Source organism: Salarias fasciatus, chromosome 14 (assembly GCF_902148845.1).
Source record: "Salarias fasciatus chromosome 14, fSalaFa1.1, whole genome shotgun sequence".
Classification (NCBI taxonomy): Eukaryota; Metazoa; Chordata; class Actinopteri; order Blenniiformes; family Blenniidae; genus Salarias; species Salarias fasciatus.
In genome coordinates, this window is record NC_043758.1 from 28505751 (window position 1) to 28577839 (window position 72089).

The following is a 72089-nucleotide window of genomic DNA, read 5'->3' on the forward strand; positions in this document are numbered from 1 at the left end:
GTGGATGATTCTGGAACTCAGAGTACCCTGAGAAGAGCGCATGAATAGAGGTAATGAAAAGAAGCATGTCAAGTACCAGGAATTGGTAGACATGTGCAGAAGGCAAGGCTGCAAAGCCTGCTATGAATTTCTGAAGGCGGGATACTGATGATGTGCCGGGTGGTCACTCTGCAGCGCTCACATTGCTTGTCCTCACAATAGAGGCAAAGAGGGAGACCATTAGGTCTGAAATTGAAGCTGTAGACTAAGTCATAAGGTGGTCATAAATCAAGAGGGTAAATCAATGGACGAACGCTCCCAGACACAGGTTGGGTCTGATCAGCCCTGGCCAGACTGCCTTGGTAAGGGTGTCTGATGCTGAAAGACTTGAAACACCCAATGACCCCATGTTACATCAGCGATGATGTGTCCCAGCATATCCAAGATGTATTTCAAATTTATTAGTTTATAATAAATGTGAGGCTGTAATGATCTCACACAGGCAGGATAAAGTGCAAGTCAAGAAACATTACGGGAGCCTCAGGCCCCGTTCTCACCCTATATTAAAATACGTCATATGTAGTGGAGCCGGTGGTAAATTTCTTAGGTGGGATGCTTCATCCTTCTTCAATTTCAGCCAACATTCTGATTGTTACAGTGTGTTTGTAAACCAGACAGTGACACACGGTATAAACTTTGCCCCGACCAGCAGCCATTAAATGGTGCAGACAGGTTTGATTTCATACCATTCATTGATATTGTTAATGACAGATTGGTTGGATTGTTCCCACAACCCGCCTCCTCAGAGCGAGCTGTCCTTTGCTCCAAGCTGTTTATCTGCTCTTTCATTATAATTTATTTCTAGAAAATGAAGCACGTATTGTTAGTTTAATATCATTTTTCTGTTTGAGTCACGGAGGGGGTGCCAAACGTCATTTTGCCCACCGCTCCACTGTACACCGGTTCATTATAACCTTTACTTTGAAAGTCTTTACCTGAAAATCTTCAACAAATCTCCACTGCCTGTGGAACAGCAATGTATAAAAATTGAAGAGAAATTGGCTACATGGTGTGACTGTGAGCTTGAAGTAGTCTTTTGAGTTGGGCTCTAACAGCTCTGCTTTATTTAAGTCTTGAACATCTTCAACAATACACATCTCAGTAAAATCACATTCTGTGTGTGCATACATGTGTTTTTGAGCTGCAGAGAAACAAAGCAATTTCCTGTAAATGCTCAATAAAAGTTTGTTTATATTCTTAAAGGGATTCTTCAGCCAGAGAGACTCTCCAAACCAAATTTAAAATGGAAGACACAAATTCTTAAGAAAAGAAAGTTGACTTTCTTTGACAAAAGAACAAAAACACAATAGCATAGAGTTACTATTAGAAACATAATCAAATTTCTTTATTATGAACATTACTCAAATGCGTTATTAAAAATGAACATTTGTCTTTATTTTGAAGAAAAAAATATACATTTATCTGAAAGATCCGTACTTATTTGCAGCTCCAGTTGGAAGAGCGAAAACTGGTCTTTATTTGTGAAATCTCGGATTGTTGAATGCACTTGTTTCTTCAAGCTGTAAACAAAGAAAAACAGAAAAAGAACATTTTTAGTTGAAAAGTTTAAAAAAAACCGTGACCATATGTGGTGTGGAATGTTAAAGCAAACATTATTTTGTGGGTTTTCAGTTTTTTGTTGAAGGTCAGGTTGTGCTGATGTCTGGTCTGAATTCCTCTAAGCTAATGTTTAGTTGTTGGTGCATGCTGAGACAGATCACTACCTGCAGTGCAAAAGTAGTTGTACTTCTCCTTGGCCTGGTCACCTGTGAGAGAAAAAAACCTGCATGAGTCAAAGAGACACAATAACTGATAGACACTCATTCACAAACTTTTTATTCCCTCTTTTTTTACAAGTCCACAGTAAATGCAAAGATGGCAGCAGAAGGAGAACACAACAGTTGCATTAATGAAATGTGTCCATCACAAAATGCTTCAAGAATCTTTTTTTAATGCCATCTTATGAGACATACATTTCTGAACTAAATTTTCTGACATGCTTTGTCCCAGAGTCTTGTTCAGAAAAGCATTCACACTTTTTTTAATGCGTTAACTTGCAGCACTTTAATATGGACCTGATGGTTTATTTTATTTTAACTGTCTAATTATGAACAGTCGTTGACTATAAAGGTTGCTGGGACATTCAAGTCTGTTAAAAACAATGCATGACTTTACAAAGACACTTCTTTGTGTTATTTATCAATATTTGAAACCAAGATAATAATATATTGAATTTACATGAAAATATCTGAAGTTCAAGGCTTTTCTTAGCAATTTTTAGATGAGATTAAAAAATAGATTCATTACATTAATTTCAGACAATAATTATTAATCTTTCAGTTTTTTTAATCTCTTGACATCAGTACTTTATGTGAAAGATTGATTTCTTGGGTAGCTGTGGATTTGTTGGGAAAGTCTTTCAAATGGAAGATTGCAGGATTTATTTCCCATCTCTCCTTGAGATGGGGAAGAAACTGAACCCCATGCTGCTCCCAGTGGATGTCCTTGCAGGACAGCTGCCTCTGTGTGTGAATGGGTGACTGTGATGAACGATGTGAAGCCCCTTGGTGATCACTGAGGAGGTGGAATAGTGCTGTCAAAGTGAAATACATTTACCATCCATGATGTTTTCCCCCACTTTTTCAATGAGCTTTTCTTCCTGGTTTTACGCAGCAGTTTTTCCTGTGTATCTGTGTGTGGGAGAGTTTGTGTGTTTATGTCTGTGTGTGTGGGTGTGTATATTTGCATTTTGATTTACAGTTTACTGAAACCTGCTAAATAAATAAAACTCAATCGATTCATTTTCACATTTTCGGACTCTGATTAAACATTTCAAAAGTCCGAAAGTTTGTTTTCTTTTTTTTTTTTTCCATTTCATCCCATTTGGGGGACAATTACGTAAACTAGAAAAAACAGTTTTCAAACAAGTATAAATAAATTTAAACATATTATTTGATTCATCAGATTCGACTGACAAAGATAAATAAGAGAATTATTTTGTACATAACAACTTTATCAATAATTATAATCTTCCATATTTTGTAGAAAGACAGCTTGATGAAGATGATAGCTTAGCCTATCAAATCCCTGACCGACTACAAAAATAACAACATACTAGGGCTGTCAATTGATTAAAATATTTAATTGCGATTATTTGCATGATTGTCCATAGTTAACTCTCGATTAATCACAAATTGATCGCACGTTTGTTATCAACTCTAAATGTGGATTAAAGTGAAAATTTTAAAATTGTTAATACTCTCATCAACATGGGATTTCACAAACATTTACATAAATGCATGTTCATTGTTGTTGCCACAAACCAGAACAATATCAAATACTGTCCAGAATAATGTCCACATAACCTCAAATATTCTGCATGTTCAAAAAATAGGCTGAAAGGTTATTTTGAGCTGAATGGAACATCCTTTAGTAATAATCTGTCCATGTAGTGTCCAACCAACTACATTTTCAGTTTTTCGAACGTTTTCCAACACAGACTGATTGAGCTCACTGACTCCTGAACCAGCAGGTCCTTTTGGTCAGTAATAGAAGAGAAATACCTGGAGCCTTCATTAAAGAAAAGAATGGCACAGCTGACCAACTGGCCGAGGTGTTCACAGCGATTTTTAACTTCTCCTTACAGCAAGCTGCAGTCCCCACCTGCCTCAAGTCGACCACCATCGCCCCTGTGCTTCAAAACGTCTGCCATTACAACCCTCAATGGCCACCGCCTATTCACCCTCACCCCAGTGATTATGAAGTGCTTCAAGAGGATGGTGCTCGCACACATCAAAGGAAACATCCCTACAAATCGGGAAAGTCACAGGTTTGCGTAGCGGACAGACAAGCCCTACAGAGAACGCTGTCTTGGTTACACTTCATACAGCACCAACCCACCAGGAGCAGCAAAATACCCGTTGTGGATTGTAGCAGTGCCTCCAATACTGTTATCCCCCATGAACTTGTAGACAAATTCACTAACCTTGGCCTCTGTTCTCGTTATGAACTTTCTGACTAACAGACCTCAGAATATCAGGATGGGAAACCTGACATCCAGCACCGTGACCATGAACACTGGCACGCCGCAGTGGTGTGTGCTTAGTCTAGCACTCCTCACCCTATTCACCATGGACTGTGCCCCCACCCACTCCACCAAACACCCTGATAAAGCTTGCAGACGATACTACATTGGCGGGATTTATGAGGGCAACGACCTTGTCCTCAACCCCACACAAACAAAGGAGGTCATTATAGACTTCAGGAGGACCGGTAGAGTCATACAGTCCATATCAGTGGAGAAGAGGTAGAGAAGGTGGCATGCATATTACCAAGGGTCTGACACGGACACCATGCACCCAGGACACTATATAATTAAAAAAAAGATGATGAGTTTTTTTTTACTGGGCTGGTAGTAGTCGTAGATCTTGACCACAGCAGGCTTCAGGTTTTTCACTGGGACCTCCTGGATGAGCTCCAAAGTGTGTGACACGGCCATGTCCTTCTTTAACTGCGGAGACATTAAAAAATAAATAAATTTAAAAAAAAAAAAGAAATGCTAAGTCTATAAGGAACATTATGTAATATTTCCATGTCATGCGAATTCTGTCTCACCTCCCGTAAATACACCAGAATGTGATCATCCTTTTGGTCGACACGGTCCACCGTCCAATGATGTCTGAGCTGTGGGAGAAGATATTTTCGCTCATCTCTCCTCATAATGGCCATTGCAAAGCAATCAAGAAATAAAAACTATGTACTCAAGTAGCAAAATATTCACAGATTTAGCCATGGATCTATAGCTTTTTAATAACCCAATCTGGAAAAGAAAAAAGTTAATGTGAATGTGGCTATTCATTTTAAGCCCAAATGTGTGTCATTTGCTTCAAACAGTTTTACTTTTCAATTCGATAGGTCCATGAATTTACGGGTGATCGAGGTAACCCGGACCCGGTGGGTGTAAGCGTTTACTTAACCCCGGGCTCCTACCTTGTGGAACCGGATCCCAGCTCTGCTCCTTCTCTCGTTTCAATGTAATTTCATTGTACTACTGTATTTCCTTGTATTGCTACATGCCATTGATGATTGTTCCTCTTGTAACCTATGTACCCTGTGTTTATATATGAATTGTATGTAGATAGAAGAAACTGTGTGTCCTATCTCCTTCTCTTTCTGTTCCCTCACCCCAACCGGAATAGCAGAAAGCCGCCACCTCTGAGCCTGGTTCTGCAGGTTTCTTCCTGTTAAAAGGGAGTTTTTCCTTTCCACAGTCACTTATGCTTGCTCATGTGGATCTGTTGGGTTTTCTCTGTAAAAGTGTCTAGAAACACCATCTTGTAATGGGCACTTCATAAATAAAGCTGAATAGAATAGAACTGAATTGAATTAACTAAGAATCACTAACCTTCTTGACAGATTGTGTGTCTGGTACAAATCCAGAGAGTGCTTTGATGTCCAGGATCACCATGTTTGTAGCGTCCTCCTTCCCTCTATATCTGTTGGAGAATGCAGGAAATCAGCTGCAGTAGATCTGTGACAGGAAGCTAATTGCTGAGTACTTACAGAGACACTATCTCCAGGCTTAGACGGGGTGTCTCAGAATTGCTGCTACACTGAGGCGTTGCTTTGACCATCAGGACGAAAGCTGAAGTCTCAATGGGAGTCGGGATGTTGTAGTGAAGAGAAATCTGCCAGAATGAATAAATAACCGGTGACGACATGACAGACACCAAAACTGAACGACATCTGAGAGTTCAGCTGTGAATAACAGTATTATACTGGAAACTAGAATTTGGCAGTCAGAGAGCGCAGACCTCCGCCACAGCTCAAATCAGTCACCAACAACCATAAGAACACCATATATAATCACACAACATTGTGATCGGGGTGTGATCAGAGCAGAGCGCTGCAGCGTGCGGTGCCTCTCTCTGTCACCCTGTCGCCCTCTCTCCCTGTGTGTGTGTGTGTGTGTGTTTATCTGAAAAGGAAAACCGAAAAGCAACATAATTAATGTTAGTTTACTTCATTTTAATTTGAAAATTGACCGGATTCTCTCATATTTTCCGTTCCCGACTTCCTGTGAGGTGCGATCTGCTCTGTCCAGCTTTACAACTGGCGGTGCACGGCACGCACGGCTCGCGGAGAAAATATATGGGCGGCCGATATGATCAAAAATACAGCGTCAGAGATGGCGTTTAAAGCAGCGTAAATATGGGCAGACGCTGTTCGCCGAACGCCGTCACGTGACCAGGCAGCGTTCGCGGAACGCCGTCTGGTCAAACCAGACGCCTGCATTATAATTTTATTCTAATATTCTCCACCCCTGAAGTTTGGTCAGCCAGTAAAATTAATTTATTTTTACCCAATCAGTGGAAAACTGGGGAGACTGAATCAGCTGCAGGACGAGCTCGATCTCTGGCTTTGGCTCCAGGACAGGAAGGAATCTGGACTTCACAACCAGAACATAATACTTTTGTTGCATTATGCTTATGCTGCTTTGTTCATTTCTGATCAACAAATGTTTCGCGCAACAAATTGTGTGTTCGTTTATCATCATTATTTTTTAACAATCAATTTAATTTGCCGAAAAAACATGTATTTTTGTAAGATCAATTATGTAAGATCAATTTTGTAATCCAAACGATTACATTTTGTAAACTGTAATTTAAAAAAGTAATGGAAAATGTTTTTATTATAGTACCTAAAGAAGCACACATATGATAATTGCAAATCCAAAATGTAGTGAGATAAAAGACAAAATACATGTTTTTTCGAGTCCAGAGATCGAGCTCATCCTGCAGCTGATTCAGTCTCCCCAGGTTTCCACTGATTGGGTAAAAATAAATTAATTTTACTGGCTGACCAAACTTCAGGGGTGGAGAATATTAGAGTAAAATTATAATGCGATCGCGGAACGGCGTCTGATTTGACCAGGCGGCGGTCACGTGACGGCGTACGGCAAACGGCGTCTGCCCATATTTACGCCGCTTTAAACACCGTCTCTGATGCCGTATTTTTGATCATATCGGCCGCCCATAAAAATTGAGAGGAGCGGAGCGGCCGCGGTCCACGGCGCGAGCTGCTACGCACGCGGCGCTGTCCCGCACCTCTTGTATGAACCGTCAGATAGGTTAACAGGGGCGCCGATCTGACAGTCGGTGCGCGGCGCCTCTCACTTCCGCGTCGAAAGCAGCGCGTCTTGTGTGAACCAGGTGTTTGTCCCCCCCTGTCGGCGGGCCTGCCCAACCATGTGAAAGACTCCCTATCTCTCAATGATAAAGAATCCTTTAAAAAATTCCTGGATCCAGACAGTGATCCAGATCATCACCAAAATTTAATCAATTCTAAGTTAGCCCAAGACCCACCTTTCCACAAAGTTTCATTGCAATCCGTCAATTACTTTTTCCGGGATCTTGCTAACAAACCAACCAACCAACCAACAAACCAACAAACCGACATGATTACATTACCTCCTGGCGGAAGTAATAAACCGCATTTATACCAAAGTAATTGAAGTTCAGACCAAGACAACTTTCTATGATACACAGAGTAACTTAATCTAGACTATAATAAAGAGAGCAATCTGTAAGCATTGTAGATGAGTTAAATGACAACTGACCAGACCAGTCTTAAAGGAGCCTCTCCCGTCAGCGGGAGGCTCTGGAGGTCTCCAGCCCGTGCGCAGTGCGCCTCCGCTGGGCACCGGAGCTCCGCAGCCTCCCCGTGAGTCAGACGCCCGGGCGCCGTGACAGCGGAGGCCGACTCAAAGTGCCTTTCTGCTGGAGAGAGGAGCTCTGCAACGTTCCCATCTGAGCTAATTGTGGCTAAGTTAGCGAAAACTGTCAGCTGACCCACCTAAAGACGGTAGACGAGCTGACTTTATGATAACACTGGCGATGGATGAAAAAATATAGCCGAAATGAGCGATTCTGCAGAGATTATGTCCCGCGCTGAAGCTCCCTTGCCGTGGCCCCCGCTAAATCGGTTGGATCTAAATAACTTCTGAAGGACTCCGAGCTGCACCATGTTTGTCTGAGTGAGTATATGAGCATACACACACCTAGAAATAAGGTCCAGGTGTCAAAAAACCGGAGTTGCCCTTTAAGTTGATGTAAGAATTGTGGTTTTGGATTGTGGACCTCTGTGGCCTGAAGCTCAAGAGTTAAATACAATATCAGGCCAGTTACATTAGAACAGAAGCAACTGAGAAAGGAAGGGGCAATGAACAGACAGATCACAAGGATGAGGATGAGCAGTTCCTAAAAAAAATCGACAGTTGAAAGACTGGACATATTAGACAAATAATGTTGGAGAGTTTGCTGACAGACAGGAGGGGACCTTGAAAGAGTGAAGGGGCGCATGGAGAAAGTTGGTGTAACAGAAAAGAAAGTGAGAAAGAGCCGCTGAGGCCATGAGGCGTTCACTGACCTGTACTGCAGCACATGCAGAGCCCTTCGCCTCCAGGCTGAAATTCCCCGTCACGTCCTGCAGCGCCCTCTCCTGGTAGAGCAGCTTGTTGTCTGGATTCACCTCAAACAACAGAGCGCCGCTGGGAGCCTGAACCGTCACGGTGCTCGAACCCTCGAGGCTGTACACCACAGTGGCGTAAAGAGCCAGAGCCTGGAGAGCCACCACTGTGTCCTACAACACACAGTCATGAAATTGTTTACACACACAGCACCAAACACAATGATCTTTGGATAAATAGCTGCAACAACCATTTCCCTTAGGACATGTCTCCATCCATCACTCCAGCTCTGCAGGAAACAGGCTGCTCTTTTCTCTTGCAGGCCCCATTTATACAATGTTTCAAGTGGAAATGCAATGGTTTTATGTTTTTGCTTCAGAAGAGATATGTGATTAGAGAGCAACGAATTGAAAACGATGTCCATTTGCACAGACAGAGCAGCAACACTGAAAACGATGTACCTTTCATATAGGGCCACAAGAGGGCACTGTTGGTTGTTTTTGTAATTTTTTTAATACACTTTTTTCAGCTTGAAAATGTTCCATACACAAGGTGTACAATGTGGTCTTGTTAACAATAAAAGGTTTGCATAGAAAGATTGTTACTTAAGTGAGTTGTTTTATGTTAAGGTTAGGTGTTTGGCCACTTTTTGGTCTCAACCTGTCTCGTCACCGTATTTTGATTTGAATTCATTCATGTTTTTTAACTTCACAGTGACTGGTTTTGCATGTAATGTCTTGCCAACTATAACTGCATATGTTTCCTCTGAACTCTGAATAAAACTGAAGTAAAACATTTTTTGTGTTAGTGATTGTAAGGAATATCCTAGGTTTGACTCTTACACTTGTTTAATGTTTTTTTTTTTTTCTTTATGATATATTATGCCAACTGGTACTATTCTAAGTGGAAGGGACTTGAAAGGAGGGCTATAGAAACACATTCTACTTCTCTCTGAACTTCTCTTCATGGTATCTTTGCCGTGAATGATTCTTGTGTGCATAAGACTGAATGAAGAGTCTTCAAGGTCCTCATCAGGACACACAGCAAAACACAGGTAAATTACGGCTCCAAGGCCTGAAGTTTTAGTATATGTATGTCATTCATGCTCTGCGACTGCACCTGTGTGGAGGTGAAGCCTCCATAAGAGTTTTGCTGTCCTATCAGCCATCTGCTAATTTCAGAGGCGTGAGCTGCATCCTCGTCTGTTGGGGAGCTGCTGAGTTTGGCCAAGAGCACGTAGGAGCTGATCTCCACAGAGAGAGAGGCTGATGTTTCTGCGGCTTTCTGAGACCAGTGGAGGGAATTCCCTAAAAGCAGAAAAACAATGTCAGCTGACATTCACTGTAGAGGAGCCTGATTGTCTCCTTCAGGAGGACGACTCACCTTCTCTGACTGCGACTGAGTCGAGGTGCTGCAAGAGGTGATTGCGGGTTTCCGTGTCTCCTGCCAGGGTGAAGACGTAGGCCATCAGGGCTGTGGTGTAGGTGTTGCTCAGGTCACTCATGGACTCTTTGAGGCATGCCAGACTCCTCACAACAACAGGATCCTGTAATATAAAGAAAAGATACAAAATAAATCCTGGGGTTTGTGTTGTTTTCCCATCCAAAAGTGGAAAAAATCCCGGGCTGACCCAGTTCATCTTCAACAGGAAGCGACAAGGGATCTTTTTAATTGAGATGTCAAACCACCTCTACAGGCTCCTCAAAATGTGAAGTAGTGGCAGTTTCACTTTCAGCCTTTCCTAAATTCCCCTTACAAAATTTCATTTCACCCCATTTTTTAGAATCCATCTGTCTTCTGAACTGCATTATCTTGCTCAGGGTCGCACTGGAGCCGATCACAGCTAACTATGGGTCAGGGCAGGAAACACCTGGATGAGTCACCAGATCACAGAATATTAGCTAATATTTAGACAATAATGACTTCCTTTCACTAGGTTAATTAAATCTCATATGTCTCGTGTGCCCTGTAAATCAAACAGAGTAGTGTTAATGTACACATAAACTCTTTCATTCACTTAAGCAGCAGTGGTGATGAACAGTATTTACTCACATCTGCTGATGTCTTCATTTCTAAAAATGCAGCGGTAATATATGCACTGAGCGTCACTTCATCAGACACTCCGCCCTGTGGAGGGAAAACAGACGCTCCATCATTATCCAACATTCAGCCATGAGTCATCAGTTGTTCCTTTTCCTCCAGAAAGGCACTTGGTGCTCACCTTCATCAAGTTGTGGAAGAGTTTTCCTGACATTTCAAAACAGCCATTGGGTTGCTGCTTGCTCATCAGCCAGGTTTTTGCCTCTTCAATGTTTTTCGGGTCGATGTAAATGAAACTCTGTGCTCTGACAAAGCACCTCAGCACAAATGCAGTTAGCCTGAAGGAAAGCAAAACAGAATGAATTGGACAGAGCTTCCCTTGATGTTGCAAAAGCATTTAGCCATTGCCTCAACTCTTTCCCTTCTGGATTCACCATCTGCACAGCTGTAAACTAAAAAAATATGATGATTATTTCAATTTTAGACAAAGTTACATAATTATTTCATGCACCAATATCATTTTTAAAAGAATTTGTACAAGTACTAACCTTTTGCCGCTTGCAAATACTGAATACCCATATGAGCAGTCATTAAATGCCATAACCATAGCTTTACAGCCAACAGTATGCGGAGGCTCCACCGGACTCGTACCCTGGATGTTCTTTCTACATGGCCCAGTGTTTTTTAATGTGTGTCAGTCGTTGTTGATCTTCAGGCTACCTCTGCTCCTTACTATCATCCTGACAGAGTTGTCACCTATCATGGACAATTTGGTCGAACAATTTTATGATAGATATGTTTTTCTTATACTAAAAATTACACTAAATGCATTTATCTATATGTTCACATTTGTCAAGGCAGGTTTGATTCAAACAAACTTTTCATTGTTGGTTCAATAGATTCCTAGAACTTTCACTGTTGCCATATAAAATATGTTTTCCTTGCTTGCTGTCTCTGTACTGTAGGTTCCTTGTGAGTGTCAGCAGAGTCCCAGATCTGAGGTCTGTGAGCCGGGTGTTTGCCCAGCTGGATGATGGCCATCACCATTATATCTGATATGATAATTAATATATATCACATCCAGACTGTGTTCTCACCAAGTGATTCCAGGATTGCTTCCAAATGTGCTGTAAGCCCCGTTGGAGAGCTTATAGTTCAGCTGTCTCTGGTAGCCTGAGGACAGAAACAGGCCTTCTTTAAATCGGGGAGCATCACAGACTGCATACACTTTCAAAACAAAAATAAATAAATAAATAAAATAATAATAATAGTAATAACAAAAAATGAAATCTTAAGGTTTGTGTTTCAAGGATAGTCCTACAAATATCAGTTTTATTTTGTCCTAATGAAGTAGAAAAAGACTTGCCACTGATCATGAAGTTGGTGGCCTTGCTCCTGATGGCTGGGGTGAGCTGCTTGGTGTTTTCCAGGTAAAGAAGGATGTAGATGTTTGGAGCCAAAAGCACCATATTCTGCTCCCCACATCCAAACGGCATCTTCAGAAGCTGGTCCAGGTTCTCCAGGGCTCGGCCGAGGATGTCGCCTCCAGGAAAAACAAACCACCCATTTGTCAAAATGTGAAGGAAGCGTATTTACTATTTTCATTTAAACTCCATTAAACTCAAAGTGAAATGCTTGATTACAAGTCAAAATGGAAATTCTGTGGCATGATGGTTATCTCAGTTTACCCAACACTGATACGGAGGCTCTGGCTGAACCCTCGATTAAGTTCCATGGGAGTTGGAGTTCTGTTTCTTCAGTCAAGACATCACCTTTGTACAAAGAAAAGAAATGAGAAAGTAACCAGACTTCCTTCGAGGACCTTTGCTTCTGGGGGTGGGGGGGTGGGGGGTTAATTTGTTTCACTTTGTCCCCACAAAGTTCCCATTCATTCAGAAAAGTCCACAAACAGCTGTTTAGGTTTGAACCAGACAGACCTTTTGGACAGAGCAACCAGTTGAACGTCTTTGACACCTCTGTTCCCTCAGCCTGCAAAGAGAAAAGGTGAAAAACGATTTCACTCAAACTTTTGGGTGACATTTTGTCTCATTTTCTCTGCAGTGACCAGAAACACTACCTCAGCCCGCAAACATAATTAGTCTCTTTTTATTGCTGATCACTCCACATTGGATTGAACATCACAATAACATAAGTAACCAGAATCACTAGATAATGGTACTCCCAAGACAAAACAGCCTGGAGAAGCCACACTATGATGACTGGGAATATTTACTACTGGACTAGTAAATATTTAACTTTTCTCCACTATCCATCCAAAGAAGCTGGTTGGAAGGTGTGTGATCACATACAAATAAGATATTGTGCAGCAGCTACACTCCTTCACTTCCACCCTGTTAATCAGACACCAACCTTTATGACCAGGGACCGAGTGACCACATCGACGCGACCTCGCTCTGGTACCTCCACAACGTCGTTGCCACATAGCAAGGAGGACGGCACAGCCTCAGCATGCACAGACACATTCACGGTACCTACAGCAAAACAAACAAGTGGGGGGGGGGGGGGTTTCAGTGTACATGCTTAATATTCTTAGGTGTGAATTATACACAATAATAATTATTGCCTCGTAAATTAACTCTTCACAGCATTGTGATATTGTTCCATTCTGGATCTAATGATAATGCTGCCATCCTCACCTAGAGCTGAGGGTGTCATGGTCCAGCTCAGGGTCTTGCGCTCACTGCCACACAGACAGGATGTATACTGGTCATCTGAGAGGGGGGTGAGTGTGTAATCTGAGGATGGGGAAGGAGTCACACTGACCTGTTTAAGAGACACATCAGAGAAAATATCTAAACAGTTTTGGTTTGATCTGAGCTGATCTTTCATTGCATCCTTCACAACATCCCATTATTAGAGGTACGCAGTGGTTCAGTATTGTTACTTCTGGGGTCCCACAGGGTTCACTCCTTGGTTCTCTACTAGTGTTGTAGTAGAGACCACCTAAACCGAGATCAAGACATGGCTGAGACCACAGTGTATCGAGACCGAGACAAGACCAAGACTTTGAGGGGTCAAGACCGAGTCAAGACCGAGACCAGACAGATCGAGACCGAGACAATACAAAATTTTACTTAACCATTTAATTCAATGCTTATTCATTAATTTTCGGGTAAGTGTAAGATTGTCTGTAATAAACTTGTCTGCATATCCTGCTCTCCTTGGCATGTTTCTAACGACAATTCAGCAGTAGCCTAACTCCTCTTGAAAGCAAAGATGAGTCAGCAGTTAGCTTCCAAAGCTCTAGTTTACTTAGATTTCGACATGAATTCAAGTAGGACTCAACAAGCATTCAGACAGATTCAAGGAGTAAAACTGTAAAAAAAAAAGAAAAGAAAAGAAAGATGCTCTTTGCGCATGCTAATACAGAGCTAAGTCAGCTTGATAGCATAGAAACACAGTCCAATAGCCTATAAACCACCCATCACTGTTGTATCTTTAGCATTACAAATACCACTTTTTCGATAATCACAGTACAGAAATAATACAGAAATATGTTTCTTCTTTCAAATATAAATCAAAACTCAGACGATGATGTCGAAGGCACAAAGTAAGAGGCAGATGGCAGCTGATGAACACGAGGCACATGTCTCACGCTGAACTAAAACAAGATGGCTGCCACCGTAACTTCCTGTTACCACTTCCTATTCAAAACTGAGTTTCAAAATAAAAGCCAACAGGAAAAATAGTACAAAATAAAGCAGTACAGTTATCTGCAACGTTTTTAGGGGCAGAACACTGCAACTAAAGAACATTTCAACACATCTCTTCAATATAGCACTGTCTTATTTATGTTAAATTAGCAGCTGGGGAAACCTGTTTCTGTTACCCCAATTCAGAGACCACATACTAGAAGACAACAAAAGGCAGATCGCAGCAGATCTTCCTCTCCTGATCTTCTCGTGTGTGGTGTCGCTCTGGAGCAGAACACACACTACAAGATTCTGTCAGAGAATTGCTCCTCACTCTTCCAAATCTCGCGTAGTCAAACGTGACTTTGCGCAGTTTCCCTTCATTCCTGTGTTTAAATTCATCTCCACTTTTAATAATAAGCAGAGAGCTCATTCCTATTCATATCGGCATCGCTCCTTTGAACCCCCCTCATACCCCCCCACCCCCCCACCCCCCACCCCCACCCCGCGCGCACGGAGCACGGACTGTGAGGACCCAGTCAGAAAATAATGTTACAGTACAGAAGAGGAAAACATAGTTTGAGATAATTTTCTTATCATTTACCCTCCACATTTGATAATAATTGAGCTTATTAATGTGTGTGTGAGTGTGTGTGTGTGTTTGTTTTTTTTTACTTTTCACTACAGTGGAGCAGTAGAAATAAGTTACGTATTAGGAACTGTCTGCGATAAATAAAATCTACTTTTTTAAATCACCAAATATCTTAAATCATTCTTTTTTGTCCCCAGACTGGATAGTTTGAACCAGAAAAAACACGTTGAGATTTGATCAGAGAAAGTTTCATTATACCTCCGCTCCGTCGCTCTGCAGGCACGGAGTCCTCAGAAAGTGGGGTTTTTTTTTTTTCATTTGTTTGTTTTTTTCCCCCCCATTTTTCCATGATGGTTAATACTGGAGATGTATTAAAACATTGGGATTATTGCAGAACTGGTGGAGATGCAGATGAATGAACCAGATTTGGGTTTGGGTCTGAATGGAGGAAATAGAGTTCATCCAGGAGCGATACAGTTATTGAGGATTAACCACTAACCTTTTGCACTGTTTCAGAGCTCTGGCTTTTCTTTTTCACTGTCATATAATGAATATATTTCACTGATATATATTCATGTCTCCAGCTCTGACAGCTGAGACGGAATTTCTTTTTTTCAAAGCAGTGTATTAACACGTGGTGAGACGGAGCTGTTCAGCCAATCAGGGAGCTCTATTCCGAGGGTGTGGACAGGTCGGCTCTGAGCTGATCATCTCCTCTCAGAGCGCACCACACACCACAGGATTTGCAATCGGAAATATTAAACATGCTCATTATCTACGATCTCCCCTTCCAACGCCTCCGATCGGAAAAAAATCTCTGGAACACGGAGCATTATGAAAAGCAAATGGATACTATGTTACAAGATTCCAATACATATGAAATTCTAAAGAAAGACCCAACTGAAGACAAAAAGAAGGCCCTGAAATCACTACTCAAACCCCTTCTCAATGAAGAAAAAATAAGTAAGGAGACATACAATCATCTCATCCCCACAGCAAGCATCACCCCTAGAATTTATGGAACCCCCAAGATACACAAACCTGGAACACCGCTTAGACCCATTGTGGATAGCATCGGGTCCGTGACATACAATCTGTCTAAAGCCCTGGTTGACCTCATAAAACCACTCCTTGGTCTCACAGATCAACACTGTAAAAATGCCAAGCAATTGGCCCAGGATCTGAAGGATATAACAATTCAAAAAGATTAAATATTTATCTCACATGATGTGGTTTCTTTATTCACAAAAACTCCCATAAACATCACAATACACATCGTACATAATCGCCTCAAGGAGGACAAATCATTAAAAAGAAGGACCCCACTCACTGTCGAGGACATCACAAGGCTCCTGGAATTTGTCTCCACCTCCACCTACTTCCAATACCGGGGTACCATCTACAGGCAGAAGGAGCGGTTTGCAATGGTGGATCCGCTGTCTGCCATAATGAGCGGCTTCTTCATGGAAGACCTTGAAGCCCGGGCCCTCAAAACAGTACCACCACACTGCGGCCTTTCCCTCTGGAAGAGGTATGTGGATGACATTTTGGAAATAACAAGAAAAGGACATACACAAGAACTCACGGATCATCTCAACACACTGGATGACACAAACAACATCAAGTTCACCCACGAAGAGGAAACAGACAGCACCATACATTTCCTGGACCTGGACATAAAGCACCTGGAAGATGGCAGCATTAAAATTCACATATATCGGAAACCCACTCACACAGATCAATACCTCCTTTGGATGTCAGAACATCCCATTAACCACAAACTTTCAGTCGTAAGAACCCTTTTCGAACGCACAAAACTAATCACATAGGAAGAAGACAGAAAAGAGGAGGAACAACACATCATAAAAGCACTACGAAAGTGCAATTATCCGATGTGGGCCATAAACAAAGGCCGCCAACAAACAAAACAAAACAAAGACACAAAAAAGAGAACAACAACTAAACAAACTGAGAAACAAAACAGGGCCATGGTGACACTTCCATACATCAGAGGGATCACAGAGAGAATACAACGGGCCATGAATAAGCACAACATCAGCACCCCAGTAAAACCACACATAAAACTACGGCAGTTACTAGTACATCCCAAGGACAAAATAGAGCCACAACACAAATGCAATATCATTTACGAAATACCTTGTTTGTCGTGCAACAAAAAGAAACATCTAAAGTTTGCACACTCTCCTCCAAATGACAGGCAGAGCAGGAACAGCTAAAGTCTGCCATTTCCGAACACTGCAAGAGGGAAAACCACCTCATGGACTGGGATCATGCCCAGATCATCGGCACGGAAAGCAACAAGTACCACCGCTGGATCAGGGAGGCCACTGAGATCCGGAAACGCGCCCCCCAGACTGTGAACCGGGCAGAGGGGGCGTATCAACTTTCCCATACCTGGGACACAGTACTGAAGAAGTCGGACTGCAGATGGCGCTGTCATCCTACTGCACCCAGTAGGAAGCTGGCGCCAAAACCTGTATAAATCAACTGACCAGACAACATCACGTGACACTTCTGAGGAAGGCTGCAGCTTGGCAGCCGAAACATGTCAAGGTAGGAAAAATAACCACTGGCCTGTGCATATGAATCCAAACCATGGAAAAAAATCTCTCTGAACACACCGCACACCACACGAAGCTCGGACCCAAACTCATTTGCATACTTCCGACAACCACACCTTGTCGGCTTCAGTCAGGAGGAGAAGATCAGAGCAAAATTCAGCCCGATCATCCTGTAGTGCAGCGGTCGGCAACTAGATTTGGCATCGGGCCATTTTTGGGGGGGCACTTGAATTGCAGGCCGGGGGAATGGAGCTCGCGTGCATCCATCCGCGGCGTACAATCGCTGAACAGGCGAGACAGTTGACAGGCAGTTCAGTGCTTTTGTAGCCGTGGTCTCGGCTGGTTTTGCCGTAAAATCCCGAGTCCTCCGTGCCCGAGACCGAGTAAAAATGTGGTCGAGTGCAAGACAAGACCGAGATCTTCAAAAAGTGGTCTCGAGACCGAGACCAATCTTGAGTACTACAACACTATTCTCTACCATTCTTCTTTCTCCAACTTGGCAACAAACAGAAGGCCCAAATCTCTCAACAGTAGAAAAACTGAGAAATAAATTGACTTTGTGAGCGTTAACATGTTACCATGATGCAGCTGATCAGGTAGCTGAAGATGGTTGCTTTTAGCTCAAAGTTCTCTCCTCGGATGACAGAGTAGGGCATGGTGAGCTCCAGGAAGAACGGCTGGAAGACAGTGAAGTTCTGGCGAGGAGCCAGACCGAAACCCTGAGAGGACAAACAGAAAGCCTCCGTCTCCCAGGTGGTGATGGTGTCGGGCACTTTGAGGGGGACGTCCTTCCTTCCAGAGTCTCTGGATCAGCAGGCAAAAGCATTTAGTAGATTGTGCTCAAACTGAAAAATGAAGCTTGATGCATGTTTTAGCAATGACATTTAAAAAATTGAGACGTTAACAATGAAGCTGATCCATGTCTGTGCAAAACAGTTGTGTGGAAAATAACTACAATGACACAAGCTGAAGCAAAAAGGGAAGAAATATCCATAAGAAGTAAAAGGACAGACATGCATTTAAATGAAAGTGGCCAACAGAAATCTGCTGAAAAGACTTTGGTAAAAGTATTTATTCAACTCTTGTACGCAAGTAAAAGAATGTACCACAAAATGAATCTCATTTGATTGAAATTTTATGACGTTAATCGATTCAATTTATTCTTGTTACCTGACATTAAGAATATATCTCACAAAGAAAATTTCTCAATAAGTGGAGGAAAAAATGCTTTACATGAGAACATTACTCATTACACATGGCAGGAAAAACATTTGGATGGTTTGAAATTTTTAACCTAGTAGTTAAAAAAAAAAAAAGAAAAAAGAAAAATTGCACTTTTTTCACATAATGAAACATTACAAATGTAAATCTCCCTTCTGGCACAAATCATGAGCACCTTTAGGATTATACATGTTCAAATTCAACAATTGCCAGAGAAAAATCCTCAAAACTATATAAACTCGGGTGTTTTTTTCAAGTATCTGCACTTATCTAAGCGCAGTATGTATTTGCTCTTTACCTCTACATTTTTGTAAAAATCTGCTCTCTGGTACTAGATGACAGCTTTGTAAGTGAGTGTATGAGACAACAAAAGACATTGCGCTCAGTGGCATTCTAATAAGACTCACCCAATCTCCACCAAGTCCCAGATCCAGGTTTCAGGAAAAAAAGAGCGGATGGTTTCAACTGGTGGTAGTTCCTCCTTTGACATCCTGAAGTTGTTGCTATATCTCCCTGAAATTCCCACACAAACTTTATGTGACGCTATAATACTTCACTCACACATTCTTAACCATAGCCATGCAAATATAATCTTACGGGAATGGTGTTGTCGGCTGTATTTCCTGTATTTCACGCCGCTTCTGCGTTTGTATGCTTCCGAGTATGATGACTGCAAATTTGTCACCATCTTCAAACCTAAACCCTAGAAAAGCCAGGAAACTTTGAAGCTGGACAACCTGAGTTTACATCAACACCATGGATGCAAAATGCTGGAGTCTTACAGAATGTGTGTAAATAATAATGGACAAAAAAAAAAAAAAAAGATTAAAAGAGAAATGTGACTTACTTGGAAGCAACTTCTATAATCTTGTACCTCTGTTGGCACATTTGTAGATATGGCAGGTAGTAAATTAAAGACCTGTGGCATAGAATAAAGTTGTAGTCGCTGCAGCTGAAAACAATTTGTCCTGCACCAGATAACCATGAGCAGTGTTGAGACCATCCGCCAAAACAGAATCAGGGTACTGAGAAAGCCGCCGCTTCTGAGCCTGGTTCTGCAAAGGTTTCTTTCTGTTAAAAGGGAGTTTTTCCTTTCCACAGTCGCTTATGCTTGCTCATGTGGATCTGTTGAGTTTTCTCTGTAAAAGTGTCTAGAAACGACCATGTTGTAATTGGCATTTCATAAATAAAGCTGAATTGAATTGAAATGAAATGAATTGAATTGAATTGAATTGAATTGAATTGAATTGAATTGCCCATTTAAAGGCTTGTTTCACTAACTACTGACACCTTTCTCCCCTTGCTGAGTGATGCCGGGTGCAAGTTGGGCAGGGGGTTGGAGGTAGCTGTGAGATCAGTGTGCCAAATAGTGTGTGTCATAGACTTTCACTGGTCATAGTGACGAGATTGTGGCTGATGTGTGCGTGTTTTGTTTTGTTTTTTTTAATTCTAAGTGGGGAATCTTTAAGGGGGTGTGTGTGATGACCCTCCACTTCGACACTAGGTGCTCAATCAGGAGTTGAGGGTCAACACCTAGTTGAACTTCACCTGCAGTCAGTGGCCCAGCTGCATTTGATCACTCTTTCTTCCAGTGTAGGGGGAGACTCTCTGGAGGAGCTGTAGTGTGGCTGGTCGTTCCAACCATCTGATACTGGTTTTCTGTTGTGGTATGTGGTGCATACTCCTAGATAGGTCTGGGCGATTATATGATCGTGATTGGTGATCGTGATTAAGTTCCAGTCGATCACGGTGATCAGCTGAGAGCACATTTACTCGATCAGACATGGTAGAAATGTGCGTGACACAGCCAATCACAGTCGACTTTTTCCTGCTCAACTCCCGCCTGTAAGTTGTCTGAGAAGTAAACAGAGATGAACGTGGAGCCGAGGGCAGCGAAGCAGATGAAGTCAGCCATGCCTCAGCGTTATCCTCTGAAGATGAGGCTGCTGTTGACAGGAAAGGCTGCTCCACGCCGCACTGCTGCTAGCACACCGCTGCCAGCACACCGATCCGCAAGGAATCTGTTCTTTTGAGTCCAGGAACTACTGGTGATACAGTTTAACTAACAATCGTTCAGTTCTTCTCTTTTACTGAAAATGACGGTGCATCGCATCATTGAACATATCACCACTTCTTGCCGCTAAAACTCTTCTTCTAACAACATGCAGAGAGAGCCTGCAGCGCTGCAGCGCCGGTCTTCCTCTGTGGTGTCTGTGTAAAACAAGGTTGAACATGCAAACAGCACACCTAGTGGCAGGAAGTGCAAATGCAGTCATGGCGTCGCCTGTGGCCGTGGGTTGAATGAGGATCTCCCTGGGGTTACTCCAAATGTTTCAGAAACCAGAATATTTATCTTAACATGAATATTGAGTGCACGTCGAATATTGACTCCAGTGTCGTCTTTTCAGGCCACTGCACCATACGAGCAACATTCTAAGAGGAGAAAAACGATTAATTTTGTCTATTTTTTTTTTGTATTATTGTAGTTTTGTACTGTTACATTTTAAGTCTAATCTGTCCAATCTAGATTCTTTAAATTTTGTACATTTGGTGCAAGTATTAATGATGGCAGCAGCATATTTAGCATCATAACTTGAAAATAATGTTCGTTCTAAAGCACCTTCATTATCCCCAGGCGGTTTCTTTAGTTTTTTAATCTTTTATAGCAACAAAAATCCTCAGGGTTGTAAACTGTCACACTTTAACTAACAATCGTTCAGTTCTTCTCTTTTACTGTAAAACAGTGCATCGCAAGATTTTATTATCTTGGTGCTAGATTTTTTTTCCATTTACTGCACTGTTCAGTGAGATTGTTGTTATATTTTTCTATGCTTATATTATTTAATTTGCATTGCTATTTACTTGGTTTCTTAATAAAATGTTAAACTATTCTATAGTTCTAGTTTTCAGTGCAGATGCTTTAAAACTGGTTTAAAAACAATATAATTTATCGTGATTTTAATCGAGATCGAATGATACGAAGAAAAAAATCGTGAACATTTTTTTTGCCATATCGCCCAGCCCTACTCCTAGAAATCACCCTTGTTACTCAATATCACCCCATGGCTGTCTCTGTGCTTTGCTGCAGCTTTGGGGCCAGGATGTAACACAACATACTGTACATACATACATACATACATACATACATGAAATTAAATTAAAACAATATTTGGACAGATGATAATGAGCTAAAATGATCAGACGGGATAAACCAGTTCACAACAGTGACTTTTCCAGTGTGTGAAATTCTGACATCCTGAGGGATATAGAAAATGTGTGAAGAAGGAATGAAACAGATTATATTTCTGGAAGATATTGCTAAGGGGGAAAGAGTAGAACAGTAAAGGGCCAAAGACAGAACTCTGTTGCAGCTTCAGGAGATGATTATATTTTAAACCAGTTTATGAACGTCAAGTATCCCCTAATGACGTTATAATTGAATTTTTTTTTTTTTTTTGTGAATCCGAGATGAATTAGAAACACCAATGACTGTGGGGTCTTTGTTGACAGAAGCGTAGGGGCCAGTCAGAAGATTATGTAAACCTCTTTTGTTGTCTTTTTAAAGTAATTAACTTATGGCTATATTTTATGTTGTGTCTTTGTAGTATTGTTGTCTTTTCACTGTGTTGCAAGAAGCCTCAGTGTCACGCACTGGTTCAGTCTCTGGCTTCTTCTAAGAGAGTCTACCATCTGGCAGCTTTCGAAGGGCTGGAGAAGAAGGGTCCAAACAGAACCGTTTATTACTGACCTGTTCGAAGGATTGTAGCTCTTACCTTGTCTGCATCCAGAATCTTTCCTGGCTCCTTTATGAGGACACTTTGGTCGACAATATTCACACCACAAAGAGAGTCTGGCTGAGCTATCATCTGCATGGTGGTGTCCTCTCCTGGGACGGCTGACATAGATGAAAACTCCAAAGATACCTGACACACACACACATTAATCCAAATCTTAGATCATTTGACCACATTACATATTTGTGTACACTACGTTTTGACTGAGCTCTTATTATTTTCACAAAGATACCTGAGAGGAATTTTCAATAGACGAGGCTTTTATTTGAACACTCAAAACCTTGTTACATTAGATAAACAGTAAGCTACTGACCTGATATACATGTATTTTCATTTTCACACTGACCTTGTGATTGAAGCACGTTTCAGTAGAAAACTCAGCATTCTGGGTCACTACTTTCTCACTGGGGAGACTGGCATAAGCGACAACCTGAATCCCCGGTGACATATCTGGAGAAACTTTGAACTGAAAGGACACCTCACCCACATCCACTGCAACAAAACAACAGTAAACCCAAAAAATTACCATGCATCAAAGTATACATAAAGAAGTGTGCATCTGTCAAGGAACATGGATTGACCTTTATCAAAGAACGTTGTTGATTACAGAAAGAAAAGAGGCCAGAGACGGTGACACTGAGCAAAGCAGCAAGGCAGGAAAACACAGGAACTACTAGGCTCAAATGTACAGGAACAAAGTAGATAGACCAATGAAGACACACGTAAAGATTGGATTCTTCTGAGCACACATCAGGAGGAAGGGAAGAATCATTAAAGGGGTAATTAATGTCTTATAACATGAGAGGAGAGGATGTGCACAAGCAAACAAACCACAGACATGCAACTTGAAGACCAGAGGCGGCGCCAGAGTATTTTTTTTTTTTTTTTGGTTCAACTAAGGTGGGGCTGACCCATATTGTGGCAGGGCTCCAAAAATGCCAGAACTTATATGTAAATGATTATTTGATAAAACAACACCCTCACACCATAGCTAGAAATAGGTACAGTGAGACGCTTTGCGTTAATAGTACAACAGGTGGTTTGGAGTGAGAACACAGCATGGATAAGAGGTGATGAGATCATGCAATATCAATCAGAGGGTTGATTAGGTCAACTTTAACACACATACATCACCCGATTCAACACCACACATTTTCTAGTTGACCTATAAAACCATATACTGTACTCCACAGAACAGCCAAGAACCTAAACACAGCTCCAACAAATTAATGCAGGCAGCAAGAACGCATCGAGGAGGCAAACCACACGCAGCAGTCAGGAAAATAATACACAATATTAAACTCACCAGGCTTATTTTCACAGAAGTGCAATACTCCGGTTTTTGTGACTGGTGCACAGGTCTGCTGCTCTGTCCCGAATCTCAATCCACGACTATTCTGCACGTTTGTCCGATAATGTTGCTGTGACTGACTCTGATAAGTCTATTGTGGATGAAAGCTCAAGAGCGGGATATTGGAGCTGGTCAGACATGAATTTTGTGACCCGGAAAAGCTCCTCGAAAACCGTGAGAAGCAGGACAAACTGTTCATCAACAAGACGGACCGTCGGGCGACGTTTAAAAACAAATCTGTCCATGTTTTGATCAGCTTACTGCCTTTAACTTAATCACGAGTGACTATGAGCCGCCAATACAAATAACAACCAGGTTAGCTAAAGCACACTCACATGAGTGACGTACTACGTAGAAGGACCCCATTTATCCCACGTTCCCGATGAGTGAGAGTTCATCTGTCATCGCAGATGCCTGTCTGAATGCGCCGCAGTGGCGCTGTTGGATTTAAAACTTTTATTTTTTCTTGGTTGGCTTATGGTAGGGCTAATACAATTCTTGGAGGGGCTTAAGCCCAACCAAACCCCACCCTGACGCCGTCTATGTTGAAGACGTGAATAAGGAACATATCAGCCACGATATGAAACCTGGAGAAACAAAGCCATGTAAAGTGTAACATACAGTGGGGCGAAAAAGTATTTAGTCAGCCACCAACTGTGCAGGTTTTCCCACTTAAAACGATGAGAGAGGCCTATAATTGTCATCATACTTTCTCTTGACAATGAGAAAAAAAAATCCAGAAAATCACTTTGTCTGATTTTTAAATAATTTATTTGCAAATTATGGTGGAAAATAAGTATTTGGTCACCTACAAACAAGCAAGAGTTCTGGCTCTCACATAGCTGGAGCTTCTTCTTTAAGAGGCTCCTCTGTCCTCCACTCGTTACCTGTATTAATGGCACCGTTTGAACTCATTATCAGTATAAAAGACACCTGTCCACAGCCTCAAACAGTCACACTCCAAACTCCACTACTGCCAAGACCAAAGAGCTGCCAAAGGACACCAGAAACAAAATTGTAGACCTGCACCAGGCTGGGAAGACTGAATCTGCAAAAGGTAAGCAGCTTGGTCTGGAGAAATCAACTGTGGGGGCGATTATTAGAAAATGGAAAACATACAAGACCACTGATAATCTCCCTCGATCTGGGGCTTCACGCAAGATCTCACCCCATGGGGTCAAAATGATCAGAAGAACGGTGAGCAAAAATCCCAGAACCACACGGGGGGGCCCAGTGAATGACCTGCAGAGAGCTGGGACAAAAGTAACGAAGGCTACTATCAGTAACAGACTACGCTACCAGGGACTCAAATCCTGCAGTGCCAGACGTGTCCCCCTGTGTTACGGCCGTCGCTGTATCCCCCCCCAAAAATCCCAGCAACGGTGTGTGAAAACCTTGTGAAGACCTACAGAAAATGTTTGACCTCTGTCATTGCCAACACAGGGTATATAACAAGATATTGAGATGGACTTTAGTTATTGACCAAAAACTATTTTCCACCATAATTTGCAAATAACTTTTTAAAAATCAGACAATGTGATTTTATGGATTTTTTTTTTCTCATTCTGTCTCTCATAGTTGAGGTATACCTATGATGACAATTGCAGGCCTCTCTCATCTTTTTAAGTGGGAAACCTTGCATAATTGGTGGACTGACTAAATACTTTTTGTGAACATGAATAATTAAACTCAAGCAATGACCATAACTGAAAACAACTCAGGAAGGAATTATCAACAAAACAAAACATCGGACCTGTTCACATGACATCTTCAAGTGAAAATGGTTTTGGGGTCCGTTTAGACAACAAAGATGCTCAGAGTCTGAAAACACAACTTCCTGAAAGTGGTTCAGACCTTGGAACTTTAAGAAAATGCTACGTTGTCGTCTGTCCATTGGGATGCCTGTGTACTCATCACTGTAAATGTTTATACTGTTTCACTCTCATTGTGTGTGGTTTCATTACTAGTGAGTCTACATAAACACATTACTTTCAGCCTTCCTGCCATTCCGGTGCAAACAAACATTGTTGTCAAAAAGTTGCCATATAAATGCAAAACTTTTTTGAAACGAAAACAAAAACGATGCATTTTCACTTGACATGCTTTCATTTCAGTGAAGCCATAGTGTCAATGCCTCAGGTCCTCAAGGCATCACAAGCTCAAACCCTCACATGTGGCAACATTTGGAAAAATAAAACCCAAAAAATGCAGTTTTCAGCTGATCAACAACAAAATGTTTTCACCCTGGGACAAACTGTCCGGTTCAGATGGCATGCACTATCGGTTCTCCAGTGACAACCTCACATTTCCCCACACCGTATACAAATCAGAATTACACAAATAACTGACTGCGTCTGCACAGATGTAAATTTGTCATGGCTTCTCACACCTACCCTCTCCACTCACTTCTAAATTATCAGCCCCAGACTAAATATGCCTCCATCCCCAACATGCCAGTGCACCGTGATCAGGGATTATTGAAAGAGTATAAAACTACCTGGTTGGTTTTTCAAATCAATTTTGTTGAATCCATGCATGATAATGGCTCCTCTTGACAAAACCTGAGGACACACACCAAATAGTTCAGAGTGGAAGCAATGTCAAGTAAACACACAACCTATGAAATTGTAAATATTACATCCCAGGGAAATTCTGACACTAAAGCTTTTTTCTGGATAACTTTTCTCTAACTTTTCACCACCACTCACCAGATGTATCACATCTACAGTTACTACTTCCTCTCCAATGATGCTGTACTGGATGGAAATGGTCTCCTCTGCATCACAGCGAAGTAGCTTATTCCTCGTAGTAATGGTGAAAGAACTGTATCGACGGGAACTTGTTGGATGCAAAACGTGAAGTGATGCCTCAGTTCTCCGTCTAGCAGAAAGTTCTTTGGGCTCAATCTGGATTGTAGAGAAGAATTCAAGACTGTTGGTTTTCTTCTTTCTTGGCGTAGCATTGGTTATAGGCAGACAAGCATTTCTGAGCAACAACGTGACGAGCTATATTGAAAATAAAGAGATTCAAGTGTTTTCAGAAAACCTTCAGTGCATTTTTAATCTGGTCAAATATGTCTGCTCACACGTTAATTGAGCAGAGGATCCAGAGTGTGGCTTGGATTTACTAAGGAAATTTACTAAGCACCTGAACAAAAACAATATGCATTAAAACTTTTCTACATTCAGACTGATCAGATGCTTACATCCCTTTCATATTGATGAACTCGCTCCGTCAAGGTGCACACTTTTACCCACAGCTGAACCCGCATTCCCAACAACGGAGAAGGAAAATTGTGGCTTTTTGAAATGTGCTGCAAGATGATGTGAAATTAATATGCCACAGTGTGAACCTGTCCGTGACTGTACGAAACGATTTTTCACGTTTTTTCCTTAAAGGTGCTGTAGGCAGGATTTTGCTAGTCAATGCTAATTTTTCTGTGTTTTCTTTGGATTAAATGTTAGAGTATCCATTGATAATCCTTTAGGAGTGCAGCATAATTGCACTACCGCGAGGGCGCAGCGTTTCCATCTGTCTCTGTTCTGAGCTGAAAAGGAATCTCGATAGCTCCAGGTATCTTTGACCAATCAGAAGAGCCCATGAGGCTCTAACCGTGATTGGTCGAGGGCCGTTCGTCGCACGTTCTTGTGGGAGGGGCTAAACTTGTGTAAGGGCATGATGGCAGAGAAAACAGGACAGGATTGGCTGTGCTGGGTTTCAAATTGCCATCTTAGATGGGTCAAATCGCCATCTTGCTTAGGTAACCCTAAGCAAGATGGCGGAGATGCAGAATCCTGCCTACAGCACCTTTAATTCATTGCGGAGTGTGGCGGAGTGAGTGATGCTGGATTGTATGTGGGCAGTCTAAGAACTATCCTCTACATGCGGCAGGAGTCCGAAATGTGAGGCATCTCTGCATGGTCACTAATAGGGAACGTGTGCTGGGATTTGACCGTCGTGAGACAGGTTAGCTTTACCCTACTGATGATGCGTTTGTTCCAAGGGGCACCCCCATGTTCCGTGTGAGCACCGCTCTGCGCCGCCCCGCTCGGCGCCGCTCCGTCGCACCGCACTGCTCAGGTTTGTCTAGGGCGCCAGAGAAGCCCGGATCAGCCTTGGACTGATCTCATATCTTTTAGGAATGTTGCCGCTTTAAAAACACATCATGAAGCCAAGATCTCACCTGCGAGATAAACTAAGTTACTCAACAAAACCATAAGTGAGGAACCATTATAAGCATTACAAAAGATTCACAATGGCATGCAAGCAAGAGTTAAATTACTAAACAACTTCTCCCCCTAGTGTCATCTCCACTTTACAAACTTTCTTCCTTGCTATACCCATTTATTCATCCTCATTGTCAGTCAGAAGATATGTGACAACAGTAAGGTTCTTTGATGGTGTGAAATAACTTGTTCCAGGTTAATATTCATTGTACAGTCCTGGTATCATCCTTCTTAAAATCACAATGATAATTCATCTGCTTTTTGCACCGTTTTAACGCATGCATACAGATATGTGGGCAATCCATAGAGAATTCAATCTGAACACCCTTTTTTTTATTAGATCAACCCACAGTCCACGACAAGGGGAGATGTGAACGAGATCAAACCGAATCATACGAAATCAGAACGCTGTCTCTGCGTAATGTATGACATCCCTCTGCCAACTACGGCATTTATCCGTGAGTTTACGCATGCCATATACGTGTACAAGACCACACTATAGAACTCTCTGCCAGCATCCACTAGTGATGCGATATCAGTGCATAAATACAAGTTCTTTTTCTTTTTTTTTTTTTCCAGAGAGAAATCACTTTTCGTAAAACCCAGCACCATGACGCACAGCAGTCGGATGCTGCGGTGATCCACAGGCCTTGGCGCAGCAAGTTCATCAGTGTGAGAGGGGTAATAGAGTCTAGTGGTTTCTCCCATGATTGTTTCTCTCTCTCTTTCTCTTTCTCGGTCTTTATTCATTTTTATCACTAGAGTTTTTTTTTTTCTTGTAAAAGCAAAAAACAAGCTTCCATTGTCAATGTTTTTAACACATCATACATAAAGTAAAATGTGAGGGCTTACCCAGAGCTTGATTTCTGTTTGGAAGTCAGAAGTGTTCAGTGAGAAAGCTGCTATTCCCTCTTCGTCAGTTTTCAGGGTCTGTAACAACTTTCTTGCCCACGTTTTAGCCTCCAGCAGTTTCACCTCTATGCCTGCGGCCGCCGAGTTATTGTAGTGAACTGCTTTAACCTGTTGGAAGCACAGAGTCGAGTCAAGACCAAAGCTTCTGTATTTCTGTGCGGAGAATCTCACTCGTTATGCTCACTTTTCCCTCCACTATTGATCCATGGACGTAAGTACTGGGCGTGTCGATGAAGAACATCTTAAATGCAACTAAAGAAAGTTTTGTACTCGCCAATTGTGTATGTGAAATACCTGAGGGAAAACAATGTGTATTAAACTTTGCTAAAGTCATTTTTGAAAATGTTTTCTCAGTGATTATTGAAGGTTTACCGGTCCCAGTCTCTGTCACCGTAGCTTTGAAGTCCAGTCGACGTGAGCCTGATGACTGTGGATAAATGAAGTGCATCGTGGTTTCTTGTTTTGTGAAATTAGACACGTCGACATTAAAGGTGGCACAGCCATTGGGTTTCATCTGAAAAGGAGAAATGAAGTGTGAGACAAAGCTGTGGTTGTGAGGCCATGAAAAATAAAGAAGTCCATTGTTCACCTGGAAACTGATAATTACCACTGTGATAACACTATCTTGAGTTGTATTCATTTAAATAAAGTTTAAATATTTATTGAACTATTTTTTTCAAGACAAGTATTTCCAATTGATTTAAACACATGTCCAAACCAAGGTCTTTTTCAAAGCAAAAATAACAGTTTACAATTCTACTTCGTGATATGCTAAGCCCACCTACGGACTTCACTATTGGTACTTCTCTTGGCGCCAGCCAATCCACTGAGACAAAACTGAAACCTGCGCACCAATCCTAGTCGTGTGTTGGCACAGCACCACACCCCTCCCCGAGGGTATATTACCAACAGTCCGGCGGCAAATCCCCCTTCTTCTTCCTCAGCCCTTGAGACTCACAAGAAGCCATTCAAGACCTTCACGATCAAGACGCAAGAATCAAGATGGACAAGCCGGCCCACGACGAGTCGCCATCGGGCATCGGGCATGCTAGCAGCAATCAATCATTTGCCCTCGCTAACAACATGACCTTTCTACTGGGCTCCATTGACAAGATCTGCCACGAGAAGATCCAGTTATCTCCCGAAGACATCAAGGAGATCCAGAACACGGCCAAGGTCCTGATGTGGATGTGCCGTGCCACCGCCATCAATGGAGGCCAAGTCAAGGCCAATGCACAGCTTGCCATGAGGCACCTGTGGCTTGGCCTCTCATCACTCTCAGAGAGGGACCAGGGCAGAGTCCTGGGACTCCCCCTGTCCACCTCTTCTCTCTTCGGACCTGACATTCAGCCCATCATCAAGCGCCTGGAGGCAACGGTGCGAAGCTCTCAGCAGCTCATGCCACACCTGCAGCCCCGCCGTGAGCCCCGCCGTGAGCCCCACCCACAGCGACGGCGTCCAGTGGAGCAGTGCAGACCAGCCCCCTGGAGTTCCCCAGCATCCGCCCAGACCAGAATGTCTACCCGCCGACCCTCCCGGGGCGCCGACCCTCCCGGGACGCCGACCAGCCGAAATGGTCCCACGATCCCGAGTCGCGGAGCGCCCCGTCCGCTCGTCCTGCATCTGCTGTTAACACGTAAATAAAGGCCGTCAGGCCTGTTACATCTCTTAAAGAGCAGCAATCCTCCGCTCTTCCCGTGCTCATGACTGAAGCATGTCAAGCTCGGCAGGGACTTTTCCCTCCTGTCTCCCGCTATGTGATAAAGCGGAGAATGGTGAGCGGAGCCACTTGGACACATTGCGCCATCGCTGGCTCTCCCTCCACGATCTCGCCAAGTTGCGGCCGTGGAAACGAGGCGCATTAGTGAGCTTGGGATGCTGGCTCGCCTGCAGTGAATAATGTGTAAGCGGAGTAAAGCGGAGGCCCTGCCGGTACCCTGTAAACGCTCCAAGCTGCATTTTCCGCTAGCTTCTGCCTGTGTTAGCACAGCGAAGCGTCAGAGCAGTGGAGCTACACTGGCCCGGGTCCCTGCTGGCGAGCGCCCCGGCCCCAGCTTCAGCACCAAGGTCAGTGGCCCGAGAAGCCTCGGGCTCATGCCGCCTCCGCCGGGTTTGTTCCCAACAAAGCGATGATCCACAGCCCCAAAGTGGCCCCCCGCGCTCTTTCATGGGACGCCTCCTCCACAGCCCTTTCGCCGGGGGCCACCCCAGCGGTGGTTCTCACACCTCCGCTGCTTGGGGAAGTGGGACGGACACAGACTGATCTCGATCCTGCCCCAGGCACGTCAGGATCTCCTCTTCTGGATGGATCCTGCTCTCCTTATGCAGGGAGTCCTCTTGAGCTGTGTGTCGCATCACGTCAAGGTGTTCACGGATGCATAGGATGGGGAGGAACCCTGGGCCATCTCGCGGTGGGCGGGGCCTGGGGTTCCATGCCTATTCACATCAACGTGCAGGAAATGACGGCGGTGCAGAAGGTTCTGCTCCATTTCAAAGCCAGGCTAAAGGACAGCCATCCCCTCGTCAGGTCGGACAACACCACGGTGGTTGCGTACCTGAACAGGCAGAGGGGGACTCGGTCTTCCCCTCTTCATCGCAAAGTGGCGGAGATCCTGCTGTGGGTGGACTGGCACCTCGCCTCTCTCAGAGCGCGACACGTGCCCGGGGTCCTCAACGTCGGCGCGGACAGAATGTCCTGGGGAAGCCCACTCTGGTTCTCGCTCAGGTCATCAGACGTACTCCCTCTCGGGGTAGACGACTTTGCACACAGGATCTGGCCTCCGGGCCTCCTGTACGCGTTCCCTCCAGCCCACCTCTTGACCCCGTTGCTGCGCAGGGTGAGGACCAGAGTTGGGGTCCATTACTCAAAAAAGTAAAGAGTTACCCGTTACTCGTTACTTTTGAAAAAAGTAGTGCCTTACACTACTTGATTACTCCATGGAAATAGTAACGAAGTTACACTACTCGTTACTGCATAGTGCGCCGCAGAGCTGTGCTCTGTTATATCCTTCTGTGTGTATCAAAACGTTATTTTAACTGATTGAAAAGAAAACGCGTCTTTTAAAATGTTTTATAACCATTTGGATTTACTTCACATGCTAATACGCCGTCCCCTGGACCACTGGAAGGAGTATTTTGCCCACTTTCGTAGTCCAGCTCTGATTGACTTCCAGCTAAGCTTCGAGCTAAGCTACTACGATGCTAACAGCTGGGAACCAGCCTGGATCAGAGATACAAATAAGGTATTTATGAGCTTGTCTAACTTTGTCAATGATAGGGAAAGGGCGTGGGTCCCTAATCTTCAGAGTATTCATTTAAAAGGGGCATTTACAGTAGGAGGGAGTGCAGTGTTGTCAGTGGGGCACAAATTTATATAAGGCAACCAATTTTACTTTGACGGTTCCATCAGCCCTGACCCGGAAGAGAAAGCGAGTAGTTGCTCGTATGGCCACCGTTCCATCTACTGGTGGTAATAAAAAAAACTCTGCTTAAATAATAATATTTTGGTTGCTCTATTTGCAGTCATTGTAAAAGTAACGATCGTAGTGTTTCATTTGTAACGCTAGTTTAACTACCAATCTAGAAGGAGTAGTGCCGTTAAACTACTCATTCCCATCAAAAGTAATTTAACTACTTGTAACGTTCGTTACTTGTCGTTACATACCCAACTCTGGTGAGGACGCAGAATCTCCACATGATTGTGGAGGCTCCGGACTCCCCGAGCGCCTGGTGATTCCGGACCTGGTCCAGTTGGCAGTCGGAGACCCGTGGCCAATCCCCGACGGGCCCGATACGCTGCTGCACGGGCCTCCCTTCGATCCCGCCTTCTTCTGGGCGGGAGGCTCCTGGTTTGGAGGCTGAAAGGGTGAGACTAGTGGAACTAGATCTCCCTCCACCAGTGGTTTCCACCATCCAGAGTGCCAGGGCCCCCTCTACTGTCAAGGCCTACAGGTCTCGGTGGCAGCACTTCACGACGTGGTGCTCAGAGAGGGGTTTGCCGGTCTCCTGCGCTATCGGTGGAGTTTTGGAGTTTCTCCAGGCCCTGCTGGACAGCAGTCGTGCTGCATTCACTCTAGCGGTGTTTGCATCAGCCATTACGTCGGGTCATGGCGGCTTCGGCCGCTTCTCTGCACGCAGTCACCCGCTGGTGAAGCGGTTTCTGTGGGGGGGCGTGTCGACTACAGCCACCCCCCAAGCATGTGGTCTCCCCGTGAGACCCCCACACGGTGTCGGAGGGTCTTAAGGGACCCCCTTTTGAGCCTTTGGAGCAGGCGGAGGACCACTTTCTCTCCTTTAAGGCCACCATTTTGTTGGCGCTTGCATCTGCCAAGAGAGTTGGGGATCTCTGCGCCTTGTCGATTCACCCCTCCTGTATGGTGTTCAGTCAGGACAGGGGACTCGTGCACCTCTGGCCAAGTCCGGCCTTTCATCCCAAGGTGATCACTTCGGACTTCCAGTCGCGAATGATTCCGGTCAGGCCGCTCGGCTCCCTGCCTGGCTCATCTGGGGATGACCCACGGCTGCGGTTGCTGTGCCCGGTCAGGACTCTGTGTTGCTATGTTGAGCACACAGCTGGCTTTTGCACTACGGACCAGCTGTTTGTGCGTTACGGAACCAGGGGGCGTGGAGCCCCGCTATCCTCCCAGTGTCTCGCCAACTGGGCAGGGGGCGCTATTGCAGCAGCGTCTGAGGCACAGAATCTCCCACCTCCGGCAGTGATTCGGGCTCATTCCACACGGAGTATGGCAGCTTCTGCGGCCCTGTGCAGAGGTGTCACGGTGGGTGACATCTGCCAGACTGTCTCCTGGGCGCCCGTGTCCACCTTTGTGCTCTCATATCTGATGGATATGTGCACAGACACTGCGGCCGTATCGGTTCTCAGCGAGAACAGGGGTTCTGTCGCTTGACCGTGTTGGTCCTTGTGGCCCACCTGCCGCGTCCCGTTTGGGGTCGCGGACCAGGGCTTTCTCCACCTGCCGTTTTGGCTCTTCCTTGGCTGGCGGATGTTGTGACTGTGTCGGTGTTTCGCGGGAACAGGAGTTCTGCCGCTTGCTGCAGCCTATCGAGGCAGCACCTCGTTAGACTGCCTGCCCCATTTTCTTGGAAGTTATTTCAGCCGTTCCTGACGTACGATTTGTTTACTTCCGTCTTTCCGCATCAATCCTGTCAGCATGCCAACTGGGAGTACATTCATCCCTACAGCCCCCGCCTTGGTGAGTACCAATAGCGAAGCCCGTAGGTGGGCTTAGCATATCATGAAGTAGAATTAGTAGTTACTAAACATAACTCCAGTTCTACGAGTGTATGTGTAGCGAAGCCCGTAGGTGGGCACGGATACATTCGTAGAACTGGAGTTACGTTTAGTAACTACTAATTCTCTGTATTTTGCCCCAGATGTTATAATTGAAATTAGCTTTATGTTGAGATTATAGTCATTTTCTGTAGTGACTGTGTAGTTATGCCAAAATACAGACACGCATACTCTGCATCAGACCAAAAAAAAAACTTTTAAGTTTGAATTGAAAAGTTATCGTGGCACTGTTTTGCAGGTCCGACCCTCTCAAGATGAAACTGACCTGTATGTCGCACCTGGACTAAAATGGGCTTAAAAAATCACTGTACCCACAATTGAACCACATTTCATGGAGACATTCTCTGCAATTCCAGTATTTCTATTTGAATTGTAATACAATCTGTCCATCATACTGATTTGTCCTTGTGGTAGAAGTGCTCTATCATCATGTAAGGATCAGTAAATTTTTGTGGCTTTCGCACTCATCAAAGTCACTCATTTCTGTATAAAGGAAGCATTTTTCATTCAAATATTTAGATTGAAACAGTAGTAGAAGCTTCCTGATGTAGCATCAGTCATTCTGAAGTTTGTTGTGTAGCGACTGGTGAGCAACAATGACCAACCAAACCTTATTTCTTCATCCACGTCTATGTACATGTGACCAATCGTGTGAAGACAGAGAAGTTGTACCTTCCTTGTTTCTCTCTCGCAACCATCTTGAAACATGAACGAATGATGACTACGGGAAATGGGAAAATGTCGTGCACCATTGCAAATCTTAAGCTCAGCACTGCCGGACACAGGCTGACCAAACGTATACCTGAGACGGCAGCAAAAGCATATATGTTTGTATAAGTTAGGAGGAAAAAAAAGATTTTAGTATTTCTCACTTTGAAAGATATTTAATCCACATCTTACCTTGCACACACGTCAACTTTTAAATCATTCTGTAAAGTGCTTATTTCATCCAACGTACTGAGTTGTACTTCAAATCTAGGCAGAACTGTGAGGAGAAAGGGATCGTTAGTTTTCTTTGGTCAACATAAATAAATTGTGAGCTAAAGGAGTCTGACATACCGTAGGCCTCCACCTTAAAGTCGTGTTTTATTTCCTGTGTGTCAGTCTTCACATTAATAGAGTAAGTTCCTTCGCCGGCCTCTGAGTTCAAGGAGTAAGACAGCTGCAGTATTTTCCTGACAGATGTTTGGTTCAGCCACTGTCCAATCCGGTTATTCTTCGAGTCCTGTTAGAACAAACACCTGAAAGACTTGTGGAAGCCTTAGGAGACTTTAAAGTTTGCAAAAGTGCCAAGCGTTGTCCAGGAGGCAGGGGTACTCCCGCCAGGATGGCACAAGATGTAGATAATGCTCTGTTGCAGTGGTGACACACACCCGATAGTAGAGAGCAGTTTGCAACCTGATAAGAATGGCGGATTGTATCCATGATTGTATCCCTCTTCCTCCTGCCGTCTCACAAGAGACGCCATGCGCCTTTGGAGGGTGAACATTGCTGCTCCAACCAACACGGTTGCAAGGCTAACAGCGACGGAGTATGATACCATATAGGCTCAGCCCATAATCTTCAAAGCTGTACTCAGCTGTTTGCCAACAGCATGTGAGAAGAAAAGAGGAGCAGAACTTGCAGTGACACGAGACCTTATTATCTTTCTAGAGTCACACAGGGGTCACAGGTGGCATTGTTGGTATTCACGCTTTAACTGTAAAAGTGCAAAGGGAACATTCTGTGCTTGCAACACTGCCTTCTGGTGGTCAGTAGGGATGAAATATAACAGACCTGACGAGCACACTGTCGAGAGTCTGACTGACATCCTGAACAACACGCGAGATTCAAAACAGCACACGTTTGCGTCATGACTGTCAAATGGTATTTGTGTGCCTCAGACTGCGATAAAATACTGGGAGGAGTTTATTTAAATGAATAATGCTTAATGATTTGATTTACACCTTCTCATCATGTTTGTTTTGCTCTGCTTGAAATAGAAATGCAAATGAACTCAGCCTTCAGCAGATAAGCAGCCACATTTATGATGAGTCATTTCCTCACCTGGCTCTCCATGACTTTTTTTGTGATTTTTTTTTCTGTGTTTTATCACACATTTTGACTTTGTCACAGATCATCTCCAGATTCACCTCTATACCTCAAAATGTTTGATAGCTTTCTCTAAAATGTTCACTTCCATATTTCTGGGCTCAACACTCAATTCAGCCACTCAGTGGTAATAAGCAAATGAACAAGAAAGCAGTGAATTTCCAACAGATTGCCCTCAAGTAAACTTGATCTTATACAAATAAAACCTTCATTTGCATTCTCTTAGGTTCCATATAACAGTCACTGTGTTATTACTAGAAACCAACCTTCAAAGTACCATCTATTTGCATGAAAATTTTCAATCACTTTTGGCAAAACCACATTATATCAGTCCTAAAGTGGCTGTTTCTGACTATGTGTAACCATACTCTCATCACGAACATTCAACTACATCAACTACATGTTGACCCAACTATCAAAGCAGCTAATCGCACATGCAGACAGGGTAAAGATGAGTTTCAAATAAAGAATCAAACTGAAGAAGGATTTAAGACACTTTGCACTCAGTGTGGTTGCTCTTGGCGCTGAAACATGTCGAGTTTTCCAAAAATGGTGCTTTGCATTTCACCCAATGACAATTGCTCTCTTGTCCAGCCACCACTGCATTCAAACGTAAGTCGCACAGCCTACTTCTAGCAAGGTGTCCTTAATGATGTGGCTCATGAGAGCACACTCATGACGACATGCCATTGAGCAAACTGAATATTTATGGTTTAACATGTGTAGTGAACGAGTGGTGACTTGTAAACAGAAAACTGTAAACACAGCTTCAACAAACACAATTTAAATATTCTTAAAGGCGCTGCATCATGCAAAATTCACTTTTTGTATGTTTTAACCTTGTTATATAGTTATGTACTAACCAAAAACACCCCCAAAGCGTTGTTTTCCTTCGTGCCTGTGTGTTTGAGCTTTCCTTGTGTTTGTGCTGCTCAGAGAGGCAGCCCCTCCCGTACCCGTGAAAGCCCGTGAGGCCCTCGGCAATCAGCGTTGCCGCTTTTTGTATCTCCAATTATGGAGGTAAACTTTAACCATCGTCTGAAAGCAACAATCAAGCAAGAGCAAGATTCTGAAGAGTTTGCACTTGGTGAGTTTCTAACAGGAAAAGATGTTTTGGCGTGTCTTTGCGTGTAGTGAAGCTAAAGCTAAAGAGCTAAAGCTAACCCTTAAGCTGCGTTCACACCGAACGCGTCAAAAATCGCGTCAACGCGCGTACCTGAACGTGCGTCAATTCTGAGGTCCGACGCTGAACAACGCGGGGCCAAAAGCTGCGTCCACACCGCACGTGTTAAACGCGTCGCGTCTGGTGGGAAGGCAGGGCTCCCGGCCCTATTTCATGTGTTAGCTTAGCTTCATGGCTAATCCTTTGCCTTTATTTGCTTAATACAGCCAGACAACGACGCCGTCGGCGGACAGTACGCCAAGCCTGGGTGCACGATATTATCCACAGACGGTCAGAGTTTGTCGAGTTTCACCATTTGCTCCAGGAGCTGCATCAGGATGAGTGTTGTTTTCACTGGTCCCCGCTCCCTGACCTACATAACCATAGACACGCTCTCTGGTTGGTTTGCTGCAAAATCGCGCCACGCCGAAGTTCAGATTTCCCAACTTTAGCGTCAAACGCAAAATTGTGACGCGTCGCAAAATCGCATCGCCAACGCATCAACGCCCCGACGCACTGCGACAACGCGTCTGATGCTTCGCGACAACGCGCCACGTCGCATCTTGTCGCGGCTGGAACACGCATTCCCATTTGTTTTCAATTGTATTTTGACCCAAAATCGTGGAAAGCATTTGGCAGTGTGAACGCAGCTTGAGAGACGCTAAAGCATGACATATTTGTTTTGAAGCTCCAATTGGTTGAAGTACGCTGAATTAGCCCCAGAAAGTCTTTTATGTCACACAAAATGACTTTTCCTTAGTGCCAAAAATAAGCTATTACCATGTTAATGCCAAAGCTAGGGTTTGGACTAGCTACAAAAGCACAATACAGCCCCTTTAAAAATGTTTCATTTGGTAAGATGTTTACAACATGGAATAACTGTAAACATTTCACCAGACACAGTTTCAAATAAATGTAATAATGTGCCATATTAAACTACATGTAAAAGACAGGAAATGTTTTCTTCTCCTTATTTACATGTAATTCTTACCTTAAGTTCAATGACGGAATACTGTGTGGAAAAAGAGAGATGTGTTAAAAGGTTTAACATGACAATGTATTAAACAATCATGCCAATGTTATTTTTACTCAGACTCAATGCGTGTAGAATAAACCGCTTTATTAAGGTGACCATGTTTTGAATTTCAAAAAAGAGGACCTGTGGGGGGGCGGGGGGCTCGAGACACAAATTCAGATAGGCTTCTCGGAGGTTTATGAACATGCTTTATTATGCTTCAATGATGCAAAATTAACTTCTTTCACAAAATAAAATGAAATGTAAAAACTTGTAACAAAATAATATTTCTTAATAACTGTAATAAGATAGAAGAATGGAAGAGTCTCACCAAAATACTAACTCAACAAACAAAAAGGATATATACTTTTAATCTTTAATTGTTTTCTTCATCCTGCTTTTCTTATACATTCTATTTTTCATCTCGGTATGTTGGAATTTTTTTTTTGCAGTTCATCTGAGAAGGTGCTCTTAAGCTTAGGCTTTTTCCTGCTCCGCTGTCGAATTAAGTAGAGAAGGAATTCATCAGTTCTCCATAAATAGTGTTGTAAACAGTCGGAATGCATTGATCTCATACCTTGTATTAACGGGGTTAATAAATAGAATTTAGATTGTTCTCTGATCCCTCTCTATAGCGATAGGAGGCGGTAATGCGCCTGTTGAAATTGTGTCATTCGCCGAAGAAGAAGAAGAAGAACCGTCTTCTCTTACTGACTTTTTGAAAAACGCGCATGCTCCAGACCATCCTACCAGCTCTACTGCTCCTGCCGAGGAAACGCCTATCAATGTCAGAAGCGTGCGAGTGTGAGCTCATCTTCTGCGGGCGTGCAAGGCTCTGTTTACAGTTTCTGCAATCGGCCTCGCTCATAAAGCTTATTTTCCCAAACAGTTACGGTTTCATTATGTCAGACTCGCCATCGGTACGTACTGGCTGAAACCGGGCTACATAAACACTCTGAATGTGCATGCGCAGATCACGGGAACGAGTGCAACTTGACGGTGCTACGCAAGCATTTCTCCAGCGTGATTGACATGTTGGAGGACCAATAGTTGAGATTTGCATCATGCAATTCATTGGCTAAAACATTATCCATTATACCTTTAAGTCTCAGCATTAATTCTGTATGCCACTATTTGTCACGTTGTTGAGCAGGAAGCTGTGGACATCCGATTGTTCAGATTCCATGCATTCAACTGAATCATGAGGAACGCAGCTCCCATGTAAAGGCTGTATGTCCTCCTTTCCAGCACACTGTGTCTCAAGGGTTGCTCAGACTCTCGTCGCCACTATCAGGATCTAATTTCCTTAGCCTGGAGGGCAAGTATTTATTTAAAAAGTAGTTCCTGAAAGTCAATCTTTTCCTTCTTCTGTTGGGGTCTTTTAGCCGTATCCCTACTATCTTTTTTTTTCCTTGTAGAAGGCTTTAATGACCTGCAGCATGAAAACACTTCCCATAGCCAAAAACCTGTGTTTTATATACTGTCTTCCTGTTCTGTGATATGGCTCTTTTGTGAAGCACTTTGGGAATCTTTTTTTTGTTGTTGTTGTAAAGGGCTCTATAAAATTTGATCGATCGATCAATTGGTTTTTTGAAAGCTGTTGCGCTCTGGAGAGAAATAACCGCATGAGAAGTTATGGGTTTTGTAAGTAATAAATGCACTATAAAATAATTAAAACATTCCCATTTGTTGCTTGTCAATAAAGAAACATTCCCTTTTACAGAATCTGTGGTCTTCATACTTTCTACATCAAATTTTTTTTCTTTCAAACTGAGAGGCATAGCTGAGACAGCTCTGGTGGGCGGAACTCACTGTCACTACTTTCCAGAGCCAATCAGATGTGAGTTCCAAAGGTTGCCTGACAAGCAGTGCAGTATTCCATATTTTATGTCTGCACTGTCAGTGTGTGCACCGCGCGACCCAGTGCCCCTGAACTAAACTCTCCCAAATTAACTGTGCATTGCTCTGCGAAGGGGAGGAGGGGGAGAATACATTATGTATAGTAATATTACTTATTGCACCTTTAAGTTATTAGTTACTTTTTAATTTTAGGAAAGAGGTTGTACTGGAGGTAGAATGACAAACTGTTTTTTACTTTACAACATTTATCTTAATTTTGAGTGTCTTGCATAGTAGACAACAAAAATAATGCTTTAATGGGAAGAAACTTTATATTTTGTTTTCATGCAAATGGGTAATATTTCTGTTTTGCTTTCCCTTCATATTGCAAAAACAGAAAGCATACTTCAGGTCAAATGTTTCTTGTTTTGGTAGCATTTGCCCAAATATAAAGACCTTCACCTCATCACAGGCAGGCAGAAGTTGTCCAAACTGACCTTTGAGCTTGAACACAGGCTTTTCAGCCAGATCATTTGAGGTGAGCTGGATTTCAAACTACAAACAAGCTGATGTTGCGCTTGACTGATGTTATATTGTTAATTTTCTATTGTGAACAAAAGAAAAAAAACGAGTTCACTAGTATTCCACATGTTTTCGTCATCTTTTTTAAAATTTTGCGCTGGGGTTGTATACAGACACTCACTTTCAGGTCAGATTGACCCTGATTTAATGAAGAAGCCAAACACTTACATTTTGAAGAGCAGGTCTCAGCTTAGTGTCCAGTGAGACCACTCTGAAATGCACTGAAAGAAATGCAAAGAGGTCATAGGAAGCTTCTACAGACATTAATATACAAAATGTTTCACCTTCACTTAGCATGATTGTTTCATATTAAATAGGACTGGGTAAGCTCCAGCCTTTTCATCGTAAATACATTCTCCAGTGAAGCCACTAGATGGAGATGTATGGGTTTAACATGTGATTTAAAAACAATCTATTTTAAATGACGTTTTAATAAACTAAGCTTCTCTATTGCATTGTGAAAAATCCACACAAGTTGCAACAAAAGCTTCATTTGTTTCTCTAGGACTCGTTCTGCTTCAGCAATCAAAGCCAGACGCTCTTCAAAAGCACAAAACATGTCCAGGTCTTTTTTGTGCCGCTCTATTTTTAGCCCGCAAAAGCAAAATTACATTTCCTGTCGCTGCCTGGCCATCAAAGTCTTGACCGCAGGGAGCGGTCTGTCAGCTAGATTACATTATGAAAAGTAATGTGTGCAACTTTCCATGAATCTGCTGTGAGTGTGGAGGAAATCTGAGGCCTGTGGGAGAAGAGGAGACTCCGAAGGCGACAGTCTGGGCTGGGATACACTCACAGCAAGTAACAGCTGTTTACTGTAAAGTGGGGATTGGAGCAAATAGGGTTTGATACGCTACCTTGTTACTTACGATATATTTCTCCACTTTTCCTGCATGTCATGTTATTAACATGCCAAAATCCATCAGCAACTTTGAGCGACAGCTCCAATCAGTTAACACATGTAATGATCCCGACCAGCATTAAGTGTTAAAGGAAATTTTAGAGTGACTGTTGTACGTGTCAATCAATTGACTGCAGTCTTTAAGATTAATGCACCCTGTATGTGCCAGGTATTGGATTTTTTTAAGGTCCAGTTTGTGTTAGTTTTGGGTTTGAGTCAGACTGAGACAAATCCATAGATTTTCCTCAGTTCAGGGCCTGCATCCTTCAAAAGACACTGTTTCCATCTCTGGACAAGTCCTATAAAGACTGAGTTAACTAAAGAGCAACAGTAATGAATTGGAGATGGTTTATGCAACATTTCCGGTCAGACCCGACGAACCAGTCGCCTAGCAACAGAAGGATTTGAAACAAACAATTCCACTTAAGAAATCCAAGATGCTTGAGTCTGACCCACTAATGTCACATTCATTTAGGTGTAATCTGATTAAGTTAAGCTGTGTCCCTCTCGTTGAGGTTGTGCTAAGAACATAAAGTATGCTGGGAACGTTGGGAAGGATATTATTTATTTTTGTGCTCCCATAAGGATATGCCTGTTGGACCTGCTGTTGTCATGGAAACAGAAGAAACTGTCTTGTAGCATGAGTCAGTTATGTCATTTCCCTTCAAGTAGCTACATCCTTCACAGGATGTAGCTACTTGAAGGGAAATGACATAAATGCTGACTCATGCTTCACAGGATGTAGCCATTAAATTACAACACAGCTTGATTTTCATTTTGAGAGGAAACGGTTTGAATTACTTAAATTGTTGTCAAACTGGACTGAGTCTCAACTGACTGGATGTTCTCTGGGAATACATTATTATACATTTCAATTTATAGTGCAACCCAGAGACCAAACCTTAGTCTATTTTTTGACAATTAAACTAGTCCATTGAATGAATATCTAACAAAGTTTTGGGTAAAAGTTTCAAGCTACATTTTCATTTTCGCCTGAAAACTATATGTGCAAAACATAAGAAAAGAAGATATATAATTCAATCATTAACAGAATTTATTTGCTTTCATTCAGTTGTAGTATAACATACTTATTTATGTGTTTTGTGTTGGCAATAAAGCCAATGCTCACGAAACAAAATGATTTTTTTCACTAGTAAACCAGACTTTGCTCTTACTAGCATCATTATCATTTGAAACAGTTTCTCTGAGTTTAAGGCCCCATCGACATGTTGTGAAAATGGAAGCTTTCATTGCATTTTTGGTGTCTGTTTACAGCTTTCATTTCATTAATCTTGAAGTGAGTTTTTTATGAAAGAAAATGCCAATACGATGCGTCTTCTCTTAAAACGTTGAAAGTCTCAGTGATACAGATATGAAGTCAGCATTTAGAAAAGCTCACCTTTCAAGTAAGTATCAACAAACTGTTGTAAACCACGAAACAAACAGTGAATAAAGTTATTCATGTGTCACAAGCTCAAGGTATTTGTGAGGTTACCTGTTTGTCCAGGGAGGTAGATTGGCTTATCGGTCTGCACAAACGTCATCGGTACATAGGGTTGGAAAAGCACTCTCCTGTCTGCTGTCGAATAAAATGTGTCCCCTTTCACCGCCACCGCTAAACTCTGCACCTCCTTGTTTTTGACGGAAGGAGCCTGTGAAGGACAGACACATCCAGACTCCTCTGAAGGGCACTTTAATTCAATAATGTGGCTTTTCTGGAAGTCAGTTTCTTCTCTTTTGTTTTTCAATAAAAGGCATATGCTAAAAGGAGAAAAAAAAACTGAAAATAATAATGATAAGGTGATACAGATGATTTAAAAATAAGAAAATACAATCAAATAATGTGAAATTGGCTAATAAAATCTCCCTCAATGGGAGCTACAGTCTTTTCAGTCCACATTGAGGTGGTTGTATGTTAGTTGAGTGAATGAGTAAATGTTTTTGAACCTGAAACTGAATGCAGGTGTGAAAATCTTCATCGGTAGTCGTTTCCAGAAGGACGGTCTGTGAATCTTCAGACATCAAAGTAACAGTCATGACCAGACTCTCATTGGGCTGCAGGAGACTCGCACACAATTTGGTCTCAACTCCGGCCTGAAGAACCGCAGGGCAGACCACCATGTACTGCCTGAACACACACAAGAACGCATTCTTAGAGCAGACTTGTTTGAAAGCTCCCTTCGGATTCCGGACTATGAGTGATGAGCCCCATGTTTGGCCAGTCTCTGTTTGCAGGGCTGTTATTGCAGCACAATTGCAAAATCAGACTCACTTTCGGCATTTCAGTATTGAACACATGTACAGTTTAATTCATTACACTTCACATCTGTCATTTTTTTTCATGCTTCAACATTCTTATCCTGTAACATTCAGGTCAATAGTGTAATTCCACTTGAGCTACGTGCTGCTGTTAGTTTTTCGGACAGTGTGGGTAAACTTACGGTCCTGCTAGCGCCTGCCTCACATGCCCCCAGCTCAGGCAGATAAGCAGTGTCCATGCCCCTGTGTGAATCCCTGGAAGACCCATGACTGACTGAGAGGACAGCCAGAGTCAAACTCTCCACAGTAACTAAACTCCACCTTCCCCCAGCGGTCAGATTTGCCTCCAAATCCTGACTAACTTTGATAAAGTGTGCTGATTCACTCCAATCAAAGAGTTGTTAAGTGGTCACAACACAAGCAAAATGGCTTATTGTCAGTTGATATTCCCGAATCACATTTGTTTTATTTTTTCCCAAAAAGCATTTAGTTATTAGACCTGCCTGGTACATGTCAAGTGTGAGTTAAGGAAAGAGGAGTGCCTGATGCTGCCATCGTTAAAGGAAAAACCAAAGTCTTCCAGTAGTGGAGCCAGGTCCAGGTATATCCAACATAATGATATATTGAGAGGTTTTAATATGGCTAGGGGAAAAAAACTAAGTTGAGAAAATGAACTGAGGAGAGAACAAATACAAAGGAGCAAACCACCAAAGGTACTGACATGACAAGAAACACACATGTTGACATGAGGAGACAGGAAGTAAGACATAAGAGCAAACCAACACAAAGACAGATCAACGGATCATCTCAACACACAGGGGAACATGACACACACCTCTGACGTTGGATGACAACACAAAGACTGAATATAAAAGTATCAGGACTGAGAGAAGTGACGTCTACAGATTCATGACAAGACACTAAACACAAAAGACATAAACAGGGAAGACTGTGTGCCAAGCTGGACAAACATGAATCAAAGGAAACACCAGTAAAAATACCCTGATTGACACAAAATCAATCATGCCTATGTATTGAGGTTAAATGGGTGAGTTGCTGGACTATCTTGAATAAAATCTAATCTTTAGTATTTCTTGGGCTTTTCTCTGTAAAAGTGCCTTGAGATGCCGGTGTTGTATTCGGCGCGAAATAAATAAAATTGAATTGTATGGATTTCAGCCAGGCAGACACCTGTACATGCAGATAATAGGGAAGAGGAAGTTCTGACTCGCCAACTTGTGCTCCCATTTGATGGGTTTAATGTATTTATTGTATTAGCAGAGGAGACCAATGGATCGTTTCCATTTATTCTAAATATAGTGAGTTTTAGAGCAGCACTCCACCCAGGCATGGCTGTTTTCTAATTACTCTTTGGGGAATTAGATCCGGGAAATGACCACACAATAAACCATACCCATTAGTCCTAATGCACTAGTGAACAAAACACATTTCATCAACATTTCGATGGCACAGAAACCAACATGCAGCTTCATGTTCTATGGAATAAATAAATTTACCCAAATCAACTAATAGCTGCTAGTCAGATTTGTGATTTACAGTCCAGACTTCAAAGTAGTGAATAAAACATCCAGAATGGTAATCAACACAGAATGCTGAAAATGATACAAATGTAACAAATAAAACCCCATTTACATGACAAGGTTTCAAGTAAAGATAAAAAGTAAAATGTTTTCCAAGACATATGAGTCAAATCCAGCTGACCTGATTCAGTTCAGGGGACAAATCAAAATGAGACACATGGAGGGCGTGGCATCAACACCTGAAACAAGAGGAGGGATCCGGAACACGCAACGGAAAATGGACCAGCGCTTAAACTGTGAATGAAAAAACAAAGACCAATCAAAATAAATAAATAAATAAATAAAATAATAAAACTTAGGAGAAAATAGATCAAGAAACCACAAAACAAGGCAAAATAAAATACAATACAATAAACGCTTCAGACGCTTACAAAAAAAAAGTGCCTAAAAATAATAGCTTTAGAGCAGGGGTGTTAAACGTATGGCCTGTGGACCAGAACTGGCCTGCTATGAGATATTAGAACAATTCCAACAGTAACTGCAATATATTCATTTGACCACCAGGAGCGCACTTTAGTTTGTATTATGTGGTGAGTCAGTTTAGGTGATCAGCATTACTACACTGATGTCAAAATGTATCTACATTATTGATCATTTCAAGGAGCTTGATCTTAATATGAGACAGTACTATAATGCAGTTATCTACCGGTCTGGTCCATTTGAGGTCAAAAGTCACCGTATGTGGCCCCTGAAGTAAAATGAGCTTGGCATCCCTGCTTCAGAGCATTGGTCAGTCATGAAGTGACACAGGGAGTACATGCAAATTCAGAGAAGTCTCCTAACTTTACTCAAACCACAAATATTCACGACTCTGCAAACTCAAATCTGAACCTGTGAATCCTTCGTTAGCGAGCACACTTGTGAAAAATACGACAGTAAAATGGAAAACAAGCATTTTCCTAAATGACACGATCAAAAGTGAGCCAGTGTGCCCTGAAGAACACAGCAGCACTCTAAGAGCATGTCCCTCCCACCCAGCTGCCCCGAGCTTTCATCCAGCCCTGCCCTGCCCACATCATTACTGTGATTCTGGCATTTCCTTTCTCCAGAGCACAGCTGGAAGTCACAGGACAGAAACAAGCAAACCAGAGACCCAAGGTAAGACACGAAACGTTTTTACAGCGTCGATTATCCTCAAAACAACACATAGCTGCTTGGAGCAGAGCATGAAACCTGTTGGATATCAGCGAGTTCAGTCGAACTATGAAGTCATGCTGACGGCTGGTTTCATGTTTAATGTTAATCAATAAGAAACGTTCACTTCTACTGCCTCACTCGTGGTAATTACCTCGGCATGTGTATTTATTTGAATTTGTCTGACATCAGGCTCATTATCAAGGCTTCCATTTCACATGTGTCAGGAGTAACATCTCTGTTAGAAACAGACCAGTTTATTGTATCTGGACCTGGTGTGATTCAGAAAACCTGTATTTGTTTTGGTGACAGTATCTTTGTTTTCTGTCAGCATCAGGTGGGGACCATGCACATCTCTGTGCCTCTCCTCTTCCTCTTTCTAGGTAAGATCTTCTCTAATCCCAGAAAGCCAGGGAGGTGAGATGTATTTTCAAACAACACATTTCTAAGATAACCACACAGAAAATGTAGAGCTGTAGTTATAAAGCAATGTGAGTTTTTAGCTCAGAGGTTCAGGAAGATGCTCACAGCATTCTGGCAGCAACAGTTGCCCCTGTAACAAGCTCATCAATCTGCAGAAGCCTCCTTAATCCAATTTGAGAGACTGTAATATGTCACTGCTACCCCATGGCTCCTTTGCACAACAGTTTATTCACCTGGTTGGGTTTCTGTTTTTACTGGTTTTGTTTCCTGATATCTTGAGGAATATTTGCCTTTAATTGTAATTTGATTTTATTAGCGATGATGTTATCTACATTTGGTTCTTCCTCAGTCTGGGAGAAATGAAATAAGTTCATTAATGCCACCATGTAAATACAAATCAATAGTGCATTAAGACCTGAGCACAGCTGGGAATCGATGATCTGTTTCTATAGAAGATCTCATTCATCTTAAGCATTAGTGTAAGTGTGCTCTTCCAGGTCTCATGAAGCACTGTTGCACTTCACTCCTGACAGATGTAAGTGTGAGCTGGTAAACTACCTCAAAAGATGTAACACATATCAACCTAGTGGGTTGAAATTATAAAACTGGAAAAGTATTTTAAATTGTGTGTGGAAGGTGCATGTGATGAGACATGATATGAGGTCGAGATGGAGATCGAACTGCAAACATTTGGACAGGAAGATGAATTTCTTCATCTTCTCTTGTGAAATAAGATTGAAATGTTTGTATTAGAATCAGGTTTGTGATGGCTGTGGCTCCAGTCCAAATGTTGACAACTTGATCCCTATTCTCTGACCTTGAGGGAGATGCCAGACCTGAGGTTGATCATGACGGTACCTTAAATGGAAGTTGTCACTACTGGTGTGAGTGTGTGTGTGTGTGTGTGTGTGTGTGTGTGTGTGTGTGTGTGTGTGTGTGTGTGTGTGTGTGTGTGTGTGTGTGTGTGTGAGACTGAATCACATCATGGAAAGTGTCCTGAGAGGGCTGAAGTGGCCAGTCCATTCACTCTGACATATTACAAAATGCTTGTTGGACAGCTAATGTAACCTACACTCAACAGCCACACCCATACTTGTCAATCAGCCAATCAGATCACCACCAATTTAGATTGTGTTTACGTTACGTTTCAAGTAAAAAGTCATTTTTGTCTCAGAGAAGGCAATATTGTTAAAATGATGTCTGTTGACACGGCTACCGCAAAAAACCTGGACGTGGTGTAGCTAAGATGTACAGCCACTTATTGGTGTTTTTTTTTTTTTTTTTTTGCTTATTTATTTTTAAATTAAACCACACACACATGCCAGCAGATTACAATATGATAGAAAAATGAATGAGAGTCACCTGGACTAGCAATCCCACTTTGATGTCAGTCCATGTGAACGTCTGTGTACTCACATTTTTCTCTGTGCATGTGTGTGAGCAAAATAAAAACGATGCATTTTCACATCTTGTAGATGATTTCTCTGTGTGTTTGTCCTGTAGTGGACTGGTGACCTGTCCAGGATGTCACCCGTACTCACCCCTGAACAGCTCAAAGCTCACCAGACCCGAAGTTGTATAAATCAGTCCAAATGAAAAAAAAAAGTCAAAATTACTTTATTAGAACTAAAATAGTTGCATTGAGTGCTCTGCTTAAAATATTTTATATTGAACAAACAAGTGTGTAAGCTAATTATCTTTGACTTTATTGAGAAAAACAAAAGAAGTTCAACGAGGAAATCAATATTTACACTTACAGTGCCACAACAATAAGCTCATCCATTATTAATGCTTCAGATGGATCATCGTGGTCACAAAATGCCTCTCTGCAGAGCAGTGAAAATATAACAGCTTACCCTGACTGTACTTATTTGGAAGTAACTGATGAAATGATTTGGGAAAATGAACATGAGTGTTTTTCTGTTTTTACTCCAAAGTTTGAGTGTGTAGACCTGTAAATCTTTAAGTCTTTAAGAGACTTGGTTGGGTTCAAAAAGACCTCCATCAATAAATGTACTTTTACTTGAAGTAGCACTGTGTCACTGCAATTCATAGCTTTTATAGGTCAATATGGAAGAATTAAAAACCAATCAGCCCTCATTTTTTGACCACCAGTGTAGTGTCTCCACCAGTTCCCTGAAACAAAAAAAGGGCTGCATTGGGTGATTCAACATTTTGTCAGAGTCAGCATCACGTCTTAAAGTAGATGGAGTTAAATATGGCTCATCTGTAGGATTAGACCAGCAGCAAGCTCCTACCCCACTGCTTTTGGCAAACATAGAAAGGGATGTTCTCACAAGAACAGCAGTTTTTCACAAGCTAAAAACATGCAATAGATCATGAAAAAGCAGACAGTAACTTTGTTGCTGACATTTCACATTTACAGTTACCACACAGATCAACACACCTCCGAACTAACAGCAGCTGCACAACCAGACAATACTGAGCAGCGCTAACTACAAATACATAAAGCAAATAATAAATCTGACATTTTGATGAGCGGAGAGATCAAACACATCTCATTCTTGGTGTGTGTATGTGTGTGTGTGTGTGTGTAAGTGTGAAACATGGAAATAGTGCGGGGGGGCACAGTAACACCCCCAGAACCGGGCCTGGACCTCGCTGCCCACACACCATGGAGATGGATATGGAGTCAAGATGAGCATTGACTTAAATGTTCTGTTTTCAGGGTTTTTCTGGGTTAGGTTGTAGGACATTCTGACACATCCACTTTTTCTCCACCTCTGAGTCTGGTTTTGCAAGTTTCTTCCTGTAAAAAGTTATTTTGCTTGCTCATGTAGTATAGTTGGGTTTTTCTTTATAAAAGTGAATTTAGATGACTGTGTTGTACTTTGTGGTACATAAATAAAATGACATTGATTGATCAGTAAATCCATAAATCAGGTGTGAGGAGGAGAAACAGGAGAGATTCTCTAGAAGTTATTGTGCTTTATGCCTACAGATCTGAACTTTGCCCTACAGATGTGTCCAGGGTAAAATGATTCATACAAGCCTTGTGTCATGTGATTGCAGGCTCAACCTCGGCCAAAAAGCAAGGCGATTTCGGCTCTTTCACCGCTTGTTCCGCCAAGAACAACAGCCTCAGGTTGACCCATCCATACTTATCAAAAGTCCCATCACAGTGTGAAATGCATGTGCTCTAGATGAGACTTTCATTGATCCCATTAATTAAACCCATTTGATCCTTTTAAAGGTTGGAGTGCATTTATGCACCCTGTCCACAATCTCCATCCTTCGACTGTGAAATCATGGGTGCACATCCGACGCTCCCCTTTAGAGCGTCCGACACCATGTGCAAGCATATAATCCCCGGACACCGTCAGCTGTTTGGCAACGTGACCACAAATTACACCTGCATACTGACGAGGAGGGAGAGGAGAGAGGAGAAGGAAATCATCATTGACTACACAATAACAAAAGGAAAAAGTGAGCGCAGCTTCATATTCATTAAGAAAACCTGTTTGGTTCAAACCTGTCCTTTGTTTGACAGCATTTCAAGGGAAAACACTTCATTTCTGTGTTTTTTTTTCCGAAAAGATCAATGGTCGTTACATGGCAAAAGAATGCCCGTTTACACAGAAACATTTTAAAAATGATGTCCTTGAACGTGGAAATGGTAGAAAAACTGAAAATGAAGCAGTAAACATGTTTGGACCCTTAGTGGTGCTGTTGGTTGTTTTTGTCATGGAATCAGACACATGTGCAGAGCTGTAAACATTAACACTGGCAAGTACATATACATTCGTATGGCTCTCAATAAATAATTACCAAGTCTTGGAAGAATATGAACCAGGAGGGTCCGTGTCATGACACTCTTGAATGTCAACATTGTCCTTTGAGTCACACTTGCAGAAGAACTATTTACGCATCCGTGGTGCACATGCACAGTCCCAGCATTTCAGAAAAACTTGTATTTTATCCTGTTTCCACAGAGACAGAGTCATAGCGTTTTGAAAAAGTTCTATAATGGGAGCTGTTGGAAAAAAAAAAAAAAAACACTTAAGTGGGCTCCCCCCTGACCTGGCACCTTAGAGTGGTGGGGGAGTTTGATTGCCCGCGTGATCCCAGGAGCTATCTTGTCAGGCTTTATGCCGCTGGTCGGGTCATGGCAAACAGGTCCTGGGTGATGGGCCAGATTATGGGCAGGTCAAAAGCCCCTATGAAGAAGCTTAAATCAAGGACCATGACGTTACCCAGTAACCCACCCTGGAGCCAGGTCTGGGGTTGGGGCTCATAAGCGAGCACCTGGTGGCCGGGCCTTTGCCCACGGGGCCCGGCCGGGCTCAGCCCGAAGGGGCGATGTGTACCCACCGTCCGGCGGACCCACCACCCACCGAAGGAACCATAGGGACCGGGTGCAGTGTGGATTGGGTGGCAGCCAACAGCAGGGTGCCCGGCGACCCGATCCTCGGACACAGAGACTAGCTCTAGGGACATGGAATGTCCCCTCATTGGGGGGGAAGGAGCCTGAGCTGTTGAGGTTGAGAGGTACCGGCTAGATATAGTCGGGCTCACTTCCACACACAGCCTGGGCTCTGGAACCCAATCTCTCGAGAAGTGCTGGACTCTCCACTTCTCTGGTGTTGCCCGCGGTGAGAGGTGGCAGGCTGGTGTGGGTTTGCTTATACCCCCACAGCTCAGTCACCATATGTTGGAGTTCTCCCCAGTGAACGAGAGGGTCGCAACTCTGCGCCTTCAGGTAGGGGATAGGTGCCTCACTGTTGTCTCGGCTTATGGGCCGAACAGCAGTGCAGAGTACCCGGCCTTCTTGGAGTCCCTGGGAGGGGTACTGGACAGTGCTCCATCTGGGGACTTCATTGTTCTACTGGGGGACTTCAACACCCACTTGGGCAGCGACAGTGAGACCTGGAGGGTGGTGACTGGAGCGCACGACCTCCCTGATCTGAACCCAAGCGGTGTTTTGTTATTGAACTTCTGTGCTAACCACAGTTTGTCCATAACAAACATCATGTTCAAGCACAGGGCTGTCCATAAGTGCACTTGGCACCAGGACACCCTAGGTCTTAGGACGATGATCGACTTTATTGTTGTGCCATTTGACCCCCGGCCGTGTGTTTTGGACACTCGGGTGAAGAGAGGAGCAGAGCTGTCGACCAATCACCACCTGGTGGTGAGTTGGATTCGCTGGCAGAGGAGGAAACCAGACAGACTTGACAGAACCAAACGTATTGTGAGGGTCTGCTGGGAACATCTGGTGGAACCCTCTGTTAGCAGAGTTTTCAATTCCCACCTGCAGAAGAGCTTCTCCAAGATCCTGGCTGGGGATATTGAGTCAGAGTGGACCATGTTCTCCACCTCCATTGTTGAAGCAGCTGCTCGGAGCTGTGGTCGTAAGGTCTCCGATGCCTGTCATGGTGGCAACCCCCGAACCCAGTGCTGGACACTGGAAGTAAGGGCTGCTGTCAAGCTGAAGAAGGAGTCCTACCGAGTCTTGTTGGCTTGCGGGACTCCAGAAGCAGCTGACAGGTACCAGCAGGACAAGTGAACTGCAGTCTGAGCGGTTGTGGAGACAAAAACTCAGATCTGGGAGGAGTTCGGAGAGGCCATGGAGGAGGACTATCGGTCAGCCTCGAAGAAATTCTGGCAAACCGTCCGGCGCCTCAGGAGGGGAAAGTAGGTCTCTACTAACACTGTTTACAGTGAAGGTGGGGAGCTGCTGACCTCAACTGGGGATATAATAGGACGGTGGAAGGAATACTTCGAGGATCTCCTAATTCCCGTCACAACGTCTTCTGTGGAGGAAGCAGAGGCTGAGGTCTCAGAGGTGGACTCGTCCATCACTCAAGCTGAAGTCACCGAGGTGGTTGGTGAGCTCCTCGGTGGCAAGTCACCGGGGGTGGATGAGATTCGTCCTGAGTACCTTAAGTCTCTGGATGCGCAGGAACTGTCTTGGTTGATAAGTGTCTGCAACATCATGTGGCTGTCAGGGACAGTACCTCTGGATTGGCAGACTGGGATAGTGGTTAGAGTTGTTCCGATTCCGATACCAGTATCGGAAATTGCACTGATACGGCCGAAAATGCTGGCATCGGTATCTGCGAGTACTGGAGTCCAGGCACCAATCTGATACCACGTCATTAATTAAATTAGTAATCTATTTACTGGTCAGCTCTGTTAGCTCCGTTAGTTCCTACAGCTCCGTTAGCACTGACACTTCTGTAATGTTTTACAGCAGCTTGCATCCCATTGGTTGCACTACTGCCATCTGCTGGTCGTTAGCTCTGACACAGTTCTTTGCCGTGCCACTGTGCTGCAACTTGCTGTTCTTGAGAAGAAGAAGAATGGATCACTTGACAGACGTACAGCACCCGTTAAAGAAGCCTAACTTTTTGTTTAGAGTGCAGGTTCTGCTCTTTGGATTTTTATTTTTTAAATGTGACTTCATAGGTTGGTTTTGGACTATAACATTTTGGAAAGTAATCTTTTAAGTTGCTGTTGAACTATTATTTTGCTGTTCTATTTAAATGCCCTGTTCATTTCACTATGTTATGTTTGCACCCTAATTAAAAAAAATAGTTCTAGATTTGTTTATTAAGTTACTGTTGCACTACTGTTGTTTATACTGTTTTATCTAAATGCCTTCATTATACAGTATTGTGTCTGCACTTTAATTTAAAAATGCAACATATATTCCTAGATTTATTTAAGTTGTTGTTGCACTAGTGTTTAATATTGTTCTATTTAAATTCCCTTTTAATTTGAAAATATTGGGGCTGCACTTTAAGTTATTGAAAATAATTATTCCTAGATTGATTTAGTTCAATTGCATTTGCACTGCTGTTTTTTATACTGTTCTATTTAGAAATAAATGCCTTGAATTTGCTTTATTGATTCATGATATTGATTTATTATTTAGAGGGTTTAACCTGAGCCAGGCCTTACCACAGTGATAATCATGTGACAGTCATGCAGGCGTGGCATGGTATTATTTTATAATATACTGGTATCTGATCGGTACTCAGTATCGGCCGATACCAACAGTAAAAGTATTGTTTTAGGTATCGGGAGGCAACAAATGGTATCGGAATGTCTCTAGTAGTGGTCCCCCTTTTGAGGATGTGCTCCAACTATAGGGGGATCACACTTCTCAGCCTCCCTGGGAAAATCTATTCCAGGGTACTGGAGAGGAGGATTCGACCGGATCCAGGAAGAATGATGCGGTTTTCGTCCTGGTGGTGGAACACTGGATCAGCTCTATACTCTCCTTGGGGTGCTCGAGGGTTCGTGGGAGTTCACCCAGCCAGTTCACATGTGTTTTGTGGACTTGGAGAAGGCGTTCAACCGTGTCCCTCGTAGTATCTTGTGGGGGGTGCTTCGGGAAAACAGAGTCCTGGGCCCCTTGTTAAGGGCCATCCAGTCTCTGTATGACCGGAGTAGGAGTCTGGTCCGCATTGCCGGCAGTAAGTCGGACCTGTTCCCAGTGCATGTTGGACTCTGGCAGGACTGCCCTTTGTCACCGGTTCTGTTCATAATCTTCATGGACAGAATTTCTAGGTGCAGCCGGGGGCCAGAGGGGGTCCGGTTCGGGAGCCACAGGATTTCATCTTTGTTTTTTGCAGATGATGTAGTGCTGTTGGTTCCATCGAATCTGTACCTACAACATGTGCTGGGCCGGTTCGCAACCGAGTGTGAAGCGACAGGGATGAGGACCAGCACCTCCAAATCTGAGACCATGGTCCTCCACCGGAAGAAGGTGGCCTGCCCCCTCTGGGTCGGTGGAGAGATTCTGACGCAAGTTGAGGAGTTTAAGTATCTTGGGGTCTTGTTCACGAGTGGGGGATGAATGGAGCATGAGATTGACAGGCGAATCGGTGCAGCGGCTGCAGTGATGCGGTCATTGTATCGGTCCGTTTTGGTGAAGAGGGAGCTGAGCCGAAGGGCGAAGTTCTCAATTTACCGGTCAATCTACGTTCCCACCTTCACCTATGGTCATGAGCTTTGGGTCATGACCGAAAGGACAAAATCCCAGATACAAGCGACTGAAATGAGCTTCCTCCGTAGGGTGGCTGGGCGCTCTCTAAGAGATAGGGTGAGGAGCTCAGTCACCAGGGAGGAGCTCAGAGTAGAGCCGCTACTCCTCCACATCGAGAGGAGCCAGCTAAGGTGGCTCGGGCACCTCTTTAGGATGCCTCCTGGACGCCTCCCTGGGGAGGTGTTCCGAGCATGTCCCACTGAGAGGAGACCCCGGGGAAGACCTAGGACATGCTGGAGAGACTATGTCTCTCGGCTGGCCTGGGAACGCCTTGGGATCCTCCCAGAAGAGCTGGAGGAAGTGTCCGGGAACAGGGAAGTCTGGGCACCCGGTCCTGGATAAGTGACGGAAAATGGACAGATCAAGTGGGCACTGCTGTTTTATAAACAGACACCCAGAATGCAATGAAAGTTTTCTGTTTTCAGATGAAAATGTTGTGTAAACAGTGCATAAGTCTTTCACTATTTGCTTACATCAGGGGTGTCCAAAGTCGGTCCTGGAGGGCCGCAGCCCTGCATGTTTTCATGTCTCCCTGCTTCAACACAGCTGATTGCAATGAGGCTCGTTATCTGACTTTCTGCTGGACTTTGCCATAAATCATCATGAGATTCAGATGTGTTGAAGCAGGGAGACATGGAAAACATGGAGACTGCGGCCCTCCAGGACCGACTTTGGACACTCCTGGCTTACATTATTAGAAAATGTATGCCAGTTATGACATTTTTGGCTGTTACAGGCCTTCTTTAGTCTGCCCCATATTATTTTTTTCATAGAATTTGCTGTCTGCAGAAACTTGTGTGAATTGATCAAATGTGAGAGTTCATGTTTTGCACAGTGACTTTTTTTAGTTACGTCAAACCGGGATATGAGAAGTTTGCTAAAAGTGCTCGTGTACACCTCACAGCTGTTTGATTCCATGTGTTTTTATTAGTTATTTGGCTGTTTGGTGAAGTACAGTTGGTCTAAAAGGTTTAAAGATGAACCAAAAATGTGCAAATGTCTGTTTTTAAGTCTGATGCTTTGAGGACCTTGCCTGCCTCCTCATCTGATTCCCCCTTCAAAATCCCCTTTCACAATGGCCAAAAAACCCGTTTAAACCGGCTAATAATCGGCTCCTCATGGCAGTGTGAAAGGGTTTAATTGGCATTTAGACCTTTCAACCTTGTCTTTCAACCTTGCAATCGACCTGGGTTTTTACCGTGTTGCTGCTATCGGCTTTTAGTGGGAGGGATACATCCGGGAACTTACGTGATGACGCTGATGCAGCGTGGCTACGTTAGCGCGCTAGTTGTCGTTTCTGGACACAGCATGAGATATCCTTCGTCAAGATGATCCAACATTGGCAAGATAGCAAGACCAGAGAGCTTCTCTTGATTCGTGGGGAAGAGAAGATTCTACAGGTAACGGGGACTGTGTCCCGCTGCATTGTTTACTTTCATTTTGCTCCGTCACGCTGATGATGTCATCAACATGGGACACCATCAGCGTGGGAAAACGCAGCGACGCGGCTCACCAGCAGGCAGTCAGACTCTGGTCTGCAGGCAGTGGGGAAGGAGTCGAAGAGCCGATTGTTAGCGGGTGGACCCGCTAGTTGCAGTGGGAAAGGGGTAAAAGTAACATATAACATGTTCCACGTCCTGGTTATATAATCCACTTCTAGTCTTGGATCTTTCATGAACTGTGAACATTAGCCTCTGCCAACAGATGACAAAGACTCTGATCTCTGTCTCTTTTGTTCAGGAGCCATCAAACCCTGTCGTGGCAGTTCGGGTCTGCTGCTGCGTCCAAGTCCTGGTTGTTGGTGGCCTCTGCTCGTTCTGCCTCTGTGGACCTCCCGCGTTACAGACTGACTCACTGTGAAGCACTGACGTTTGTGTGTGTGTGTGTGTGTGTGTGTGTGTGTGTGTGTGTGTGTGTGTGTGTGTGTGTGTGTGTGTCTTTGAACCCACAAAAAAAATTCCAAAAATTCCACGTAATGCTGAAGTTAGATGAGTGTTTCAGGGAAAGGCTCATGCACTTTGCTGTGACGCTGAAAGAACCGTGATTGTAAATCCAAGTGGTTCTAGCCATGACCAAAATTTACTACAAAAATCCTTTTTATTGAAATGTTTTTAGTTTTATTGATTACATTTAGACCTCTGAGCAATGTCAGCGTTTTCTAAAGAGAAGTGCTTTCTGAGCCTGACATTTGCTGTGCTAAAATCCAGCTCCACTGTTGGATGGATCGTCATCGGCATCCTCCTCTTTTTTTTCCCACTCACACACACACGTCATCAAATCCTCCTTTGATTTTGACAGTGATTCCTCAGTCAGAGGGCAGAAAAGTGAGTTATTTAAGCCTTAAAAACTGTTCTACATATACTCTCTGAACAACTTTGTAATGAAAAACAAAAGATAACAACAAGATTGCCAGTGCATCCAAGCACCTACATCAGTGATGTTGACGTCTTTGTTCTCTGCGACTAGTTCTGCCAGATAACAATGCTCTTTTTCTTGCCTCCAGTTCATACAACCATTCACAAATCACCATAAATCAATCAAAATTCTGTCATACTGTACCTACATATCATGAATGCAGATTGCAATGGACTTATGTCATGAATATTGTGCATGTTCATACTGTAATAACTATACGTTATGCTTTAAATATATTGAACACCCCGATAGTTTGTCTCTCTGGATTTGCCTTGATGGTTTTGCAAACTCTTCAGGGTGTATTGTGCCTTTAATCACAATCATCTGAGTCAGGGGACGCTTGAAAAAGCATGTCTATGAGGGCCCGTACAAGACATAATTCATTCTGGCCTTTACACATACATATATTCTCCTTGCACATATATATATATTGTCATGCTTATAAACACATATATTCTACTTGCACATACATATATTTTCAAGCTTACACATATATTCTCCTTTCACATGCATACTTTCTCCCAAATAAATAGGCATATATGCATGTGTACAAAGAAAATATATGTATGTAAAAGAAGTATGTATGTAAGAGAATAATATATGTGTGTGCAAGTGAGTATAGTGGAAAAGGAAGTTAAGTATAGTGGAAAAGGAAGTGAGTGTAGTGGAGAAGGAAGTGAGTATAGTGGAAAAGGAAGTGTGCTGGGATTGCCTGAGAAGCTCAAGCAGGCGGGTCTTGTTCAGATCAGTCAACATTGCAGGTGTAGTGGAGTCTCAGTGCTGCTACAAGCAACAGAGTATTGGGAAATATTTTATCATCCCTAGAAACAGCCAGATCCTAATCCTCATGGCTTGAGCAGCAGGTGACAGGTTTATCTGCTCCAGACTGGACTCACAGCATGGTGGAAATTGAGAAACTCTTCAGACCTGCCAACGTCCAAGTGGCTTCAGCAGGACAAGCAGCTAATGCTAACACTACACAAGGCCGAACTGGAGGATTAGGGCAGTGTTTTTCAACCCCTGTGCCATCATGTGATTGATGCTTTCCGTACAAATATGATGCCTTAGGACACAGTAAATAAATATACATTATGGAAAAAAAAACTCTGCTAGCTTAATGCTAACATCTATGGAAAATAGACTGGACATGCTAATAGTTAGCATAACAGTCACAGAACTAACTGGAACAAATTAAACTGAACATTTCACTTAATCAATACAAAGAACAAACTCAAATTATTTCAGTAATAACTGGAATATATATTCCTCAATCAGAAAATTACGGACAATAACAAAAATACTAACATAACACACAGAAAGTAGCTACGGAAGCCGAAGAGGCTCAAAACGCAAATCACAACTTCATACAGAATTTACAGATTCTTGTCACTGTTCGCAAAGAGAATATGTGTGTGCAAGAGTGACAATATATGTATGTGCAAGGAGAATATATGTTTGTGTAAGCATGAGAATATATGTATGTGGCGACAGTAGCTCAGACGGTAGAGCGGGTCGTCTCATAACCGGGAGATTGGCGGTTTGATCCCCGCTCCCGCAGGCGTAAAACTGTCATTGTGTCCTTGGGCAAGACACTTCACCCACCTTGCCTAAGTATGAAAGTAGTGTGAGAGTGAGTGGTTGGTGGTGGTCGGAGGGGCCAACGGCGCAGATTAGCTGCCTCACTTCCGTCAGTCTGCCCCAGGGCAGCTGTGGCTACAATAGTAGCTTACCACCACCCAGTATGGAGAGAATGAAGAATGCAATGTAAAGTGTCTTTGAGTGTCCTATAAAGTGCTATATAAAACCAATGCATTATTATTATCATTATGTGCAAGGAGAATATACTGTATGTGTGTGTGTAAGCATGATAATATAGGTATGTGCAAGAATATATGTGTGTGTAAGCATGAGAATATATATGTATGTGCAAGGAAAATATCTGTGTGTAAGCATGAGAATATACGAGGGGGGACCCAAAAGTAACCGGACTGTGGTTAGAAAAAAAAAAAAAAAAAAAACAAGAATGATTTCAGACTTTTGGCCATTACATGTCGCTATAGCATAGCCTTAAGCATAACTGTGAAAAATTTCACCTCCCAAAGACACACAGGCAGCTCACACGCAGTGTTTATGTTATTACAGTCCCTCCCCCTTCTTTGAAAAATCCCAAAATGGTCCCGCGCCTCTTAACAACGGAGCAGAAACAGGCTCGCGTGGACATGTGCCAGGAGCTGAAAAGGCAGCTGGAGGACGATGGAGGGCTGTTTGGGAAGATCATCCCTGCTGTGCCAGCTCCGGGAGGCGGTCAGGCTGAAGCGGCCGGCGCTGTGGGAGAGTGGGGACTGTTTTACGCACAGGGCTCTGCGCGTAAAACAGTTCCTGATGAAAAATGGCATGGCCCTGCTGCCCCATCCGCCATATTCCCTCCATTTAGCCCCGTGCAACTTCTGTCTCTTTCATAGAATGAACAAGGAACTGAAGGGGCGGCGATTTGATGATGTGGAAGAGGTGCAGAAAAAATAACGTTCTTAAAGGGACCATTACGCAGGAGCATGCTGACTGTATTGAGCAATGGAAATCCCAGCTGCAGCACTGTATTCAAGCCAAAGGAGAGTACTTTGAAGGTGACAGTTTTGATTAAATGAGAAAATTAAAAAATTAAAAAGTTATAACCACAGTCTGGTTTCTTTTGGGTCCCCCCTATGTGAAAGGAGAACGCGTGTGTGTGTAAGCATGAGAATATATGTATGATCTCGCATGATGCCATCACCCCAAGACCCCCATACACGTTACCCTGCACATAGTGGAAAACAGACTCAGGACGGACAAAACCCTCAAGAAACACACTAATTTGACAGTAGAAGACATAACCCGACTGTTTTGTCTCCACATCAACATATTTGCAGTACAAACAAAACTTTTACAGACAAAAAGAGGGTTTCGCCATGGGGGACCCCCTCTCAGCCGTCATGAGTGGGTTTTTCATGGAGGATCTGCAGGAGAAGGCCATTAACACTGCACCAGCTCAATGTGGACTTACTATGTGGAAGAGGTACGTGGACGACATCCTGGAGAAAATAAAAAAAGGACACACACAAGAATTAACAAAGCATCTCAACACAATCGTCACCACGGGAAAAATACAGTTCACACCCGAAGAAGAAGAGAACCACGCAATAAATTTTCTGGACTTTAACATTTCCCACAAAGAGGATGGCAGCATAAAAATAAACATTTACAGAAAACCAACGCACACCGATCAATATCTCTTATGGACATCTGAACACCCCACAGCACACAAACTCTCTGTAATAAGAACACTTTTTGACCGGGCCAATATAATCACAGACGAGGAGGACAGGAGAAAAGAAGAACAACACATCATTCAAGCGCTCAAACAATGTGGATACCCCAACTGGGCAATACAAAAGGGAAGAAAACAGGTCCAGAAGAAAAAGTAACCCAAACCAAAGGAAAACAACAGAGAGAGGACGGAGGGCACCACAATGGTAACCCCACCATACATCAGGGGCATCACAGAGAAAGTACAAAGAGCAATGAAAAAGCATAACATTAATACTCCAGTAAAATCATGTAGAAAACTCAGACAAATACGTGTACACCCCAAAGACAGAATACAACCGGAACAAAAATGCAATGTAATCTACGAAATTCCATGTAAGTTATGTAACAAAACATACATTGGAGAGACAGGGAGGGCTTTCAGTAGGCGAAAAAAGGAACACAAAACAGAATGTGAGAAAGAAACCACCACAGCAATAACACGAGCAACAAAAAGAAAAGCTGAACAGGAACAACTCAAGTCCGCCATTTCGGATCATTGTAAAAGAGAAAATCACATTATGGATTGGGATGGAGCGAGAGTCGTGGGAACATAAGAGAACAAACACCGACACGGGATAATAGAGGTTATTGAATTTCGGAAACATGCCCCCCGGGACAGTTAACCGGGGTGAGGGGGCCTTTCTGCTTTCGCACACCTGGGATGCTGTTCTGAAGAAGTCGAACTGCAGATGGCGCTGTTCTCCCGCTTCCAATAGTGGGAGAACAGTGCCAAAACCTGAATCAGCTGACAAGATACGTCACATCAACATCACGTGACAACACTCTGAGGAAGATGGCTGACAGCTGTCGAAACCATCAGTAAGGTAAACCAACAAACACACTGGTCTGTGGAAATGAACTTTCTATTTGGATGAGAATATATGTATGTGCAAGGAAAATGTCTGTGTGCGAGAGGGCCAGAATGAATTATGTCTTGTATGGCCCCTCATACATGTCCCTCAAGTAATGCTGCATAAATGTTTATGCATGTGTGTATTGTGATTGTTTACATTCCTGTCTAGTCTGATCTTCAAACAAATGTAGCATTACAAACTTTTGGCCTGACAGTGTCTTTCAGTATTGCTTTATTTATTATAGATTGATTCTGGAGCTTTCATCATAATAAATAACTCATCTGATGAAACTGTACTTGGTTAAAGACATCTTGTTCTTCTCTCAGTCATTAGTGGTCAATTTGAAGCTGTTGTGATTTGATCTGCTGTTCCAGTTCATCTATGCTTTTTGGTTTTTGTCAATGACTCAGTGATCGACGCATTATCCAGTTCCACTTGAGGGTTATAAATTAACTTCAGATTTTTTTTTTGCACTGGACCAGCCTCAGCTCCAGTTCTTCATAAGTCATGTGTCATAGACCTCTAATGGGAAGTGGCCAGGTGGCATCCTAACCAGAAGTCCAAACCTCAGTTTGATCTTCAGTGGTCTTCAACCTGGCTGTGAGAAAAACTACAATTGAGAGCTTATTTCGAGGTTCATCTTAATTTTTAGAGATCTCCAAAAGAATTACATTTTATCACTACATGGCAAAAAAGGGTGTAAACTCCAGCTCTGTCTATTTCTTCTCCCTTCGACCCCTGTTGGTAACAGCCGGTATTACAGCTCTACGCTGTAGCAGCGCAGAGCAGGGAAGTGGTGCATTTGAGCTGAACAGAAGCAATTTTTTTTTCAAGACTGCAGCTGCAGGGCTTATCTGGAGGTTTTTACATTTCATATGAATATCCAGCTCTTAGTTCTCTTCACAGTGTGATTGAAACATCCAGATCAGCAGTCTTTACATAGCAGCCCTTATCACTAAATGTTTGCACTGGTTTAGCTCAGTGGTTACTTCCTCTGGAATTTCATCTTCCTGATGATCCACAGTGCTTTCCTCATCTGAGGGATCAAACCATGAGTGCTGCTCAGTGTTTTTCTGTCTGTGTTTATGCTGCACCACATCTGGAATGTCCATAAGACTTGGAAAGAAAAAGTCTTTCTGACATGCTGTGATCCTGTGTGCACTGCTAGTTATCAAGAAAAAAAAAATCAGCTATTCCAAGTCATCCATGGGGCTGGTTTCCTGTTTTCTGCTCTGATTACTCCACAAAGGAGAGAAAACCTTTACAGGATCCCCTAAATACATTCAAGCTCTGGCGTGCAGATAATTTACCAATCATCGTCCTATTCTATGAGAGAAGTGTCCAAATATATCCCTCATGAACTGGCATGCTGCATGTTTTAGATGTTTCTCTGTATCAACACACCTGAATCTCCTGTTGCAGTCACATAAAAGCCAAATGTCAAAAAGGCACTGCTAAGTCGGCTAAGCCAAAGCACTGCCTACAAGCTGAATTATGTCTGCATTATCTTGGTGTCAGACATAGTTCAGAAAGCATTTACAATTGAAAACACTGTGAAACATACCAGTGAAGTATTAAAAAATATTTTTTGTTCAGTGGTGGTGAATTTTTGAGTAGCCATGCATGAAGATCTGTAGTTATTTTTTTCATATCTAAGGCTGTTAGACACTGCTGGGATTTTCACCCTGAATCTGTTGTTTACTGAATAGAGCTGTGGCTAAACCACAAGAACTCCTTGAAACAGTCTTCAGTGCTGCACTGTCTGAGTGTCTGATGTACTGCAGAAGAACACTTGGATTTGATTTTAGTCTGTGGAAAGTAAACCTCAACCTTTCAAAGTCCAACCTGGAAATATACTACTAAAATTTTAAAACGGGATCCCTTGTTTACCAAGACAGGCACACTGACCAATCAACCGCAGTACTTCAGGAACTGCCTTAACTTGGTGTCAGATGTGGTGCAGGAAAGTCTCTTTATCATATCCTGAAAAAACACAAAGAAAAATGTATACAGATAACAACTTCAATCATATCAATGATGAAGCTACACATATACAGGTTTTTTTTTTTTTTTATATCACACTATGCCCTGTTGTCAGGTGCAAAACAAAGAGAGGCACTGCTGGGAGTTGAACCCAAGATCTCCTGTTTAAAAGACAGGTGCTTTGGCAAGCTAAGCCACAGTGTCTCCTTTGTGGTGTGTATCATTTGAGTTCAATTCAGATTTACTTATAAAGTGCCAATTACAACATAGTCATTTCCAGACACTTTTACAGAGAAAACCCAACAGATCCACACGAGCAAAAGTGAGTTTTTCCTTTCCACACTCGGCCATGCTCACTCGTACAACAGAGACTCATACAACAATCCAAGTTTGAAATGCATTCCTGTTTATAAGACAGGAACATTGATCAGTTAAAGCACAAAACTTATTGTAGAGCACTTTCAGTACTGCATTAAATGGTACCAGATGATGTGAAGAAAAAGTCTCTACAACTGATAATATACTGAAAAAATACAAATGTATAAACATTAAGAATTTAATGATAACAACAATACGGTTGATCCTACAGACATTTTTTCATCATCCCAAGACCTGTTATCACATATCAACCAAATGCTGCAAGGCACTGCTGGGAGTTGAACCCAGGCTCTCCTGTTTACCCAGTTCCGAATGAACGTTCACAATGTTGACAGATCTGGACCAATCAGGTGCCTTGTTTAAACATTTCGACCAATTGCGACGCCCCTATGTTCATGACGTCAAGGTCTACAACATTCGACCAATCCGGAGACAGACATCTTCATGCAGGTGGACAGACACCCGAAAAAAACCCAAATCGTCATTCTTTTCCACTGCTATCCAATTCGAATGGGTTATCAGACCGATCATAATTGAAGGGAAAACAAGGGTATCGCTTGTAAGGCTAAACTTTTTTCACTCACAGCAATGTAAGTGCTATTTTCTTTAAAGGAGGGTTATTATACAAAATCCACTTTTTTGAGCTTTGTAAAATGCTATAGGGTAATTTCCCCATTAAAGCGACACTAAGTAACTTTTCAACCTTAATAAAACATTTTAATATCTTTTGTGATGATACATCGACTTACAACGAGTTGAATGACCCCTCTGTCACGGGCTGAGGGCGTCAGTATTGCTTTCACTTGGACTAAGAAACTGTGAGGAGGGTGGTAGGAACCCAGTACACGGCATGCGTCACATTATGATATAATATTGTTTAGCCACCATTAGATTCATTACCTCATCGCTATCCGTCCTTCACACAGCCACTGGAAACAAATGCAGGCGAGTTCAGTCCGACAGCATGCCAACCGGAGCAGCATTTTACGACGCCACGCACTAGTCCTCATGGGAACTGTAGTATTTGTTCAGGCAAAACACTACCGCTTTTGTCCACTGGCGCCGCCAAAATCAATGGAAACTGAAAGTTCCTTAGTGTTGCTTTAAAAAGACGCATGAAGTTGTTTCCTGAACCATTCAGGCATTTTTTTTTTTCCCCTTGTCCTGTTCGGCAGCTGGGGCGTGCAATATTATATGATTGTAGCCTTTTAGTATCCGAACAGATTTTAATGTTAGCAGCAGGACGAGACTGAATCTCCTCCTGCTGCTGCCTTTATTTAAAACTGGCATCCAGCATGGCTGCCGGACAGGACCAGGATGGAAACGCTCAGAGAGCAAGAGACAGAAAGAGAGAAAGATAAAGAGAGGGAGAACGGGGTTTGACGCCCAGCGGCAGCGCGTCGAAAGTTCAGTTTTCCGAACTCTCAAAAAGCGACGCTCCTGACGCCGGGGACGCGCGTCGTGGGCGTCGACGCTCGAAACGCCCGAAAGTCGACGCTCCTGACGCACCGCCCTGCCCTCGGCCGCTCCATGACGCTCGTCCACATAGACTTTGCATAGAAAAGCGCCGCTCACGACGCACCATTTGATGTGGACCGCATTTATAATGTGGTAGGGGAGACATTGATTTGCAGTAAATGCAAATCTAGCCATGTCTGCCGGAGTCAGACCATTCTCAGTCAACTGGACTTGGCTCACCGCTCAGAATTTCGTGTCATCCTCACACAAAAGTGGGTACATTTTTTCTGTTGTGCCTTAAGAAACAGAATCATGTAAATATTTTTAAAACATCACTCTTTGTCATCAAGGTATGCATGTGACATCCAGGTGATCCGACTTCTGCGACAGACAGGCCTTGGTATCAGCCCAACACTGCTTCTCAACCAACTATAGAGAATCATACTGAGGAGTGGCTTCACCGTGTAGCACAGTATTCCCACAGAGTGCCTGGACTTTATCCAGTGCCCAAGACTGTTAGCAATCACCTTCCCTGAGCCTCCAGAGCCTGCTGTGGTGCCCTCTGCCCCCAACCTGCAGGCTCCCTCTACCTCGAGTGCAGGTCCTGGCTCTTCTTTAACGGCCTCTTCTGCATCTTTTCTGCCTTGCAGTTCATCTTGTGAAGCTGCAGATATGGTCAGTGAGATCATTTTCAGCACAAACCCTTCTATGTTTTCAGTAATTCTAACCCGTCTTGCCCCACTGGCAACAACTGTTGCCAAAGTGTATCACTGTTATTTTTGACTCACAATAAAAAATTTCAAAGTTACTAATTTAACTTTTCCCACTTAAATGCTAGTAGACCACTTAGACAAAGGTTTTCATTTTTAAAAAATCATTTCCAAGTGCTCCCTATCGCATGACATTATCTGCTACCTGCTCCGTCTGGCTGAAGACATGGCAGACGCAAATCTTCCTGGAAAGAGGTAATTTTCAAACATTTCTTATGATTTTCCAACAACCATATTTATAATTATTTAATCATTCAAGTCTCTAGAGTAACCCTCCACCCAAAAATTGTACCTAGGATAAATATTTTTTTGTTCGTGGGCTTATTTTTATGAGCGGCAACAAAAGTTGCCAGTGGGCACATAGCTTGCCACTAACTAAAGGAAAACACTGTCTGCAGGATTGCTCCTAATTTACTTATTTAAAATTGCAGAATGATGTACAATGTCTTATTTTAGTCCTCTCAGAATACTCTTCCCAGCTAAATAAGTTCCCAGGTATTCAAGGCCTGTGTGTTTAGGATTTGTATGTTATCATACATCATTTTATTGCTAGCTAACATTAGCTTGTGTTTCACTGAAGTAAAAAAATGTTGATGTGCAGTTGGAGGTGCACTTCTCTTGACACAAAAGTACTTTTCATAACCAATACCCCCCAACCCCACCCCCACCCCTGGGGGTAGGATTGATGTTATTTAGCAATAACACAGTCGAGTGTGTGATGTTTGACTGGAGGTCATCAAGAGCAACAGTGATGATATCCAGACCAACATCAAAAACTAAATTGTGATATTGCTTTTCCAGAATATTCTACATATGATGCTGTAGAAAGAATGTTATTGATGATTCATCAATAAAATCATATGTAAACAAAAACATGGCACATTCTTACATCTGTCATGCTTGTTTTGTCATTCATTTAGGTCCTGGAAAGCGGGCAGAAGGATCTCTTCTGCTTCCAGAGGCTGATAGCCCAGAACAAAGCCAATTAGGCAGGGCATTGCTGATAACTGGTTTGATAGTTTCAACCACTGGGCCTTCAACAGTAGCAGGTGCAACTAGTGACAGGCAAACAAGGCCTCATGAACCTACTGTCTGAAGCCACTAGATGGTGCTGTCTGTTCAAGAAATGTGTGAAAGCACACTTCATTGCCAGTCCCTCAGCCTCCAGTTTAAAACCAAGAGACTCTTGGCCTCAGAAAATGGGAACCACGGAAAGTGGTTCACGAGGTCTCATTTACCAATCACTAGGTAGAAACGATGCAAGAACTGTGGCGGTGCACATCATTAGCACGTGGAAAGTGTGATGTTCCACCACATGTGGAGTGCTTCAAGAAGTACCACCATGAGTAGAACATGATGAAAGATGATGGAATGTATGGCAAAAAATGTTATTTATGTATTTTTAAAGGTTCTAAGAAAAACTGTTTGCTGAGGTTTTGAGTTTAAAAAAATGAGAATAAAAAAACATTTCACATTGTTGTTTTGAATTTTATTCAGGGATAACCTGAGGCTCCATCATTTATTGCTTATTCTGACTATGTTATTATTTTGTTATTATTGTCATTCCTGTATTATAAGTGAAATTTGACCTAGTGACAAGGTATGTGCCCACTGGCACATACCACTGTGTGTGCTCACTGGCAACAATTGTTGCCAGTCATAAAAAAGCAATTTTTTTCAAGAAAAAGTACAAAATGGAAATAATAAATACATAACAGGATTCAACTTGACTCAACTGATAAAATAACTCTGAAAAAAAAAATGGGCACAAATGGGCTAAGTTGTTCATGAAGCGTTGCATTGCTTTTTGTATTTCTCTTTTTTAACTACAGGCTGTTAATGACAGGAACATACATGGATACCACCATCTGAACAGGCTTGCAGCTTTCCTGGTTGAGCTGCGGGAGCAGGCGTCTCTCTGCCTTTCCAACCAACAGGTGGACACCATCACAGAACTGTGGGACAGCCTGAACAAAGCTGACAGGAGGCGGGTTGTTTATGCAGCTCATCACCAGGAGAGACTGTTAAGTGGGCGGCACACTTCAGGACCCCAAAGAAGCCCTCGAGAATCCCTGGTGTAGAGAGCACCACCCGCTGCATGCTGGGCAGTGTACCTGCACAGTGGCCTGATTGTTGCCGCCTGGTGGAAGCTATTTTCATCAGGCTTTGTGGCCTGTATTCCACACCTTTAAGAAAGAGTAAGGGGACTGAATCAAGGTGGTCCTTGATTCTTAGGGATTACCACAAGAAGAGAAGGGGACACAGAAAAAGCAACTGCTCCCCTCAGCCCCGTCACCAGCAGCTTTCATGGTGCCTCAAGTCCGCACACCAGCAGGACAGAGTGTTAGTTTTCAGCTGATGGTCACTGTTTCCTTTGTGCAGGGTATTACTACACAGCAGATCGCCACTGGGGGAGCAGGTGCCAATTCAGACCCAAACCCTCGTCCAAAAAGACCATACAAGCGCACAGTTGAGGCTAATACCTGCAAAAAATGTGGCCAATACCGCATCGGCACGACGGGTCACAGCCAGTACCGGAGCCATGTTTACTGTCCTCAGTCAGAGGCAAGATCAAAGAACAATGGTTAGAGGAAATTAAAAGAAGATACCCCAAATGACTGTGATGTAAATAGTTTTTCATTGTAAATAGAGTTCTTATATCAGTTATGTATATAGTTAAATGTGGTGTTTGTATTCTTGACATTGTCGCTTTTAAGTAGTGACTTGTTATTGTTCTTGAAATCCCCTGTAAATAGTTTTGTTATAGTGTATTATATTGGTGCAGTAATATTAGTTGATATAAGTAGCTCATTGTATAAATGTTTTTTAGCAGAGAACATTCTCACATAACTTGTTACGTTTGTTGTGTATTTAAAATAAATCTATCAACAAAAAAGGTGTTTTCAATGAATGGAAAACCAGTAAATGGCATGAATGAGAGTTTAGATCACATAGTGCAATAATAATGAAGATAGCATGTACAAATAAGAAATAATCACAACAAGAGCATACATCTCTTTATTTGGCACAATTTTTTACCCACAGCATGGAATTTCACTACAATATGAAAAAAATTAAATGCACATAAACATGTGAAATGTAGCAAGATTTTGTAATTCACGTCTTTCAAAGAACAAGGATGGCAACACAGTATCATCTCCAGGGATCCTTCATCACTCCACTAGATGTCAGTATAGGTGAGGATTCGAATCCCACGAGGACCCATCTCTAAATAGGTTTTTGGCATTAAACTGACCCACAGGGTCCCGTGACCCGCCCACTGTCCCGCCGGGCAAAAACCAAAACATAGACGATAGAACTTCCGGGTCAAGGAGCTCGAAGAAAATGAAAAATCACATTAAAGTCTGCTCTGTGGCCGTATTTCAACTTTCCTTTATTTGATCTGTCTTAACAAACGGGATATTGAAAAGCAAACCAATTTTCATTTATTTGTTTTTATTTTAAAAACAAAAAAAGGAAAAACGACTCATTTTTCAATATTTTGTTTTTTGATTCTTAATTGAATATCTATATGATACACGGATTAAAATCCCTCTCTTTCCCAATTCCGTTTAAGGCAAAAGAAATTCAATTTAAAATCCTAAACAATATTTACCCCACAAAAGAATTTCTTAAAACATAAGTTTAAAATGGATACTGGTAATTGTATGTTCTGTGACACTGAAAGTGAGGATTTGGAACATCTTTTTTTTTCTTGTCATATACTTCAAGGTTTTTGGCAAAACTTTAAGACTTGGCTTTACTCCAAGGGGGTATACAGATCCCCGTTTTAACATTTAAAGAAGTCAAATTTGGAATTAATTTGAACGATAAAAAGACAGATAATGGCGTAAATAATTTACTAATCCTGTGCAAACACTTCATTCGTAAATGCAGATTTTTTTTAAAACCAAACCCACAATTATTCATTGGAGGAATGAGCTCCACATTTTTGGCAAATCCTTGAAACTAATTGATAAAAAAAAACAAGCATATTGTCTTGAAGTTTTTTTCCTAAGAATTCAACTTAGTATAATACCCCAGTTGTGGTTTTTTTTTTTTTTTGTTTCTTTGTTTGTTTGATTATTATTATTATTATTATTATTATTATTATTATTATTATTATTATTATTATTATTATTATTATTATTATTATTATTATAACTTATTGTCATTATCATCCTTTTGTTGGCTGTCAATGACTTGACTGTTGTATTACTAATGTCAATGGTGCGTAAATGTTTGTATTTGAATCTTGCAATTAAAAAAAATAAAAATAAATCTCCTCTTCCCCACGGATCAAGAGAATCTCTCGGATCTCGCTATCTTGCCAATGCTGGGTCATTTTGATGAAGGATATCTCAAGCTGTGTCTAAAAACAACAGCAACAACAAACGCACTACGTCATCACGTAGAGCATGTCCTTCCCACCCAGTTTCACCCTGCCACGAGCTTTCATCACAGACGATAAATATGAGGGTGGAGAGGCGTGCCTGAAGCGCCGCCATCTTACTGAGGTGGAGGAGCAGCAGCAGTTGCATGTGCATCTAGAAGGCAAGAGGCTTTCTCTCATCTTGAAGTGGAATTATTCACTGACTTTTCCACAGATTTCCAAACAGTTTTATTTGTATGGCACAGGATGCTTTTTTTTTGGGTCACACTTGTGGATGCTCTAGTTAAACCAGATACTGTGACTCACTTTTCACTGACAAAGTGTGTATAAAGAGTAACATGGAGGGAGCTGGTTGTTAAACAGTGAAACAAACCTAGATGGAGCGGATTGAATCCCTCTCGTCTGCTACGAGGTTCTACACAGAAAATGCAGCTGACTTTACTTTATTCAACATGTTGCTTACAGCTGCTTACTGGTGAAATAACTAACCCAAGACCCTATTTAGGCTAAAATACATTAAGTACACGAATTGCTTAGTCCAGCTGATCATGTTTTGTAAAAAAAACCAAACAAACAAAAAAACATGAAAAATATCAATCTAAAAGCTGGCATGAAATATGAAATCATCACATCATTCATTCTGATACATGTTGAGCTTTCAGATATTCTATTTATTCTGTTTTAGGTTTGTTTTTTGGGGTTAAAATTGTTGTAAATTGTTAAAATTGCCTCCTGGACGCCTCCCTAGGGAGGTGTTCCGGGCATGTCCCACTGGGAGGAGACCCCGGGGAAGACCCAGGACACGCTGGAGAGACTATGTCTCTCGGCTGGCCTGGGAATGCCTTGGGATCCTCCCAGAGGAGCTGGAGGAAGTGTCTGGGGACAGGGAAGTCTGGGCATCCCTGCTGAGACTGCTGCCCCCGCAACCCGACCCCGGATAAGCGGTAGAAAATAGATGGATGGATGGATGGATGGAAAATTGTAAAAAATGCAGCTGTTATTTTTCCCAAAGGTGGCTGACTTCAATGGATGCTAAACCTGACCTAAAGAAGCTGCTGAGAAGAAGATAGGAGGAAGATCAGACTAAATCTGCAAAAGAGACACTGATGCTGGACGCCATGGCCAGAACAAAACATCATCAATAAATGCGTATTTTATAGTTGCAGTAGTTTATAGTGGTTTGTAGATATGCAGATGATTTTAATGAGACATGTTCCATCCGAGGCTTTACTTTTTATGGTATTTATCATGTTGAAACTCAGTTTGAATCAAAATAAAATTTAATAT

The 72089-nt window shown here is 42.7% G+C and overlaps 1 protein-coding gene across 1 annotated transcript; it reads right to left on the reverse strand.

Annotated features, from left to right (window-relative positions):
- Positions 1 to 1722: 1722 nt before the first annotated feature.
- LOC115400038 (alpha-2-macroglobulin-P-like) lies at positions 1723 to 44302 on the reverse strand. The gene is made up of 39 exons (XM_030107690.1): positions 44217 to 44302; positions 43723 to 43903; positions 43271 to 43427; positions 41046 to 41098; positions 38433 to 38453; positions 35248 to 35413; positions 35089 to 35173; positions 34938 to 34990; positions 33808 to 33936; positions 33585 to 33637; positions 32542 to 32734; positions 31104 to 31219; positions 30285 to 30503; positions 28818 to 28985; positions 27770 to 27825; positions 26448 to 26562; positions 26237 to 26300; positions 22735 to 22880; positions 22368 to 22517; positions 19442 to 19513; positions 19192 to 19297; positions 19002 to 19107; positions 17952 to 18177; positions 13204 to 13330; positions 12917 to 13038; positions 12484 to 12535; positions 12235 to 12318; positions 11913 to 12089; positions 11644 to 11719; positions 10728 to 10884; positions 10559 to 10633; positions 9890 to 10052; positions 9626 to 9813; positions 8467 to 8679; positions 5602 to 5726; positions 5444 to 5534; positions 4654 to 4722; positions 4444 to 4549; positions 1723 to 1805 (listed from the first exon to the last, which is right to left on the reverse strand). Exons 1-39 carry the CDS (start codon positions 44300 to 44302, stop codon positions 1723 to 1725), a joined length of 4629 nt encoding a protein of 1542 aa, XP_029963550.1.
- Between the last annotated feature and the right edge of the window lie 27787 nt (positions 44303 to 72089).

What these genes read in the sequence shown, in the direction of transcription:
- LOC115400038 (XM_030107690.1), bottom strand. Translation starts at nt 44,302, where the DNA reads ATGGGTCTTCCAGGGATTCACACAGGGGCATGGACACTGCTTATCTGC. An exon ending in TGAGCTTAAGATTTGCAATG is followed by an intron (nt 33,937 to 34,937) that starts GTGCACGACATT and finishes CTGCCTCGATAG; the next exon opens with GCTGCAGCAAGCGGCAGAAC. An exon ending in AGCAATCCTGGAATCACTTG is followed by an intron (nt 10,885 to 11,643) that starts GTGAGAACACAG and finishes GCTTTCCTTCAG; the next exon opens with GCTAACTGCATTTGTGCTGA.